Source organism: Leopardus geoffroyi, chromosome B1 (genome assembly GCF_018350155.1).
Source record: "Leopardus geoffroyi isolate Oge1 chromosome B1, O.geoffroyi_Oge1_pat1.0, whole genome shotgun sequence".
Taxonomy (NCBI): domain Eukaryota; kingdom Metazoa; phylum Chordata; class Mammalia; order Carnivora; family Felidae; genus Leopardus; species Leopardus geoffroyi.
Genome location: NC_059327.1, coordinates 27,521,952 through 27,594,040, shown reverse-complemented (window position 1 = coordinate 27,594,040; position 72,089 = coordinate 27,521,952). Strand labels below are relative to the sequence as shown.

Genomic DNA, 72,089 nt, shown 5'->3' with positions numbered 1-72,089 from the left:
GCTCTGCCCATTTTTAAACTGGGTTATTTGGGGCTTTCTGCTGTTGAGTTGTTAAGAGTTATTTAAATATTTTGGATACTTGATCCTTATCGGATATGTAATTTGCAAATATTTTCTTCCATTCTGTGGGTTGTATTTTCACTACTTTCTTGATAGTGTCCTTGATAGTGTCCTTTGAAGCACAAAAATTTTTAATTTTAATGAGCACAAATTATACATTTCCCTCGGTTGCTTTTTGCTTGTCACATCTCTGAAACCATTGCCAAACCAAGGTCATGAAGATTTGCTCTTATGTAAATCTTAGACTTAGCTTTTACATTAGGTCTATGATATATTGAGTTAACATTTGAAAGTAGAGTGAGGTAGGGGTCCAATTTCATTCCTCTGCATGTGGATATCCGGTTGTTCCAGCACCATCTCTGAAAAGACTAGTGTTTCCCCTTTAAATTAATTACCTTGGCACCTAAAGTTGATTTTTTTCTTTTAAGATAAGAACTGAAAGAAAAAAAGAAAGAAAGACACAAAATCACTGAGAAACTTGGGGGGGAGCAAAATCTTAGATCTCCACTAGAAATTCCATATTTTAATCCGGAAGTCAGAAAGTTTCCAGTAAAACCCACAGGTCAGGAACTCACACATTCGGCTTCAGAGCAGTGGAGTACAGTCTTGTCAACCCTTGAGAAAACTCTCATCTGCTTAAGCCTGCACACCACTGTTGGCAGAGGAAAAGCATCTTTTGGTCTCTTTGGGTTTTTGAAAAGCATGGTGAGTGTATTTAATTAGCAAAACAGATTAAACTCGGGAGCCTGGAGGCAGAGGGATCTGGAAGATGTAGTTCCAAGACTTCTGTAATAGTGGGGATGAATGCTGGTTGTCACTACGCAATGTGCAGCTTATCAGCCAGTCACAGAAGGACAAATACTGCATGATTCCACTTACACGAGGTATCTAAAGTAGACACACTCATGGAGACAGAAGGCAGAACAGTGGTTGCCAGTGGCTGGAGGAGAGGGGGAAATGAGTTGCTATTCAACAGGTGTAGAGCTGCAGTCATGCACGATGAAAAAGTTCTAGACATCTGCTATATAATGTATGTATAAGCTAACAATACTAACTGCACTCTTAAAAATATGTTAAGACAGTAAATCTCATGTTTTTTTAAATATCTATGTATGTACGTATGTACATAAGTATGTATGTAAGTATGTATGTATGCTTGTATGTATGTATGTATCTATCATCTTATTGAGGGCTCATTCAAAGGGTTATTTTGCTCTCCTTATATTCTACAACCAATATAATATCACATAACCTCTGTTGCGGTGTGTTGACATTTCTTATTCTTCTATTTTTTCCCAAATGTCCGGGGAGATCTGGATGCACCCTATTCGTTTTTGTTTTCATAGAGTGGGCATCTATTAACAGATTTTTCCCTCACTCGGAATCTGCTTCAAAGGGGTGAACTCTTTGGACCCTTTTTATATCCTTGCCTGGGGCAAATACAATTGGTAATAATGACAATTATCTATAATCTTATTATTTCATTTGAGGTGGCTTCATATGCAACATTAAAAGTAAATTGGCATAATTCCCCTCAAGAAATTTGCAAGGATTACATATTTGCAACAATGCAAAATTTAATTTTTTGAAAAAGTTGCGCATATATCTTACTTATGAACAGCAATTAACAGTCATCCCTTTTTAAAACTGCTTCTGGGGGTGCCTGGGTGGCGCAGCCGGTTAAGCGTCCGACTTCAGCCAGGTCACGATCTCGTGGTCTGTGAGTTCGAGCCCCGCGTCGGGCTCTGGGCTGATGGCTTGGAGCCTGGAGCCTGTTTCCGATTCTGTGTCTCCCTCTTTCTCTGCCCCTCCCCCGTTCATGCTCTGTCTCTCTCTGTCCCAAAAATAAATAAACGTTGAAAAAAAAAATTTAAAAACTGCTTCTGTTGTGGTAAAATATGCATAACATAAAAGTTACCATTTTGACCAGTTTTAAGTATACACTTCAGTGGTATTAAGAACATTCACATACTTGGGGTACCATCACCACCATCCATTTCCAGAATGTTTTCATCATGCTAAATAGAAAGCCACTAGAGAGTAAGTTCCCATTTCCCAACCCCCCCAGTTCCTGGTCACCACTGTTCTATCTCTCGTCTCTGTGTGTTTCCCCCTATTCCAGGTACTTCATATAAGTGGAATCATACAGTATTTGCCATTTGTGTCTGGCTTATTCCATTGAGCATAATGTCTTTAAGATTCATCCATGTTGTGGCACGTATTAGAATTTCATCCTTTTTTAAAGCTGAGCATTTGAGTTGTTTCCACCTTTTGGCTACTGTGAATAATGATGCTATGAACATTGGTATAAAAATATCTGTTTGAGTTCCTCCTTTTAGTTCTTTGGGTCATACACCTAGAAGTGTAATTGCTGGATCATAGTCAATGTTTCATTTTTTGAGGAACTGCTGTACCATTTTCCACAGTGGCTGCACCATTCAACATTCCTACCAACAGTGCACAAGCATTTCAATTTCTCCACGTCCTTGTGAACACTTGTTTATTCTGGTTTTGTTTTATTTAAATATAATAGTCATTCTAGGGGTGCCTGGCTGGCTTAGTTAGTAGAGCATGTGACTCCTAATCTCAGGGTCATGAGTTCAAGCCCCATGCTGAGTATGGAGCTTACTTAAAAAAGTATATATACACATATATGTGTGTGTGTGTATGTATATATATACATATATATACACATATATATATGTATAGGTAAATACATATATACATATGTTTGTGTGTGTGTGTGTGTGTTCTAATGGGTGTGAAGTGATATTTCATTTTTTTTTTTTTTTAAGATTTTTATTTTTAAGTAATCTCTACATTCAACATGGGGCTTGAACTCACTACCTTGAGACCAAAAGCCACATGTTCTGCTGACTGAGCCAGCCAGGCTCCCCTCATTGTGGTTTTGATTTGCATTTCCCTTCTGATTATTGATGTTGAGCATCTTTTCATATGCTTATCGACCTTTTGTATATCTTCTTTGGAAAAATGTTAGTTCAAGTCTTTTGCCCATTTTCAAATTGGGCCTTTTTTTTTTTTTATTGTTGAATATAGGAGTTCTTAACTCATTTCTTATTTTAATCTTTTTTCCTGAGAGAGAAAAATAATGAAAGGTATAGTCAATACCAGGGGCTTTAGTCCTATATTGGGCAATTTGACAAAGATCTCTTCAACCAGTCTTACCCTGGAATTATTGATCTGCAAGGAAAAAGAAAGATCTTTTTTTAAGGTGTTTAGGTTAAATTCGGAAGTCATTCTCTAAACCATTATGATTCATTCCCTATAACTGTTCACATAGCCACAAACAAAATATGTTCCTTTTTTTTAATGTTTATTTATTTGAGAGAGAGAGAGAGAGAGAGAGAGAGAGAGAGATTGCACATGCAGGGGAGGGGCGGGGGGGGGGGGATGGGACAGGGGATCGCTGACAGCAGAGAGTCCCATGTGGGGCTTGAACTCAGGAACTGAGAGATCAAGACCTGAGCTGAAGTCTGGTGCTTAACCACCTGAGCCACCCAGGTGCCCCAAAATGTGTTTCTGCTAGCAATTATTAAGAGAGAAAGAGCTGTGGGGTAAAGAAACAAGTGTCTGCCTCCTGTAGTTTGTCTTCTTTGTTAAACTTTTTTTTTTTAAGGTAAGAATTTAAATCTTGAGTATAAGAACATAATGAAAAATACCTGGGGCCTATTTATCCGATCATCAGCGCTCCCAAATACTGCCAATGCATCTGGCTGTGTTCCGCAGACTCTGGCTGCTGCCCAAGTTCTTGTCCTTTTCAAGACCAGATTTGCAGCTTCTCCATAGATTCTGTGAACTAGTCCAGAGTCTTCCTATATACTCCTGTTGTTGTCGTCATTGCTTAAAGAATGGAGAGTTTCGTTTTATTGTACAAAACCATCCATAGATAGATGACAGTCACCTAATGTTAATATTGGTTATTTCTGGGTGGTAAATGAGGATGGGAATGATTGCGTTCTTTGAATTCTTTAAGAGACTGCTTTATTTGAAGAGTTTTCTCAATAGGGTTTAGATGTAAGCAGAAAGATTTAGGGGTCCCCTGAAAAAAAAAAAAAGACAAAACACAGCTTTTGTGACCCAAGAGAAGTCATTTTAGACCCCAGCTATTTACTGTGATCTGTGCCCAGGCACACTGCGGGCAGAGCTTCCTAGGTGTCAGAATCACAAAGAAATGCAAAACCTAGTAGTTACAGATTTTAAGGGAACAAAGGGAATTGCGGGGGGGGGGGGGGGTGGAAGTCTCTACCAGGTCAAGAAATAGCCTAACAAATTCAAAGACAATAAATCAATGGTAAAACTCCCAAAAGTAAAGATTGACCTAATGCCCATTCTTGAGTTGTTTCTGCAGGTTTGAAACCGTGACCCATAGGGTTAATGAGTTTAAACTAGCAGAAAATTTAAAGCTTGTTTTTCAGAGAACTGTTTCTCCCTAATCAACTATAGTTTCTTTTCAGACCCACCAACAAATAGTCTGTCTCTGCAGAAGCCTGGACTCCCGGTCAACTGATTGATTTCAGCCTATGAACAAGCAAGGCCCTGCATTCCTTACCTTAGGAGCCCAAGACCCCATCCAGGTTACATCTGCTCTCAGAGCACAGCCATAGTCCCTTCCCCTAGTCTGATATTTACCTCTGCTTCTTTGAAGTCTCCACCCTAGAAGGAACACAAGCTTCATTAACATAACATAGGATGTGTGTATAGGCGTTTGTGATGACAAAGCTTCCTTTTCTGAATATTTATCCCAAAACTTAAAACACCCCTGCACACCCCTGCAAGGGGGGGGGGGCATTGTGAGAAATAAGGGAGATGATTCATTTTCAGAAATACCAAATAAAAGCTGTGATGTGTAGTTAATAGTAGGTTTACAACCTATTGGAAATATGTACGAACCCCCACCCCCCTCCACCAATGGAGTCCCAAACCTTTAGACACTTCACTTCCTGGTTCTTCTTCCCCTCCGCATTTCGAGGGCTTATTTTAGTGGGCTTTGCAATGAGCATGCGCCAAAGAAGAAAAGGAGGAGGGACTGAAAGTCTCTGTCACCTCAGGGAATGTATATTTGTTCCAATCAGACTATTTTTTGTCTTACACGGGCACAGGCGTGGCCCTGCAAGTCTCTAACCTCTGTAGTACTCAGCCAATGAGGAACTGGGGAAGGGACTTGCACACTAGGAGATAAATTGTCTGCTGTAACTGCCCAGAGCGTGCCTGTCTCTCAGACGCCTGCTCTTGCAAGAACGTTGATTAAAGTCTCCCTTGACTCTGCTCCAAGTTTCCGAGTCCCTCCTTTGATTGGGTTGGTGGGCTTAGTCCTCACATGGTGGCTTTGTAAATTATTCCCCATGATCTCCTTACTTGCTGCAAATGAAGTTTCTTTTGTGTGACAACTCAACTGGTATAATCTCTATCTGAAACTCACCAAGGAGTGAATTTACGTTAGTTCAGTTACTACCTAGATAGTCCCCATGTTCTGGCATTTAAAAGCCTAGTCTTTTGAGCACCTGGATGGTTTAGTTGGTTAAGCATCTGAATTTAAATATTGGCTCAGGTCATGGTCTCACAGTTTGTGAGTTCCAGCCCTGCGTTGGGCTCCGTGCTGACAGCGCGGAGCCTGCATGGGATTCTGTTTCCTGTCTCTTTGCTGCTCCCCCACTTATTCTCTCTCTCTCTAAATGAATAAATGAATGAATGAATGAATAAATAAATAAATAAATAAATAAATGCCTAGTCTGATGTGGGAAACAAAAGCAAAAGGAAAAAATTAAGTTTCCTTGCTACTTAGAGCCCATTGACAAGTCCTTGAAACAGAGACCTTCCTCTGAGAAGGTGCACAGATACGTCCCCACCTTTGCCATTAGAAATGCATTCAGCTTTCTTTCTTTCTTTTTTTTTTTTTTTTTAACATTTATTTATTTTTGAGACTGAGAGAGACAGAGCATGAACGGCGGAGGGTCAGAGAGACAGGGAGACACAGAATCTGAAACAGGCTCCAGGCCGTGAGATCATGACCTGAGCCGAAGTCGGACACTTAACCAACTGAGCCACCCAGGCGCCCCTCAGCTCATTTTCTATGCAGCCCTGATGATCTCTCCCTCTGCTTTTCTAGCTCAGGATGATCTAGCCAAAGCTCTCATTCTAGTACTCATGCCATCCAAGCTCAGGGAATACATGCGAAGTTCCCTGAGTGGCTCCCTTAAACTGCTTCTCCCTTGGCTTGAAGGAGGAGGAAGCAGTTTCTTTTCACACCCTCGGAGGGGGAAATGCCAAAGTGCTCCAGTGACTCTCTTCAAAGGGTTACCGTCTCTACTCTTTAATCCTCCATGTTTTACTTCTACAGGTAGGAAGTGGGTACGTGTTTAATAGATGTGACTTGGCACCACATTTAGGACAAGGGGACAGAAATTGGCACCTATAGTATTATTCTTGGTTTTGGGGACTTCAACTGAGATTGAAAGAGTCCCATTTATCATTAGTGTAGGAAGATCTCATTTTTACAAAAAAACATTTTTTTTTTTTCATTTTTTTTTTTTTTTTCAACGTTTATTTATTTTTGGGACAGAGAGAGACAGAGCATGAACGGGGGAGGGGCAGAGAGAGAGGGAGACACAGAATCGGAAACAGGCTCCAGGCTCTGAGCCATCAGCCCAGAGCCCGACGCGGGGCTCGAACTCACGGACCGCAAGATCGTGACCTGGCTGAAGTCGGATGCTTAACCGACTGCGCCACCCAGGCGCCCCTACAAAAAAACATTTTTAAAATTACTTAGACACATCTAGTTAATATTTTGATATATAGGTATAATAGGCTGAATTTTGTTCCATCAAAATTCATATGTTAAAGTCCTAACTCCCAGTACCTCAGAATGTAACTGTATTTAGAGATGGGGCCTTTAAAGAAGTAATCAAGATTAAGTGAGGTCATAGCATAGGTCGTAGTCCAATATGACTAGTATTCTTACAAGATGAGGTGATTGGGACAGAGAGAACACAGACTGAGGGATGACACAGTGAGGAAGAAGGTGGCTTTCTGCAAGCCAAGGAGAGGCCTCAGAAGAAATCAGCCTCCAGAACTGCGAGAAAATAAATTTCTGTTGTTTTAATTTTATTTTTTGAAAGTAAGCTTTATGCCCAACGTGGGGCTTGAACTCATGACCCCGAGATCAAGAGTCACATGCTCTGGGGCACCTGGGTGGCACAGTCGGCTGAGCATCCAACTTCGGCTCAGGTCGTGATCTTGGGGTCCATGAGTTCGAGCCCCACATCGGGCTCACTGATGTCAGCCTGTCAGTGCACAGCCCACTTCAGATCCTCGGCCCCGCTCTCTCTGCCTCTCTCCTGCTTGTGCTCTTCCCCAAATAAATAAATATTAAAAAAAAAAAAAAAAAAAAAAAAGAGTTGTATGCTCTGCTGAGCCAGACAGGCATCCAGAAGTTTCTGTTGTTCAAGCCACCCAATCTCTGGTACTTTGTTATGGCGGCCTGAGCAAACTAACACAAAAACCTCCCAACTTTCTCTACATATACATACATATGTATCTATATACATGTACTTACATATTTTCAGAAAATTAGGATCATACTCATTTTCTAGCCTGCTAATGATTAACAATATGTTGTAAAATGTTCTTACGTCTGCATTTTTTACAAGGTGATTTTTAATAACTGCCTAATACATTCATGACTTAATCTTCTGCTATGCGACTTTAACATTTTTAAACTTTTTACTGCTATAAATAATAAGGTGATGACTATCTTCTATCTCTGATTAATTCCCTAGGATTACTATTCAAGGACTTAATAGGTTAAATAGTATGCATACTTGGAGGCTTTTAATATTTATCACCAAATTACATTTGAGTATGTTTTTTAGTTTTTTCTTTTAATGTTTTTTAAAAAATTTTTAATGTTTATTTATTTTTGAGAGAGAGAGAGAACACGAGCAGGTAGAGAGAGAGAGGGAGAGAGAGAGGAGAAACAGAATCTGAAGCAGGCTTCAGGCTGTGAGCTGTGAGCAAAGAGCCTGACATGGGGCTCAAATTCATGAACGGTGAGATCATGACCTGAGCCGAAGTCGGACGCTTAACCAACTGAGCCACCCAGGAGCCCCTTAATATTTTTCTAAAGTTTTTATTTATTTATTTATTTATTTATTTATTTATTTATTTAGAGGGGGACAGAGAGTATGAGCAGGGGAGGGGTAGAGAGTATGAGCAGGGGAGGGGCAGAGAAAGAGCGAGAATCCCAAGCAGGATCCACTCTGTATGTCAGGACAGAGCCCGATGCAGGGCTCAAACTTACCTCACAAACTTCAAGATTATGACCTAAGCTGAAGTCAGAAGCTTAAATGACTGAGCACCCAGGTGCCCCCCCCTTCTCTTTTTTTTTTTTAATGTAAACTCCACACCCGACATCAGGCTTGAACTCATGACTCTGAGATCAAGTGTCACATGCTCTACCAACTGAGCCAGCCAGGTGCTCTGCATTTGAGAATGTTTGTACCAATTTATACTCCTACCAAAAATCATGACCTGAGCTGAAATCAAGAGTCAGATCATTCACCAACTGAGTCACCCGGGTGTCCCCATTTTCCTGTCTTTAAAATAAATATCAGTTGGTTAAGCATCTGACTTAGGCTCATGTCATTATCTTGTGGTTCATGAGTCCGAGCCCTGAGTCAGGCTCTGTGCTGACAGCTCAGAGCCTGGAGCCTGCTTCAGATTCTGTGTCTCCCTCTCTCCTTGTCCCTCCCCTACTCACGCTCTGTCTCTGTCTCTCAAAAATAAACATTGAAAAAAATAAAAATAGGGGCATCTGGGTGGCTCAGTTGGTTAAGCGCCGACTTCGGCTCAGGTCACGATCTCGTGGTCTGTGAGTTCGAGCCCCGCGTCGGGCTCTGTGCTGACAGCTCAGAACCTGGAGCCTGTTTCAGATTCTGTGTCTCCCTCTTTCTCTCTCCTCCCCCGCTCATGCTCTGTCTCTCTCTTCTCAAAAAAAAATAAACGTTAAAAAAATAATCAAAAAAAAAAGTGTAAAGTATAACAAAGTGTCTGTGTATGTACCATGAAAATTTTAAAAAGTGAAACATTGAGAATACTGTTGAAGTCCTTTTTGTATCCTTCCTTGATTACTTCTCTCCACTTTATCACTTCAGGAGAGATTTTTTATTTTTTTTTTAAGATTTTTTTTTCTTAATGTTTATTTATTTTCGAGAGAGCAAGAGAGCAGGGGAGGGGCAGAGAGAGAGGGAGACACAGAATCCAAAGCAGGCTTCAGGCTCTGAGCTGTCAGCACAGAGCCCGACGCGAGGCTTGAACTCACGAACCTCGAGATCATGATCTGAGCTGAAGTTGGATGCTCAACAAACTGAGCCACCCAGGCGCCCCAAGATTTTGTATTTTAATGTCCCAGTTTATTTATTCCAAAACAGTACGTTGTATTTGGGGCATGTTTTAAAACTTTACACAGCGGGTGTTATTGTCTAGTATTCTTTTGTAACCTGAATTTTCATTCACAAATCCTTGTCAAGTTCATCCATGCTGGATGTCCTAGTCCCTTCTTTTTTGCTGCTGTATAGTGTCCCCTTGTGTGAATGTACCACAATTTATTTACCCAGTCTCCTTCCCTCCCCCCCCCCCCCAGTATTTGTCATTAAAATAATTAGTGATGGGCATTCATACGTGTGTAAACATGTTTCCTTGAGTGCATGTATGAGGGTTTCCCCACGATATGTTCACAGAGTCATTTGGTTATGTTTACGTATCTCCATCTTTGCTAGGGGTTGTCAAATATTCCCATATATTCTCCAAAATGGTTGTACCAGTGGACACTTACACTAGCAGTATTTGAGGGTTTAATTTGCTCCCTGTCCTTTCCAGTTATGGAGACTGTCAAGACTTAAAATTTTTCTGATCTGATGGGTGGTAACAGTACTTTAAAAAACTTATTTTGAAATAGTCTGACTTACAGAACATTGCAAAAACTAGTATAGAGAATTCATATATACCTTTTACCCAGCTTTCCCTAATGTTAACAAATAACATAACCATAGCACAATTACAAAACCAAGGAATTAATATCAGTACAATGTTATTAACTACTAAACTATGACCTTATTCAGGTTTCACCGATTCTCCCTCCTATGTCATTGTTCTGCGCCAGATCTCATGCAGGATCCCCTTTACATTTAATTGTTGTGTCTCCATAGTCTCTTTCCATCTGTGACAGTTCCTCAGTTTTTCCTTCTTTCATGACCTTGAGGACTCTTGCCTTTCATGATTTTTGAGGAGTACCAGTTGTTTCATAGAATGTCTCTCAAATTGGGTTTATCTGATGTTCTATGATTCGATGGAGGCTAAAATGATACCTTCATTCTAGATTAAAATGGTTGAAAGGATAATGTGCTTACTTAAGAAGAACCCTGTCTTCTGTGGGCAGGGTTGCATTTACTGCAGATGATGCCGTTTTGGAGCAGGGGGCCTGGACTCATGTGAGGGGACCTCATAAGTCCCCTCACAAGGGCTTCAAGAATCCCTACTGTCCAGAGGAGGTAAAGTGCTACCTGCAACCTGGCACAGTCAGAGCTAGAGACTTGAGGCAAGCGCATGGCCAAGATTGTAGAAGACACTGAATACAACATTCAGTTTTGTTTTTGTTTTTTTGGAGGGCGGTGAGGGTTGTATAGTAATTTCTCTCTTTTTCTCAGGTCTTTGGTAAATGATTTGTTTAAAGTTATAACCTGATTTTATTTTTATCTTTAAGGCTTTTTTAAAATGTTTATTTTTGAGAGACACACACACACAGAGAGAGAGAGAGAGAGAGAGAGAGAGGCAGAGAGAGAGAGGGAGACACAGAATCTGAAGCAGGCTCCAGGCTCCGAGCTGTTAGCACAGAGCGTGACTTGGGGCTCAAACTCACAAACAGCAAGATCATGACCTGAGCCGAAGTAGGATGCTTAACGGACTCAGCTACCCAGGCGCCCCTACCCTGATTTTAGACGTGCTTTGCAGGATCAAGAGAGAGGGTCTTATCCATGGTTGGGTGCAGGCTATAGGGAGAAGAGGAAAAGTAGTTAGAAAGTGGTAAAAGGTGGCTGCAGAGAAGTGGAAGTCAGTCCAGTGCCAGAGTTTGGCTGAGGTACAAGCATTCCCGGGATTCCCAGAAATACTTTGGAAGACAAACATGAAAATAAGAACATTAACTGTCACACAGGTTGGGGGCTAGAATGGTTCATTACTGTCCTAGACCAAGATCGATCACCATTTTCTTTCTTTTCCTTTTTTTTTTTTTTTTTTTAAGTAATCTCTATACTCAACCTGGGGCTCAAATGCACAACTCCAAGATCAAGAGTCACACGCTCTACTGACTGAGTCAGCCAGGTGCCCCAACACCATTTTTTTTTGTGAAGCATTCCTATCCTCCCTTCCCTTTGTAGGGAAGTCACACAGCTACTCGGTAGATATAATGTAGTACGGACCTCCAAGAATCTTTTATTTGTTTTCATCTCACCTTGTATTTTTATTTTGTAGTCCTGGTGTCTGATTCCAAAAATGTCTGTGGAATTAATAAATGCCTATAGTGGGCTATGCAATATTTCAGGTGGGAATCCAAATCATCATGTAAGATGTGTGATACCAGCTATAGCTTTTGCCTTCCTTCCCATCCAAGCAGACAGCAGGTTTCAGGTTCATCGTCATAGGACAGGATGTCACAGGGAGAATATACTGTGGGAAAAGGTTCATCTATAGTAAGAGGTTCATCTATAGTAAGTTATACTATGTGTCTCTGAATCAAATCTGGTGTGATATGAGGTAGAGCCTCTGAGGAAAAGCAAAATAGTGGTCTTGGGTCATCTAATTGGACTTGGGTGCAAAAAATGTAAAATGTTCTGTAACGTAATTTCATCAGCCTGATTTTGTACACCACTTGGCATGGTCTTTTGGATGGTTTCAATTCTCAAAATGGAACCCTGGAGCTTCTTTTTGTTACCTGTTTCCTCGCTGGTAAATTCTGTCAGTTTGTTTTCTTCCAGTCAGTACTCCTGAACTGTTTGGTTTTTCCCTGCCTGGGAACTCATCTTTGCTACTGAGAACCCCTGGGCTAAACCATCAGCTGCTCCTGCTCGTGCAGCCTGACTAAAGGGAGAGGCATGTTTCCAGCGAGTAAGGGATAAAAAAAAGATGTGCAACTGAGTAGGGTTCCTTGGGACTGGTCTCCTGGACTCGGGTATTTCCATTTCCGCTACTTCAGGAAACACGTCCTCCTCCCCAGACGGGAAGGTGTGAGACGGGGACGGGAGTGTATGCAGAGATGCTTAACGATCTGCTGGCTTGGCTGCTCCCACCGCAGCGCCCTCGGGAATCCCTCAGGAAGTTGCCCGAGCCCCCTCCTGCCTCTGGACGCCTCCACTTGCGATGAAGGCCTCCTTGGCATGGCTCCTGTATTTTATGCGGTATCTTCCCATGTGCTTGCCGCCTGCGTTTCAGGCTGCGGTTTCTTCTTCAATTCGATCACGTTTTATTCTCTCAGGGATTTCTTAGTTTCAGATCCACCTAAAGTCTTCCCTTCTTGTTTCAAGTTTGGCAATGTAGCTTCCTGTTCTTTAAAAAAAAGTGTGTCAGGGGCGCCTGGGTGGCGCAGTCGGTTAAGCCTCCGACTTCAGCCAGGTCACGATCTCGCGGTCCGTGAGTTCGAGCCCCGCGTCAGGCTCTGGGCTGATGGCTCAGAGCCTGGAGCCTGCTTCCGATTCTGTCTCCCTCTCTCTCTGCCTCTCCCCCATTCATGCTCTCTCTCTGTCTCAAAAATAAATAAACATTAAAAAAAAAATTAAAAAAAAAAAAGTGTGTCATTTTCCAGATTTGGTGCAGGGGTGGGGGTAAGGAGGATCACGGACACTTAACCCACCGGAGGCACATGTCAGGGCACCCTGCAGTGTTTATTAGATAGTCAACAGGTCCTCATGATTACCTCGAACTACTGCAGTGAATGCCTGGAAACCAGGTAGGTAGAGAATTTCCAAGAGATATTATGAGGCTGACAGGGGGGACTCCTGTTGGCAATATATTCTATTAAGATTGGATTATTAAAATGTTTTTTTGTCTGTCTACTTACGTAAGAGGGAACTGCTTAGCAGTACAAAGAACTGGTAAGAAACAGTAACAGTGCCTAACATCAGCTGTGAGCCCTCTGCAGGTCACATTTCAACATCACAGCCACTCTTTGAGGTAGCTACTATTATTATCCTCATTTTGCAGCTGTGGGATTGAGACACAGATTAAAAAACTCACTTATGGTTGCACATCTAGTCCAAGAGCAAGTTAGCAGTACGGGCTGGGTGTACCCCAGAGCCCCCGGTGTAACCGCTATGCCACGACGCATGCCACAATGTCGACCCTCAGGAGTTTGTAAAGTAGTTACAAGCTTCAAGCGTCAACAGTACTGTTTTGTCTGGTAAAGGTTTGAAACGAGGCAAGTGCTGTCACTTCGAGGTAACACACGGATATGACGAACTAGTAGTTTGGACATACGGTCCAGACTTTGCTGTTTTCGACTCTCCCTACTTCCCCCTCCATCCCCTGACAGGACTATCAAAAACTTGTTAGTCACCCTTGACTCCTCTCTTTTTCCCACACAGTTCATCAGCAAATCTTGGTTATCATTTTAAAATTAAATCTCCACCCCTCTTCCATCTCCATTGTATCTGGGATCCAGAGTGAGGGTGTCAGAATCAAGAAGCGCCCGCCATGATTTCTGCTGCCCCTGAATCCCAGGAAGCTTAAGAGCCAACACTACAATGATGCTCCAGAGAAATGCTCATCTTGCCAATACCCTGCCTGCCAGCAGAAGATGGGCCAAAGCAGAGCAGGAAATTACCCTCTACCTCCCTTTTGCTTCCCAAATATTTTCCTCCTGTGAACCCCCATACTTCCCTTTTGGCATGTATACGAATCGGATAGGAATCAGCTTCCTTTGAAACCTTCTTGAGTGTCTAACTAGATTACTAGTTCAAAGAGGGACTGTATTCCTATTTTTTTTCCCCTATCCCCCAATATTACCTAAATGCTGTCATTGTAGTATAAAATTGCCATTGGAAAAAAAGACCTTTTCTAGATAAAAAACTTGAACCTAACAGAGTTTCAGCATAAGTGTCTCAGTGGCATAGACAAGGTGGAGTATAGACCATTTCTACCTAATCAGCTGGACACTTAAAGTGTCTGGAAGGTGTTTTTGTGAAACACACACACACACACACACACGTGTGTGTGTGTGTATGTGTGTGTCTGTCCCCCCTCCCTCTCTCTATATGTATATATATTTTAAGTAGGCTCTATGCCCAACATGGGCTCAAATTTACAACCTTGGGATCAAGAGTCACAGTTATCTACCAACTAAGCCAGCCAGGCGCCTCTGTAGTAATATCTTTTTTAAAACACTTTTTAAAGCACTGGATTGTGAGCAGAATCACTAAGCCATTTATGCTTGTAAATGACAAATGTCACTTCTAGCATGGAGTATGGCTCAAAACCGTTTTTGTTTTAATCCCTGGGAGACTACTACCCTTTTCTTCACTGCTATACTCATTAACTAGGTATTGGAGCTGATTCTCACCTATATTTTGGAAGTTGATGATTTAGACCATGACAAAAGTGAATTAAAATCCATCCATCTTCATTTAGATCTAGGGAGTTTTCCAACTGTGAACACTTTGAGACAATCCTCAAATGTTCTATGTAAGTGTATCCAGCTTTCAGGAAAATATCTATTTTGGAGGTTTGCAAATCTATACAAGTTCACTGACTTCTAGGTCATAACTGTATTTACATATTACAGAATACATTGATCAGCCAAAAGAGAAAAAGATACATGTGACATTAAACGCCACACTATAAATCAAGATAACTAAATTGTTAAACAGTGATGCTCTTACAAAGAGATATGGAAATACTGTTTCATTCTATATTATTCTATTTGATGGTTTCTATGGCTGTGAACTGCAACACTTCCTCTTTCACAGTATTAGCCATTCTACTGGCTTCTAAAACAAAAATTCCTGATTTTTCCGTCAGTACCGCAAGGAATACAAACAAGGAAACAACTAGAATCAAAAAAGGAATGTTTCATGGTCACATGGTTTTAATTTCTTGTGACTTGTGGAAACACCTTGGGAGTTTGATGGTTTTATTCCCTCTGATGGGAATTTACAAGCTTAACAATATCTAAGTTGGTGTGACTGCAGGGCATGGTCCTAAACCCAAGGATGGATTCAAATAATCTTCAAGCGACTGGAAGTAAAATATACAGTACAGAGCGTCCAGTAAAAGTGAACTGTAAAATTGTCTTTATATCTAGACTTTCTGCAACTGAAAACAAATGGTGAAGAGAGAATATAAGCTCTCAGAAATCAGTTAGGGGCTTACTCAAGTACAAGGAACTCCTCAAGTTCGGGAAGTGGAACTGGAAGGCTTCTCTTGCGGCACAGCAAGTCACACCTCCGTGTTCTGTCACAACCCCCCGTGTCTGGTGTACAGTTTACCAGCTACAGTTTTTTAAAAAGCCTTTTCAACAGGAAGAAGACTCGTCACACAGCCTTTCCTTTGTATAAGAGGTGGGAGCACCTCGCTAGGTCCACTGAGGTACCGTGTGCAGAAACGTTACATTATTGGTTCAGTCCACCTGGTTACCTCATTTTTCTTCCCTGGCAACTTTCCACCCTTCCTAATGTACTACAGATTTAGAAAACTAGAAACAAAGTAAGTTAAGGAGTGCTAGGTACAGACTCAGTTGTAAGGAAAGCCAGCAAAAAACACGGTTCTAGAAAAATACGGGTCTGGGGCCATTTAAAGAAGGGGAAATAATTTATGACAACCCTAAATTACCAAGGAAAACGCAAAATGCCTTAATATATTCGAAGGAAGTACAAGAGTGTATGACCCATTTAATACTTTCACCAAAATAAATAAAACAACTGTCAGTTCTTTTTGAGATAAGCTTCAGTTATCTGGAATATTTATTTTACAGGATGTATTCTCTTCCCTGGGAGTGCCAGAAAATTGGGAGGCATTAAAATAAGAGCTCCTTAATCTTCACAAAGAGAAAGGATAACACAGGCTTAATGGAAGAAACAGGATTTTGAACTTCCCACCTACTTTATAAATTATAAAGCATCCTGAGCTGTAAAACGTACACATCACTTAACGGTAATGTTGCACGGCTGCTTGTTAAATTTGACATGCTGATTTAAAGTGACCTGAAATTTCTGAATCTTGTCACATTCAACGTAAATGTTCCAGAGTCTCCTCTAGAAATATGGATTATCTTGACAACACCCCCCCCCCCATCATGTTAGAGCAAACACTAAGAAACTATGGTTTAAACTTTTTAAAACATATAATGAGATTATATAATTAAGACAACTTGGGACAAGATTCACGTTTGATAAAAGAGAACAGTACTTTTCTCCAATCACACTGTGCCACACAGATTTCTTGCCCTTAACTATTTGAAAGGTTTGCAAAAAGCCAAATGCTCCAATAATGAATGGTAATAAATACACAATAAAACATATGGTCATAAAAAAGGTTCTGAAAATTTAAGAACAGGTACAACCTTGACTTTTGATTATCAACAGTCTTTTCAGGTCAACAGAATCCTCTATGGCTTTTTTGTAAAGGGCTAGTTAAAAATTCTACTTCCCCAACCTACTTCTACCAATCTATAGCTCAGAATCACAGGGCTTCCTTGTAATATTTACTACTACAGTTTCAATTCTGTTTTGGAAGTGAAACTTCTGCAAGTCTAACATTCATGACTAATATATTGCATTATTAAAATGAGTAACACACTTCAGGAGCTCAAGTGTGCAGCATATTTGCATTTCAAAAACACCCACAAAGTAACATAGATATTGAAAATCTTTATTATTTCATCATCAAAAGTTTTCTTTCCGTAGAAGAATGGCAATGCGGTATCAGTGCATGTTCTATGGCAAATTCACAGCTCAAAGAACTAGCCTAGAGATCAGACAGCACTATGTCAAGCTCGTGTGCAAGACGAGAGACACGATGCTGCCAACACAACCAGGACACAGAAATATGCGGCTGCTAGAGAAAGAGTCTATGGCCAAGTGAATAGAATAGTCGCAGTGCACTGCACTGATATTCTAGAACAGAGAAGGGCCAGAGTGTGTACTTCCTGCAAAAAAAAAAAATCAAGTAGATCCCACGCACTGAGTTCCCAACTATATGGCCAGCTAATTCATGCATGCCTGTACCATCCCCTTTAGGGCTACATCACTGTAACACTGCAAGCCGTCTTGAGCCTGCTGTAGAGGCGGGACAGCCACACGCAGATACCTCACTCTGTTTCCCATCTCACAGCTAGAGTCACCACCTGGGCCTGGCAATAAAACCTGTGGACTTTAGGCATCTTTAGTAAAAAGCTGAACAAACCCAAAATGGGTTCCCATTTTTTATATAAAAGCTGTCATGATCACTCAGTTTTGTTTGAAGGCAAAACAATTTTTATGTAAGTATAGTGAAAAATCAACAAGTATTCCAACAAAATACTGTCGGACCAACTTGAACATCTTCCTTACTAGCTCTTGCAAAAGGTACTGATAATTGTTGAGATGCAAATGACCACAACGATTTGATCATCCCTGGTTACTGGGAACTTTTTGGTCAGGTCTTCTGTGTCTGAAGCTGCTATACAGCTGGATTTGGCTACCTTGCATTAATTCACACAATAAGTGCCATTTAAAAGGAAACAGCAGATCTATCATGATGAAATAAAAATCAAAAAAGTTGAGAGGTATACAGGAAACTTGTCTTAAATATTTTTAAATTACATATGATATAACCTTAGAGAGTAAGAACTACAATTACCATGGTCTAAATCTTAAAATTGTTAATGCATGACTTATGTGCAAGACTAACAAGTCACTTGTTAATCATGTCAAGGCCTTGCGGGGCAGGGCACTCAGCATGTAGAGCATAGCAAGTACTTTCCAGGTGAGATCAACACCTCTAATTTAAAGTGTTATCAAACTATATTTGGAAAGTTAATTTACTTAATATATACAATGTATAAAATAAGTTAAAAGGAGGAAGCAGGGAAAGGTTTTCTGGTCTAAATGATGCACACTACAACTTTTCCTTATCAGTAGTATGTTCCACTTCACCCACAGTAAAATATGAAAAGGCTGATAGAAGATCAAACATTTCACTTATAAATAGAAAGAGGATTAAAAAAATGGAATTTCAACGTCGTTTCTTCCCATAACGCAACTCACTCTATCTATAAGAGACATAAATAAAAACCATCTCAAAAATCTGTTACACGCTTACCTTTGAGTTTAACAATAAATTCCTCTAACGACTGAGAAGAAAAGCACTCCTTTGTGGCAATTCCGTAAAATAATTTTCAATCCACAAAACACCTGCTTACTGGCAAAACCAGCAACCTTTACGGAGGGCATGGGCATTAATACTTGGCCCCTCTGAGGTATAAATGCAGCTATATGCGTACTGAGTGTACAGTCTATAAGGTATGCCAACGGTCTGCATAAAATTGGGAGTGATGTCATCCTGACTGATTGAAAACTTTTTTTTTTAACTTTTTGCAATGGAGGTTAAATAATTTTAAGACAAAAGATGTCCTTTAGCCCAGTAATAGCCAGCAGAAATCTAATTCCTAACAAATGCAAATGGTTATTACATTTTAAAAATGCTTAACATTGCATGTTGATTAAAAAAAAAACTAAACAGGGACACATAAATACTCAAATTCAGCAGGACACCACAGAAAGCATACTAGAGATAAGTGTGAAATCAGTCAAGCTTTTCCAAAAGAGAAAATCCTTTTAATCCTTCAGCAAGTCTCTGTGAAAATAGTATGCTTACAATAAAAGTGAGAGGGGAGCACTGAGAACACCCCCAAGAGGCTTGCTGTGCCACTCAGCATCCCTGCCCCATCTCCCGTGCGCGCGGATGGCCGACAAATGACAAGAAGTCCATTTGACAATAGTTCAGTAGTTCCTTCACCACTGCTGCCAGCTGAAGTCATCATTGCTTCCAAAGACCAAGAAAAAGCCCAGGATAGTTGCAAATATGACTGTGTTTCCTGTGAGAACAAGTGCACAAGCTCCCCACTCAATCTAGAGAAATAAGACAGATAAACACTTAAGTTAACAGATGTAGGAAAAACAGAAAGAAAATGAAAAGCAAATCTAGATTCTAGTTCTATGCCAATCATGATATAACAACAAGCAAGATCTGTGATAGTAACTTTCACTCTATTCAACACTTAATGGTCCTTCTATATTGCTGTTTTTAATTTTCTTCCTTTAAAAAGACAGGAAGTCGGGGCGCCTGGGTGGCGCAGTCGGTTAAGCGTCCGACTTCAGCCAGGTCACGATCTCGCGGTCTGTGAGTTCGAGCCCCGCGTCAGGCTCTGGGCTGATGGCTCAGAGCCTGGAGCCTGTTTCCGATTCTGTGTCTCCCTCTCTCTCTGCCCCTCCCCCATTCATGCTCTGTCTCTCTCTGTCCCAAAAATAAATAAACGTTGAAAAAAAAATTAAAAATAAATAAATAAATAAATAAATAAATAAAAATAAAAAGACAGGAAGTCATGAAAATGATCATTATTCAAAAGTTAGACTTCTGGATTCTGAGGAGGCAGCAGAGACTTCCACAACTTAATGCTCATGAAGAAATTTGCTCCAACTCTTCCTCAGTGAATCTAAAATCTTATCCAGAGAGCAGATTAAATTTAGAGCACCGGAAACGAAAACACACCCATGTACATTCTTTTAAAGGAGTAGGGGGAGTAATCACCCCCTCTGTGTGGAAGGGTGGTCAGTCCCTGGCATCTCTAAGTCCCCAGACATGGGGGAGTGAATCTGACTGGTGAGTCTGGGAGGAAAGACCAGGTATACAGAGCTCAGGCCCTTCTCCTCTTTCACACTTTCCCATGCAAAGAACACACTATCTCCTCAGGCCTTTAAACAGTTACAGAGGGCGGCCTGTGGTTGTTAAGCACTGGGTGAGAGGATGTGCCCACTTCTGAGAGTGAAGAACTGGTAAGCCAACTGTTGCCGCAGACCCCAGCCATGCTCTTCAGTATCATTCTTCCTCTTTTTTTAAAAGTAGGGTTCACACCCAGCGTGGAGCCTAATGTGGGGCCTGACTCATGACCCTGAGATCAACACCTGAGCTGAGATCAAGAGTTGGGACGCTTACCCGACCGAGACACCCAGGCGGCCCTCTCCAATATCATTTTTATCAGTTAACAACAAAAGTAAGATTATCTCTATCCTTTTTCCTGAGACAATTTTAACCTAGTCTGATGTAAAATCGTTCATAGAAAAATATATACACTTACCAGATGTGCTCTGGCAAATACAATAGGGAGCCCAAAAGCTGAGACAACAATGCCTGTTGTAAGAAATATGGCAAGTTCCTTACAAGCATTACTCATAGCATCTGTATCATCCACTAATCTTCTTGCTATGCAGTATGGAATAGGTGAAAGGATGTAAAAAAACAGAACAAAGAGAGGCCAGTATTGGCTAGAAAAAAAAAATAAGTTAATGTAGTTTTTGCTATCTATGTCATTTTCCTACACATAACATACGCTTTTAAAAAATAAAGACCAAAGAAATATTGCAAGGTTCAAAACAAGACATAGTTTAAAAATAAACAATAACCTGAACACTGAAAATAGTAATAATTAGAATCATAGTATTCCTAAAGTGAATTATGACACAATGATTAAATATTCCTTATGTTAAAAAAATGCTTTATAAATTATAGCAGTTGGAATCAAGGCCCAAAATTATTTTTCTTATTTTAGGCTATAAATAAAGAGGCATATGGAAAATATATATAGTAACAGTAATTTTTAAAATTCAAGATTCATGCCCTTGACTTCTTGATGAATGACAGCCTTCTCAGGGTAAAGCTGGAACATCCCTAAACTCTCGTTAGGTCACTATGAACTCCCAAAATACTGAAATAAAAATGTAGAAAATGAACTGAAAGTAATATTGAAGACTTTAAGTTAGAATATAGAAAATAGATGGCTTTGAATCAACAGTCTAGCTATTGTACTGTGCCAGTGTAATTTCCTGGTTTGGATAATACAACTACAGTTATGTACAACAGCCACTGGGGGAAGCCTGTGTGAAGGATACAGGGGACCTCTCTGTACTATTTTTTTGCAACTTCTTGATAATACATAATCATTTCAACATAAAAAGTCAATTAAAAAAAAAAAGCACAAAAAGTGAAAACTCCAAGCTGCCCATGTCTCCCTACTTTCTCTCTCTTGCTCTCCTAACAACCTTCTTGTGGATCCTTCCATACTTCCACACGGATAAATTTTAACAATATGAATCATTGCACTTTTTCATTTAACAATGTATCTTGAACATCTTTATATATCACCACTCACAGCTCTTGGCTCCTCCTCATTGTTTTTAAGATTGCCTACTATTTCCATTGATGGACATATTATAATTTAACCATTTCTCTTTTGACAGGCCTTTAGGATACTTCCAGGTTTTTTTGTTATTACAGACAAGATTGTCATGAACATCCATACTCTCCCCTCACTACACATACCTTTGTAAACATCTGCCAGGAGACCTGTATGAGAAATTCTAAGTGGAAGGGCTAGTTCAAGGAATATATAGACTTTAAGAGCTACAAGGAAACTGGCTTCCAAGATGACAGACTCCATGAAGCTATACCTCTCCCTTCTCATACACGACAGTGCCTGTTTGCCCCAGCTTTTAGCTTCACCAAAGGATTTCATTTAATTTTGAGAGAGGCTGAGTATATTTTCATGCGCTTATTAGTAACTTGCAGTTCTTTTTTCATATTTATTGTTGATTTTTCTATTTAGTTTTCTTTTTCTTACTAATCTATCCTATTAATTTTTAAAAGTTCTTTCTATCCTATGGAAAATAATTGCTTACAGGACTTTATTTTCTTAGTCAACTGTCTCTCGACCCTGCTTCTGGTATTTTTTTGCTGAAAAGATATTTTAAATTTTCTTGTCTTTAATTTTATTAAGAGATGCTCAAAACTGAGCAGAAGTGCAATAACCAAAAAGTGATTTTTGCACTTTTAAAAAGATTTGTCCTTGGTAAATGAACATTTCTTAGGATTACTTCTACAGTAGAAGCATTCATTTAAAAAAAAATTTAAAGCTTTAAAAGTAGAAAAAATTTACCCTAAACCACTAAAAAAGACAAAAATGTTACATACTTGTATATTGGAAGGGCACATCCAAGCATCAAAAACATCAGCCCAATTGCTCCTCCAAAGGATAAACTAATCAAAGCTGCAAAGTAAATAAAGAATCAAATACACATATTAATTATATTAAATTAATATTATTTTTATTAATATTAATATTAGCAATCTGAACATTACCTGTGATCCCAGAAGCAGAAAGCAAAACACAAAAAACGAATGCATTAAAAGTGATTTATCTTCAAGGGTGCCTGGGTGGCTCAGTTGGTTAAGCATCCTTGGATCATGATCTCATGGTTTATGAGATCGAGCTCCACTTGGGCTGGATTCTCTCCCTCTGCCCCTCCCCCACTCATACTCCTGTGTGCATGCACACTCTCTCAAATAAACATTAAAAAAAAAGTGAGTTATTTTCAAAAGTGTAAGTTATCCATAGTTTCAAAGTAAGTTTTTTGGGGTCATCTTCAAAGCAACATAAAGCAACACTGATTTTCAAGGCCCTGACCTATTGTGGGCACACCACCACATTCCCTCATTACTGTCTCCATTTCTTCTTTCTTTTCTTTTTTTAAATTTATTTTTGAGAGAAAGAGAGACAGAGCGTAAGCAGGGAAGGAGCAGAGAGAGAGGGAGACAAAATCTGAAGCAGGCTCCAGGCTCTGAGCTGTCAGCAGAGAGCCGGACGCGGGGTCTCAAACCCGCGAACCATGAGATCATGACCTGAGCCGAAGTCGAATGCTTAACAGCCTGAGCCACCCAGGTGCCCCACTGTCTCCAATTCTAATGAATATCCTAGCCTCCCAGATCAATGCTCTGCCAGTCATTAGTGTTATATTTACTCCACAGATCATTACAGTTTGAAAAACAGGATGTGGAGAAACTCTGCTTTCTCAGCTTTACTAGACTTTAGAAACCTTATCAAATGGGAAAGTCTCTCATGATCAGCTCCTGGTTCTTGCACATGCACCCTCCTGTGCTCAAAACTAGTAAGAAAAAAGTATGCAAGGATACTCGTAGTTAATAATTTTAGTCAACTAGTTTTGGTCTACCCATGTTGTCTGGAGGCACTTGAGACCATAACACTGTTTCCACTGTATTTCAAAGACTACCTGCAGAATTCTTTGGGATGCTTCCTAAAAATGCCAATTTGTGGGCCACAGCCCAGGACTCTGAAATTTTATCAAGCACCCTGAAGATTTCCTAAGAAAATGAAAGCTTGAAAATAACTGTCTGAAAAAGGTGGAATGTCAGGGGTTTTCTTAATCAGTTTGCCAAGTGAATCCTAAACATGAGTTAATGTTATATCCTTTAATGTCCTCTACATATCTTTATAAAACAGTTAATCTGTGTTACCTTACATGGTTTCAAAAGTTATTCAGATGGCTTCTTATCCTCCAAAGTTGACTCACAAAGACTGGGATGGGGGTGAGAGGAAGAGAGAGCTGCTGTCGGTTGAGCAGCCGGTATGTACCTGGTGCTTTAAATATCTGATTTCATCCTCTCCACAGTTTTATAAATTTGCAGTTACTAACTCTTACAGATCAAGTCAGAGAAATTTCAGGGGAGTATTTAGTTATTATTATTTTTGTTAATGTTTATTTATTTGTTTTGAGAGAGAGAGAGAGAGAGCACGTGCAAGCAGGGAAGGGGCAGAGAGAGATAGAGAGAGAGAGAGAGAATCCCAGGGAGATTTTGCACTGTCAGTGCACAGCTCGACGCAGGGCTCAACCCCATGAGCACGAGATCATGACTTCAGCCAAAATCAAGAGTTGGACACTTAGCCAACTGAGCCATCCAGGAACCCCTAGTTTTGGTTTTTAAAAAATGTTATCATGGGGGTGTCTGGGTGGCTCAGTCGGTTGAGTGTCTGACTTTGGCTCAGGTCATGATGTGGCAGTGTGTGAGTTTGAGCCCTGCGTCGGGCCCTGTGCTGACAGCTCGGAGCCTGGAGCCTGCTTCAGATTCTGTCTCCCTCATTCTGTCCCTCCCCTGCTCATGCTCTGTCTCTCTCACTCAAAGATAAATAAAAACCCTAAAAACTTTTTTTAAATGTTACATAGTTTACAAAACTATAGCTGGGTTTCCTCCCCTAATTTCCTACACGTTAGAAAATGTACAGGATAATGGGTACAAGCCTTCTTTGGTATCACTTTTTAAGATATCACAAACTACAGACACATCCTATAGGTGAAACACAGTTTCTAAAATTAAACACACACACACACACACACAAAGCGTTGTGCTTTATAACTTTTTTTTACCATATATTAGTGAGTAGAAACAACTTTCTTGAATAGGCAGTTTATTAGTGGCTTAGAATTAAGCAAAGATATAAATGATCAATTTATTTTGAGTTCTATATAACCTATATTTCTGCAACCGCACTGGCTAAAAGAATAACTTAGGCGTTTTTTGTTTTTAATGCAGTCTATTAACCTTAACAGAAACATTAAAATCCAAAAGAGCTGTAGAAGGCTTAAAAGTTACCAGGACAAAAGCTAACATATATAAACCAAAATTAACAGTAAAGGGGTTAAATGTTGCCCAGTACTACTGACAGCTTTCTCTGAATTAAAATGGTAATAATTGGGGTGCCTGGGTGGCTCAGTCAGTTAAGCGTCTGGCTCTTGATTTCAGCTCATGTTTTGTGAGACTGAGCCCCATGTCAGTTCTGCGCTGACAGTGCAGAGAGCCTGCTTGAGACTCTCTCTCCCTTTCTCTTTCTCAAAATAAATAAATAAACATTAAAATAATGGTAGGTCGGCAGATTTAGTTTTCCCTTAGATCACCGATGCAGGTCACATAAAACCTGAACACATTTACTTAGTCCATAATACCATTATATTTTCAATTACAGAAAAAAGAAAAGAAAAAAACCTGCACTTTTATTTTATAGCAAGTGAGGAACCTCAAATTTACAATGGAGTGAAATGTAAACTGTGAGGAAAATATTGAGTTTGTCATTTCTTTTGTTCAATTCAAAATAGGTCCTCAAAATCTGGCCCTGCTTACTCTCCTGACACACTCACACCAGGCTATTAGCCCTTGTACTCTGCACGTCAATGACACTGGCCTTTCCTCTCCTCGCAATCAGTAGGCTCCTTCCCCCACAGGGCCCTTGTACCTATTGTCCTTCTACTTCAGATACGTTTTCATTCATTCATTTCATTCAAGAAATATTTACTGCAAACCAACTATGTAACAGGTGCTGGAGATTATTTATGTAAATAAACCAGACAAGGCCCTTCCACACTCATGAAGCTTGTATTCTGGTTCCATCCCCTTCCTCTTTCCTCCAAGTGAACTCGTCTATGTCCTTAAGATCTCAGCTCAATCGTTTCTTTCTCGGTGAAGTTATTCCAAACCTTCTGACTTGACCAATTCCCCTTATCATATTCATTCATTCATTCATTCATTCATTCAACAAATATCTACTGAGCACCTAACATGTGTCACACACTGTTCTTGATACTAGAGATAAAGCAATGAAAAAAAAAAAAATCAAAGCTCTTGCTCCATGAAGCTTACATTCTAACAGGAGAACAAAATGATAAAAAACCAAAAGTAAGCAAAGGAATGTCAAGTGCTATGAAAGAAACCAGGTAGAGTAAGAAGGTGGAGCGCTTTTCGAGACACAGTGGCCTGGAAAGGCATCGCTGATGAGGTGACATCTGAGCAGAGATTTGTATGAACTGAGGAACTGAATCATGAGGATTTCTGGGGGGAGCGCTCCAGGCAGAGCGCCATGCATGTGCAGAGGCTCTCTTGCCCTGTACACATCCCCTTTGCTCAGTTATCACAGCTATAATTTTATATCAATTTGTATCTGTCTTTCCTTGCAAGCTGTTAGCGCCACCACAGCAGGGAAAGAGTTTTTCTGTTGTTGATGCTCACACCCCAGCTCTCAACACTGAATAATAAATATTTGTAGAATGCATAAAAGGAAACCAAGGGGGAAAAAAGAGAGAAAAGGACAAAAGGGAAGAGGAGGTGATCTTCCGATCACACCAGAGTAAAAACAGCACATAACTGAAAGTCAGAAGACAATGGGTCCCTAGACCCTACTAGCCATTTACTGCCTACATAATTATATCTGCATGTCAGTTCTTTCTTCTATGAGACCTGGATTAGATCTAAAATGCAAATAATTCTCAGAACACTAAAGATATTTGTTATAAGGCATGCTAAAAAAGTAAAAACCATCTCCATTTTTAAATAAATTTTAATTCCAGTATAATTAACATACAGTGTCACATGAGTTTCAGGGAACCATCTCCACTTTTTCAGTGTAGTTGCCAAACAGCTAAATTCACCACTATAAATACTATATAGTAACAACTTATTTATCCAGAATATAATTTAGAATCCTGGAGGAAACAAGGGTCACTAAAGAGACAAAGCAGATGTCACAAAGCCCATACACTAAATCTACCATTCTTTATAAACAGACCCTTAGGCTCCCATTCAGCCGACATTGATTTATTCATTTTTCTGATTCAACTGTTGTGTGTGAATTTCAGCAGAATAAAAAAAGAATTTTAAGAGTCATATGTTCATTTATAGTATTTTGTCAATAGCAATTCATATAGCCAGAACAAAATTAAGCGAAAAGTAACTTTCCCCACCCAGAAATGATCACTGTTACATGTAACCTGTGACATAAAATTTTCTAAGTTTGAAGATCTTGTTTCCCATATTGAAACAAATGAGAAAGAGGAGGCAGAACTGCACATAAGCAAGATCTGCCCTCTGACAAGAGAAAGGAGACTGAAAAAAAATTTAAATCAGGCAGAAGAACCTCAAAAAGCATACTGGTTTATGGTAATCTTGGCCAAAAGGCAAGTAGCTTTACTACTTGATGGTCTCTGGGGGGTAACTCTTTTATGACAAAGAATAATTATTTATGTTCTTATCAAAAAAGGAAGTCTAAATTTTTTTTGAGTACACTCTTAGAAAGTTAATGAAAGATTTCTTTTAAATAAATAGAAAATGAAAACAAGGTAAGATTCGAGTATCAAAAAATTTCATGTGACATCTCACTGCCCAGTCATACTGGATATAATAAAACAAAAACAATGGGGTTAAATAAATTGCTCAAAAGTGTTCTCAAAACTTGTGAAGTTTCTCCAATCTTATGAAATCAGCAATTAGGCTGATTTATACATAAATTTCATCATTTGTGTATAAATGGATGCCCCAGATGACACATCAATAAGGCAAGAATTTATACTGTAAATGAGTGATGAAACATTTGGAGGGCAAAACTTAGATGAGTCTAGTTTCTACTCCCAAAGCCTCTAGGCTAGGGATGATGGAACAGTCCAATTATTTAAACCCTCTCGAGACAGGGTGCTGATTCTGCGATTACAAAGAAATTAGAGTAGCAGGGACCAGTTCCCTAACCTGGGAGTTGCTAGAAAAATCTAATACATAACCGAATAATATGGTTAAGAAATAAGTAATGGTCTCCAATGATAGCAACACTCCTGCTTAATATAAAGATAGCCCAACAGAAAGAAAATATCCTGATAAACAATCATAACAATCAAAAAATCTTATTGAAACCAAAAGTGTAAGTACAATTCCATCTGTGGCACTTTCACCTGATTAATATTTTCCTAGATTCGGAGAAGGAAATTACAGTTATTTTCCTACAACAGAGACTCCCTACGTTTATGACACTGAGGAAATGGGGAAGAACTAGGAAACTGGCCACATCCTTAAAACCACAGCATTCTACCCTAAATGCCTTTCCATACAAGGATTCAAAAAGGTCTATTACAGTTGAAAAAACAGATCGAAAAATTACTTTGTTGCTCAAATTACCAAGTTTTATATCGGAAATGAAATGTTCTCAGACATTAAAAATACACCAGAAAGAGTAAGAATGTGACTCTGGGAAAGCAGTTCAATAAAAGTTGTCCTGAAGGAAATAAATTATGCAGAAAAAAACACTATCAAAGTTCTTCATTTCCTGCATGCCTGCCCCTTCTACAAAGCCGCAGGTCAGGAAATCAACGTAATTCGTGGTCAGAAAGTTGAAAACGTTGTCAATGGTATTTCTAATCACACTGACAAAATTACCAAACAACTGGAAAGATTGCAACCTTCCTTATTTCTAAAGGAAATATACGAATAAGCCAGTAATTTTCCATGAAGTTTTAAACTATTTTATTAAAAAAAAAAAAAAAAACCAACTAAAACTTTGAAATGTAAAAGCCTCAACGTGCAACTTGTGGAGAACAGGAGCACCTCGGGGTCGCTCATACGGTCTAACACTATCGGAAAAACAAAACACAATCAAAACGCATCAGTTTTTGGAGACTGTGAAGCTTCGAGCCCAAGTCCTGAGAGTGGATATGCTGGCCAAGGCTCCGGAAAGAACCGTCCCCAAGTCCTTCCAAGGCTTTCCGGAGGGACTCGGTTCGGCTCAGCACCCCAAGATCGCACTTGTGCCTTTAAGCGGCAAATGACACTGATTTCACGTAACTGGCATCTCTAGCGGCCTCATCCCCCTCAAAACCATTCTCCGCTCGCCTCTCTCGCGGATGCAAACTCCTGCAAAACGTGTGGGATGGCCCGAGGCGCTGCGGGACTCTCGCAGACCGCGGACCACTTCATTCTTTGTACGGGGGCCGATGGGTGGGACAGAGGCTGCCGAGATCAGCAGAAAGCGGGCGCCGACGGTGAAGCCGCCGCGCCCGCCGGCCTTTCCCGGAGGGCGCCGCGCCCAGCTCTGCTACGAGGCTGCGAGGGCGGAGGCGGGGGTCCAGGGGCCGGGGGGCGGCCGCCAGCGCGGGGACCCCGCGGCGCGCGCCGGGGCCGGGAAGGCGGCAGGCGGGGGCCGCGTGGGACCCCCTCCCCACCCTCGGGCGGCCACCCAGACCTCCGGCGCCCTGCGCCCCAGGCCCACCTTTGATGCCGGCCATGGCGGTGACGTCGCTCCTGGCTCCAGGATCTGAGGCGGCGGCGGCGGCGGCGGCGGCGGCGGTAGCGGCGGCCGGGAGATCCGAGACGCGCGGCGGCGGCGGCGGCTGCCAGACAACACCCGGAAGTGCACGACGCAGCACTTCCGCCGGCGACTCGCGCCCGCGCGGGGGCGCGGGGGGCGCGCCGGGCTGGGGGCGGTCGGGCAGGCAGCCACCTTCTCTGCTTCGCTGCCGAGCGGCTCGCCGCGGTCGCCGGCGTTCAGTCCTCGCCTCGGTTCCCTGCCCTTATTCCCCTCAGGCTCGGGGGAGCTCCACTCCGAAGCCTTCGTCGCGGATTCCGCAGCCTCCCAGATTCTTGGAGGATAAAGGAGCGGGAGTAGCAGCCGTGCTTTGGGAGTCATGGGGGGATGTCCTTGGAGGATCACCATTTAAATGTGATCTTTAAAGCGCACCCTTTTCTCTCTTCTCCCTAGCTTTGCAGTAGGAGAAATAAGGCTAGTTAGAACGTCTGCACTTGGCTCCCCGATTTCCGACACAACTAGGGTTCTGTTGAGACCCACCTCCAGAGATTAGGAGCAGCAGGACCCACTACAAACAAATACAAATTTAAATACAAATCCGATCTCTTGGGAGTCTGCGAGAATCGCTGTTTTTGTTTTTAGTAGTAGCAGGGCTAGAGGAAAAAGGAGAAAGCAGAGGTACAAATACGTTTATTTAAGTCATTCTACAAATGTATTGAACGTTTGCTATGTGTGGGGAACAGGGCTAGGCCCTGCGGTGAGCAAACCTGGATGCGGTTTCTGCCCTGAAGGAGCTTGCAGTTTGTAGAGAGACACAGCCCCCCTGCCCCCCCACCCCCCCGCAAAAGGTAAAATTGGGACTGATAATTGCTAGGAAGAAGGGTAGATAGTCCTTTGAAAGCCTTTATTTAGATAAGAGAGATTTCCCCAAGGGAAGTATGAACGGGTGCATAACTAGAAGACAAAAGGGAAAAACCGTTATGGGGAAGAGAAAATATGTTGGGGGTGCAGGTTGGGGGAGTGGTTGGATGGTGAACTTGGGAGGCAAACTGGGCCCCAGGAGCCTGGTCTGTTGGAGAGAGGACAGAAGGCCAGGGGACTGCTCTGTGTCAGAGTAGGACAGCAGCACCCTATATTAGATTCCCCCCCCCCCTTTCCTGAGCAATAAGAATCTTTCGAAAGTTTTTTTTTTTTTTTTTAATGTTTATTTTTTAGAGAGACAGAGTGTGAGCGGGGGAGGGGCAGAGAGAGAGGCACAGAATCTGAAGCAGGATCCAGGCTCTGAGCTGCCAGCACAGAGCCCGATGGGGGCTTGAACCAGGGGCCCATGAGATCGTGACCTGAACCGAAGTCAGATGCTTAACGGACAGCCACCCAGGCGCCCCTTTTGACGAGTTTTTAAAAGTTACAGGTGGAGGTGCTTGACATAAGATTTGAATTTTTCAATCTTTTCAGTCACTGGAGTAAGAAAAAGTGGCATGTACAACTTTGTTGAGTGAATGGTTAAAGAGATTTTTCCAAAATGCTTTAAGATGAGAGGTACTGGGAGCTAAAGGTATTGCCCTACCCTGATTCTCTCCATTACTTTCAGGGTTGAATTACAATTTTTTAAAAAAGAGGTCACTTGAGGCTTAATGCCCCCCAATAAATCTATAGATATCTTATGGAGCAGTAGAATTCTTTTCTATTCAAGTTAGTGCAAACAATTCTGGTGTTTTCTGTATCCAGAAGAGTTTCCATTTAAGGATTGTAGCAAGCTTGAACATATGCTATGGACATGTTGCTGTTCAGACAGTCTGTGAACCACCAGCTCACTTCTCTAAACTGAAGCAGGTGTATGGGTCCTCCTCCCAACCATCTTGAAAAGAGTAGGTAAAATTCCTGGAGAAGTGAAGGATTCCATCCCAAATGGTCACCATTAACACCTTTCTTGTTTTGTTCTGCAGTATTCATCCTTGAAAGCACAATGGTTGAGGGAACATGATAGAGATAGCTGACCAGTGGTGGTGGTAATCGTGGTGGTGGGAGTGATAGGTTCTTATCTCATAGACTCCTAGCTTCTGGGGGAAAGATCACATTTGAGGAAGCCTTTCTCGGCTTCCACAAGCCCCAGTAACTGAGTTAAGCACTAGTCCCCTAATTTTCTCTTGGGAGTACAAATATTCATCCTTGATGACATTAATAGGCAGCTAGGATTGTTCTTCACGTTAGAAGGATCTATCTACTTCTTTTGCTTCCATGGTCACAGAATCCTATGAGATTATGCTCCGTTGATTTTTCCATGAGATCCACAATGTTACTAGCAAGAAAAGACTCACTGCCCTAAGGACTATTTTTGGTCTACTCATGTTGTCTGGAGGCACTTGAGACCATAACAACACTGTTTCCACTGTATTTCATTTTTTTTTTTTTTCAACGTTTATTTATTTTTGGGACAGAGAGAGACAGAGCATGAACGGGGGAGGGGCAGAGAGAGAGGGAGACACAGAATCGGAAACAGGCTCCAGGCTCTGAGCCATCAGCCCAGAGCCTGACGCGGGGCTCGAACTCACGGACCGCGAGATCATGACCTGGCTGAAGTCGGACGCTTAACCGACTGCGCCACCCAGGCGCCCCTGTTTCCACTGTATTTCAAAGACTACCTGCAGAATTCTTTGGGATGCTTCCTAAAAATGCCAATTTGTGGGCCACAGCCCAGGACTCTGAAATTTTATCAAGCACCCTGAAGATTTCCTAAGAAAATGAAAGCTTGAAAATAACTGTCTGAAAAAGGTGGAATGTCAGGGGTTTTCTTAATCAGTTTGCCAAGTGAATCCTAAACATGAGTTAATGTTATATCCTTTAATGTCCTCTACATATCTTTATAAAACAGTTAATCTGTGTTACCTTACATGGTTTCAAAAGTTATTCAGATGGCTTCTTATCCTCCAAAGTTGACTCACAAAGACTGGGATGGGGGTGAGAGGAAGAGAGAGCTGCTGTCGGTTGAGCAGCCGGTATGTACCTGGTGCTTTAAATATCTGATTTCATCCTCTCCACAGTTTTATAAATTTGCAGTTACTAACTCTTACAGATCAAGTCAGAGAAATTTCAGGGGAGTATTTAGTTATTATTATTTTTGTTAATGTTTATTTATTTGTTTTGAGAGAGAGAGAGAGCACGTGCAAGCAGGGAAGGGGCAGAGAGAGATAGAGAGAGAGAGAGAGAATCCAGGGAGATTTTGCACTGTCAGTGCACAGCTCGACGCAGGGCTCAACCCCATGAGCACGAGATCATGACTTCAGCCAAAATCAAGAGTTGGACACTTAGCCAACTGAGCCATCCAGGAACCCCTAGTTTTGGTTTTTAAAAAATGTTATCATGGGGGTGTCTGGGTGGCTCAGTCGGTTGAGTGTCTGACTTTGGCTCAGGTCATGATGTGGCAGTGTGTGAGTTTGAGCCCTGCGTCGGGCCCTGTGCTGACAGCTCGGAGCCTGGAGCCTGCTTCAGATTCTGTCTCCCTCATTCTGTCCCTCCCCTGCTCATGCTCGGTCTCTCTCTCTCAAAGGTAAATAAAAACCCTAAAAAAATGTAAAAAATGTTACTATGGAAAAATTAAATACATAAAAAGTAGTCAGAATAGTATAATGAATTCCCCTGTACCATCAACTACCTTAAAAAATGAACATATGGTCAATGCTGTTTTGTCTATACTCCCCATCCTCTTTCCCCTACCTCCTATATTATTTTTCACCAAATTATTTTGAAGAATATGCCAGACATAATTTCATCTTTAATATTTTAGTATTTTTCTAAAAGGATCATTAAAAATGACATAACCACAGTGCATTTATCAAACCTAAAAAACAATTCTTTAACATCATACACCTAGTCAGTGTTCAAATTTCCAATTGTCTCATCAATGTCATTTATTTTATAGTTTGTTTGAATCAGGACCCAAATCAGGTCTACACATTCCTGTTGCTGTGTCTCAGAGATGATTTAAGAAACTGCCTCTTATCATTTAGATCTCAGCTCAAATGGTAGCTTCTCAGAACCCTTCCTGGACATCCTATTTATTATAGCACTTCACATTATATTACCCTGTTTTCTCCGTCTTTTTAAAAAATTGAACTATAATTAACATGCAATGTTATATTAGTTTCAGACGTACAACATATTGATTCAAGAATTCTATCCTCAGTGCTCACCATGATAGGTGTCATAACCATCTGCCACCAAACAACATCATTACAGTATTATTGACTATATTCCCTATGCTGTACTTTTCATCTCTGTGACTTTTTAATTTTATAACTGGAAACCTCTTAATCCCCTTTATTTCACCCATTCCCCCCAATCACCCCCCTCTGGAACCATCACTTTGCTTTCTGTATTTAAGAGTCTGGTTTTGTGTGTGTGCATTACTCTGTTTTGTTCTTGAATGCACTTACTGTTTTTCTGAACTATACATTACTTGTTGTTTGTCTCTTCCACCAGAGTGTAAGTTAGTACAACTTTAATGTTTTGTTCACCACTCTCTAGGACTGTACATGGCAAATGATGTGATCTCAAATAACAGCAATTCTCCTGTCAAGGTAATTCATGACCTCTACATTGCAAAATCCAAAAGTTGCTTTGTGATTCAACAACAGTAAATACTGGTGATCTTTCTCTTTCTCTCAGCTACCATATAACTATTCTCCTGGCTTTTCTCATATCTCACCAGAGGCGACTTTTCAGACTCTTTCTAGGATCTTCTGCCCAGAGTCCAAATGATAGTGTTCTCTGAGTTTTAGTCCTGGGCCTCCTTCTTTGGCATATCTAAATTCTCTCCATATGCATCGTACCTTTTCCTGTGACAATAAATACCATCTTAATTTTGATAACATAACTACCAAGTTTACTTTAGCTTTGAAATGCAGACTTGTATATTCAAGTGTCTGTTTGACAGGTCTATCTGGATGCTTTATAGTCCCTGAAAACAACATGTTCAGAACAGAATTTTCTATTACCTTTATTATTCCAGTCTCACTCTGTCCCATCCCAAGTCTCCACTGTTCTGCCTCCTCTTGTTCCAGTCTTCCCCTAATTTACTTTGCTTCAGTTATATTGAACTTGTTTGCCTCTCCTACCCCCTGAATTTTGTTTTATTCACTACTGTATCCCCAGTGCCTAGAACAGTGCCTGGCAGGTCCTGTTAGGTACTGGTGGATGCTCAATATGTAAAGTTATTGGCTGAATTAATGACTATTCCTCAAAACAAAAATCTAGGGCTTGTGCACCCACTGTTCCCTAAGCCCTGAAGGACCTTCCCCTGACCTTCGTATGGCTGGTTCTTTCTCTTTCAGGTCTCAAACTTCAAAATCACTTCCTCAGCAAGAAAATGCCTCCCTAAAGTCACCTCCCAGTCTCTATTGTAATATCCTGTGTTACTTTAACCAATGCATTTATCACTGTCTATTATCTTTGTTTACTAATTATTTAATGTTGTTTGTCCTATCCCACTTCAGTGTAAGGTCCATGAATACTGGGACTTTGCCCATATCCTCCATGCCTAAAACAGTGCCTGGCATTTGTTGAATGAATGAATGAGAGAAACCCAGGCCTGTCAGACCTCAAAGATAATGCTCCAGCACTCTTAGAACTGTTTTCTCTGACTGGTTCTTTAGGTGGTAGTTTCTTCTCCTGATATTCTGTAAATTCCTACTGCCTCCACGTACAAGAAAATAGGTAGAGGTCCTGAGCTTCTGAACCACACAGCATATTTCCATGCTACCTTTCACCCCAGTCTTTGCAAACAGTAGTTGGACGCGAGTCATATGCCAGGCTCCATGTTAGGTGCTGAGGACAAAAAGTTTTCTAATGCACAGTCACTTCCCTCAGGGAGCTTATGAAGGTTTCGGAAATGCATAACCTAACTACACTTCTAAGATTTCGCGTTGGTGTCAATCTCTCTAACCACTGCACTTTCGCGCGGAACCATTCTGAGCCGCAGATCAAACGCAACAGGGAGGGGCCCAAATTTCGGTTCCGCCCACAACATCTGGCGCCCCGCCCAGGCCCCGCACCCCGGATGGTCCGTCCTTCCCTTGGCCCCGCCCCCAGCCGCTTTAAGCTTTAGGGGCGGGCCCGCGGCGTCCACTCGTGGTCAACGCGCGACGCAGTGGCAGTGACGTGACACTTGCGCACGGACCTTCGCTGCGGCTCTGCAGACCTTCTCTTCGCCGCCGTCCCAGGTGCTGGGTGTTGTCGCGTAGCGGCAAGTTCCGCAGCCAGGGTTCCGGCCCGCGAGCGCCTGACAGCCGTCCGCTTTTTTCACCGGAGCCATGGCCGCAGCCGGCGGGCCAGAAGCTACAGGACGCTCTCTCCTTCTCAGCCCCCTCTTGCTTCTGCTGATCACTGGCCCTGCCCTCGCCTGGAACGACCCTGGTGAGTGCTGTCCTCACCCGCCCCTTTCTGTTGAATTCACCTAGCGTTCAGAGGCCCAGCGGGCGACCATTTCCGTTCGCCGCCGTTTGGGCCATTCTATTCTAATTTCTCATTTCCATCTTCTTTCCTAGTCGTCTGCGTCCTACCTGGCCTCTTTGCTTTTCCCAGAAGTCCTGTGGGACTGATGGGGACAGTTGGGGAGTGGGCGGGGCGGGACGACTCTATATTTAAAGATCTCCTTTCTCCCTTTCCTGGACTCCCAGAATTTGTCTACCTTCTCCTTCTTCGGACAACAGCCCTCATCTCTAAGACTGAACTGGAAAGCTCGATACTCACTTGCTCATTTTGCTTTGTTGTTACGACTGTCTGATGTAATCTTTGCTGCCTGTTGTCATGGCTGCCTGTTGCTGTGGCTGACAGTTGCTACAGCACCGGCAGTCTGTGAGTCACACTTAGTGGACAGGGATGTAAACCTTGCAGGTAGGTTAGCAGAATCACAGACATGTGAGCGGAACTCATGCTTCTTAATCTGACCACTACAATGAAGTTCATTTCGTTACGTCAGCTTTTCCCATTGTTTTTCACCGAACACTAGAATTTAAAAAACATTATTTTTTGTGTGTCATGGTATATGATAAATACTTTCTGAGAAAGGACTTTTTTTTTTTTTTAAATTACTATGTTATTAGAATTTTCTGAAGAATTTTTGTGGGATAAGTAATATTCCGGGTAATTTATACATAAACATACAGATTTCCATTTAACGATGCATGCTGTTAAATTGTAATTATGTAAGAAATAATTTTTAAACAGTTAAAACATCATTTTTGGTTTGGGGAATGAAGATGTTACAGCATTAAAAGTGTAAATATTGCATTTGTGACTTAGGCGATAGGAAATGCCTATGTTTCTTAAGCAACAGATTTATTTCTGTAATTTCCTATTTGATTCCTAAATGCTACCATGAGAGAGAAGGTGCTTGACTTTGAGTGTGGATGTTTGAATGTGGATGTTTTATTAGTAATAAAAGCCATGTTGGGTTTAAATGTCCATGTAATTTCCTTACGTATTTCTGGAAAGTTGTATATAAAGATCACACTTTGGTCAGAATTATAATTTAAAAACTGGATTGAAACATTAGTTGAACTTCAGTTCTTAAGTAAAAAAAAGTTTTCAGATGAAGAATCCGGGGAATTAAAAAAAAAAAAAAAGGGACCAAATTTAAATTAATGGTGAACTGCTTCTTGGAAATCTTAGTCTACCGACTCTATACACTATTGTTCTGGAACAAAAAGCACCAAAATATTTTGCAGAGTAAACACCATTGATATTTATAAATTCTATTTTACCTTAAGTTTACTTTGAGGAATTGTTTTATGAAAGTATTTTATTGGGTTAAGTTTTATCAAGCCCTTTAGTAAAGCAATAGTCACTCCCTCATTTTGTATGTGTGTGTGTGTGTGTGTGTGTGTGTGTATATACACACATATATATATTTGGCTTTGGATGCACCTTGTCTTTAGCTAACATAGAGCAGTAATTTGTCTGGAAAAAATTGTATACCCATTCTAAAGAGATTATCTAAGACTTTTCAAAATTCTTTATGGAATTATTTTATATTTAAGTCCCTTTTCTAGGCATTGGGAATATAGCAGTTAACAAAACTGAGTGTCTTGACCCCAAGGAGTTTACATCTATTGAGGAGAAATAGACAGTAAACAGACTGGTAAGTAGCTTGTCGTATGGTGAAAAGTGGTATGGACAATGATAACGCAGGGTAAGGAAGATAGGGTGTGCAGGTAGAAGTGGAATTTTTAAAATATGCATTGTTCAGGGAAGAAGCCACTGTTAAGGCGACATTTGATCAGAAACCTGAAGGGAGAGGAGGCATAAATGACCTGCTGTGAATTGTATTTTAAAGGCTCATTCTGTCCACTCTGTGGAGAACAGACTGTAGGAGGTCCAGGGAAGCTGGGAGGCCAGTGAAGAGGCTGCTGGTACAGTGAGTTCCAAGAGTAGTGATGGTTTGGCCAGAGGAGAGGCAGTGGAGTTGGTGAGACTGGTTGGATTCTCACCTATTTAGAAGGTGGAGCTGAGATGATATTCTGATGGATTAGATGTAGGGGTGAGAGAAGGCAAGGTTTTTGCCTGAGTGGCTAGGAGTGTGGAGTTACTATTTCCTGAGATGTGGAAGATTGTGAGAGAAGCATGTTTGGGGGACTTTGGTTTTGTTCATCTTAAATTTGAGACCTGTAAGTGGATTTTGATGTGAGTCTGGACTTCAGGGAACTCCCTGTGACCGTTGACAGATATAACTAGTGGAGGATGGGTATTAGCTTTTTGTACTTAGACCTTGTCCCAGTTCAGTGTGTATAACAAAATACCATGACTGGGTTGCTTAAACAACAAGCATTTATTTCTTGTTTTCTGGAGGCTGGGAAGTCGAAGATCAGGGTGCCAGCATGTTTGGTGTTTGGTTTCTTGGTTTGCAGATGGCTGTTTTGTTGTTATGGCAGAGAAGGAGAGGGCTGTGGTCTTTTTCTCTTCTTATAAGGGTCTAATCCTATCATGAGGGACTTCATCCTCAAGCCCTCATCTAAAACTAATCACTTCCCAAAGGCCCTGCCTTCAATATTGTGACATTGGGATTAGGGCTTCAACATAGGAATTTTTAGGGCCACAAAACCTAGTGAGCTTTAGGATGTCTAGGGAGGAAAGATGCTGTAGGGTTATGGTAATGATACCCCATGTGTATATAGCTCCTTAAACATCTCAAAAATATTTATTGTACCCAATCATCTGTTATGTGTCAGGTACTCTGCTGGATAATGATAGTAAATCATATCTAAGCTTCACCGTCTATTTTAAGGTTGATAAATCTAAGATTCATGACCAATTTTAAAGTTGATATTCTTAATTTTACAAGTGAGGAAATTTCTGTACAGATAAATTAAGTGACTTGGTCAAAGTCATATAGCAAGTTGGTGATGGGAATTTAGTTTGGTGTTCTTTGCTTATCTCAACCCTGCTACAATAATGTCAAATTATTGTTATTCCTGTTATTTTATTTTATTTTATTTTTTTCTGTTATTTAGTTTATCTTGTGACTTTTTAAAAATTTTTTAATTTTTTTATTTTGGATATAGCACATGTGCCAGTAGGGGAGAAGGGCAGAGGGAAAGAGAGAGAATCTCAAGCAGGCTCCATGCTCAGCAAAGAGCCTGACGCAGGGCTTGATCCCACTACCCTGGGATCATGACCTGGGTGGAAATCAGGAGTCTGATGCTCAACCGATTGGGTCACCCAGGTGCCCCACCGTATGACTTTTTAAACCATTCAATAATTTCATTGTTATAGTTTTAATGTATGAGGTAATAGTTTGGGGTTAATATAGCACATAGCATATTTTATTTTAATGTAATTCTTGGAAATTTTAGGTCTTTAGTCCATATGGAATTAAGTTTTTATACAGCTGTAGGTGGAGTTTCTTCTAGCTGCATAGTTATGTTGGTGTCATTTATTAAGGAAGGCCCCCCCCCCTTTTTTTTTTTTACTAAATTAAAAAGCCCACTTTATCTTATATTGAATTCCCATGTATATCTAGATTTATTTCTAAAAAAAAAATTTTTAATGTTTATTCATTTTTGAGGGAGACAGAGCACGAGTGGAGGAGGGGCAGAGAGAGGCTGAGACACAGATCCGAAGCAGGCTCCAGGCTCTGAGCTGTCAGCATAGAGCCCAATGCGGGGCTCTAACTCACCAACCATGAGATCATGACCTGAGCTGAGGTCCGGCACTTAACCGACTGAGTCACCCAGGCATCCCTGTCTGGATTAATTTCTAGACTTTCTTTTGTTTCGTAGTTCCCTTGCCTGTTTCTGTTCCAATTCCGTACTATCTTTTTTTTTTTGAGAGAGAGAGCGAGCACACATGCACCTGGTGGAGGGGCAGAAGGGGAGAGAGAGAATCTTAAGCAGGCTCCACACCCACTGTGGAGCCTCAGGCAAAGCTCGATAGCACCACCCTGAAGAGTCTGAAGACTGAGCCACCCAGGTACCCCTTCATACTACCTTTTTAAAAAAAAAAAAATTTTTTTTAATGTTTATTTATTTTTGAGAGAGATAGAGAGAGAGAGACAGAGCACAAGCAGGGGAGGGGCAGAGAGAGAGACACAGAAACTGAAGCAGGCTCCAGGCTCTGAGCTGTCAGCACAGAGCCTGACGCAGGGCCCAAACTCATGAACTGTGACATCATGACCTAAGCTGAAGTTGGACACTTAACCAACTGAGCCACCCAGACGCCCCCATACTATCTTTTATTATATTATTATTTTAAATAATATTATAAATTTAATATAAGTGTATTAAATTAATATATAATTTAATATAAATATATTAAATATAATATATATTTATTAAATAATATAATATTAATAATATAATATTAAATAATAGAAATATAAATATATAAATTTAATATAAAGATATTAAATATAATATAATATATTAAATTAATATTATTTTTAATATTTATTAAATTAGTATTATTTAATATTAACATTAACATTAAATTAATATTATTTATTAATACTTATCTATATATCATTAATATTAATATTAAATTAATATTTAACATTATTATTTTAATAATATTATAATTTCCTAAATATATTAAATTAATACATAATTTAATATAAATATATTAAATATAATATAAATATATATATTTATTAAATATAATATCAACAATATAATATTAAATAATAGAAATATAAATATATAAATTTAATATAAATATATTAAATATAATATAAATATAATATAAATTTATTAAATAATATAATACTATAACATTAAATAATATAAATATAAATTTAATAGTAATATATTAAATATAATATAAATAGATTAAATTAATATATAATTTAATATATTAAATATAATATAACATATTTATTAAATATAATATTAAATAATGTAAATATAAATATATAAATTTAATATAAGTATATTAAATATACATATATTAAATTAATATTATCATTTTAATATTTATTAAATTAATATTATTTAATATTAACATTGCTATTAAATTAATATTATTTATTAATATTTATTAATATCTATCAATATAATATTAATATTAAATTAATATTTAATATTATTTAAATAATATAAATTTATAAACATATTAAATTAATATATAATTTAATATAAACATATTAAATATAATATAAATATGATATACTTATTAAATAATATAATATTAAAAATATAATATTAAATAATAGGAATATAAATATATAAATTTAATATAAATATATTAAATAAAATATAAATATAATATAAATTTATTAAATAACATAATATTAATAATATAACATTAAATAATATAAATATATAAATTTAATAGAAATATATTAAATATAATACAAAGATATTTAATATATAAATTAATATAAATAATAATTTAATTTATTATATATTATTATTTTATATTATTTTATATACTTTTAAATATTTATTTATTTATTTTTGAAAGGGAGAGAGGACACAAGCAGAGGATGGGCAGAGAGAGATAGGGAGACACAGAATCTGAAGCAGCCTCCAGGCTCTGTGCTGTCCGTACAGGACCCGATACAGGGCTCGAACTCATGAACTGAGAGATCATGACATGAGTTGAAGTCGGATGCTTAACCAACTTAGCCACCCAGGAACCCCTATAGTAATTTTACAGTAAGTTTATTATCTGGTAAAGCAATTCTTTTTTAAACATTTTTTGGCTATTTATAGATGTTAGTATTTCCATAGGGCCTTTAACATATTTCTTCCCAGTTCCAAAAATCCCAATTGGGTTCCTGGTTGGAAGTGTATTAGGTCTTATTATATATGCATTTAAAAAAAAATATAGGGGCGCCTGGGTGGCGCAGTCGGTTAAGCGTCCGACTTCAGCCAGGTCACGATCTCACGGTCCGGGAGTTCGAGCCCCGCGTCAGGCTCTGGGCTGATGGCTCAGAGCCTGGAGCCTGTTTCCGATTCTGTGTCTCCCTCTCTCTCTGCCCCTCCCCCGTTCATGCTCTGTCTCTCTCTGTCCCAAAAATAAATAAACGTTGAAAAAAAAAAATTAAAAAAAAATATATATAGATCACATATTGATCCTAAATTTATTTCCAGATATTTTATGTATGTATGTAGCTTGGCACTAATTTCAGATAGGCTTCTCATTTTCTTTTTTTTATTTAAAAAAATATTTTTTTAATGTTTATTTTTGAGAGAGGGAGAGACAGTGTGAGTGGGGGAGAGGCAGAGAGAGAGGGAGACACAGAATCTGAAGCAAGCTCCAGGCTCTGAGCTGTCAGCACAGAGCCTGACGTGGGGCTCGAACCCACAAACCGTGAGATCATGACCTGAGCTGAAGTTGGACACTTAACTGACTGAGACACCCAGGCACCCCTAGGCTTCCCATTTTCATTTCTAATTGAGTATTATACGTATAGAAAAACCTGTTGACTTTTGGTAATTGATAAAATATCTAGCTGTTTTATCAAATTCTCTTATTATAACATGGTTGTCTTTCGGGAAGTTCTCTTGGATTTTGTAGGTCCAGAAACTCTAAATAAAATGTTACTTGTTTTCCTGTGTGTACCAAGTGCGATAGACACTATTGGACGATTAATCAGAAGCTGTTGTCTACCTTCTCCTTGTCTACCTCCATGTAAATACTAGAAAAGCCAAATACTTATTTTACTAGAATTACTTGATACTAAGTCGTTCTAGTCCGTCTATTGAAGGAATTTTGGGAAAGATCTATTTATTTATATCTATCTCTATGTCTTTTAGTTTTTTAATGTTTTATTTATTTTTGAGAGAGAGGGAGAGAGAGAAAGAGAGACAGACAGACAGACAGAGCATGAGCCAGGGAGGGGCAGAGAGATTGGGAAACACAGAATCCAAAACAGGCTCCAGGCTCTGAGTTGTCAGCACAGAGCCTGAAGAGGCCCGAACCACAAACTGGGTGGTCATGACCTGAGCTGAATGAAGTTGGACCCTTAACCAACTGAGCCACCCAGGCACCCCTGGGAAAGATATTTTAAATTTTGATGGCAAGTTAATCAATCTTTGTATATTCCTTGTTTCCTTTCAATTCCATATTTAAGGTTGAAATATTTCCATGTAATTTTAGGCATCATGACAGGCCACCACTAATTCTTCAATATGCTCTTCCCTTTTTAAAAAAGGAACTTTTCCCCACAAGGTAAAAATAACATTACCCCTGGCAAAATTAATCTTAAATTTTTAATGTCAACTAATTATCTATTCCATATTCAGATATCACATTTGTGCCCAAAATGTCTAAACTAGTTGGTTCAAACCAAGACCCAATCCAGGTCTGTGCATCACATTTGATTGTATTCTTCTTTAAGTCTTTTTAAATGTAGAAATCCTTTTTTTATGCTGCTGCTTTGGTGAAGGGCTTGGGCCTATTGTCCTTTAGAATATCCTACCTTCTAGATTCTGTTTTTTCGCGGCATTGTTTTAGCTTACTTTTTTTCTTCCTTGTATTTCTTGTAGACTGAATGTTAATTCCTAAGGATTGATAAAATTCATGTTAAATACTTTCAGGGATTACATCATAGTAGATTCTTTAGTATCAATTTGTTCTACCCTTATTGATGCTAAGATTACTAGTGGATTAAAAGTGGCGTTATTTCTCCCTTTTGAAGTTATATTTTTCCAGAAAGCACTCTAGCACCATACCAATATCTGGTCTCTTAATGATTTTGAAACCAATAAATCCTTGTCTGAATCTGTTTCTTTAGGGGTTATAAAATGATGATTTTTTTCTAATTCTGTCATTTCATCTGCATTTATTAGCTGTCATTCTTCAATAAGGTTGAGATTTCCATTATCACCTGAGGCTATTTCAGATTACAGTTCCTGGTGGAAAGTCAGAATAGAAATTTAATTTTTAATCTTTAATTACCAATTTTCAGGGGAAAGGAGGTAGGTAGCAACTTTTAGTGATAAATGAGTTTTTTGCATTCTTTTTGAGCATTATTATGGACTTTGTATTTTCATAGATTGAATATAACTTAATCAATTGCAGTCTTTATCTTGCTGGTCAGTCTTTTGCTTTTGGTGTCTTAATGATCGTAAACATACTCTGTTGTGCTTTTGTACAGTACTTTTTTGTTGTATGTTTTATGGTGTAAGTTTTTAGCCATCATTGGTTAACTTTTGTCCGTGGTGTCCAATGATTAATTTTTCTAATCATGTGCCAATACTATACTGTTTATATTACTATAGATTTAATAATATATTTCAGTATATATAGTTTAAATTTCCTTTCTTGTTACTGGTTTTCAGCTGTCTTTTCATATTGATTTTATATGTTAATATGTATTTTATGTTATTATATTTCTTTTTTTTTTAAAGTTTATCTATTTTGAGACAGAGCACATGCATGCATGCACTAGTGGGGAGGGGTGCAGAGAGAGAGAGAGTGAGAGAGAGAGAGAGAGAGAGAGAGAGAGATCCCAAGCAGACTCCGTACTGTCAGCACAGAGCCTGACTCAGGGCTGTGTCCCACTAACTGTGAGATAATGACCTGGGCAGAAATCAAAGAGTTGGACACCCAACCGACTGAGCTACCCAGGCGCCACTATGTCATTGTATTTCTAATTTTATTGCATTTTGGTGAGAGAGTGTGGCTGATAAATCTCAGCTTAGTCGCATTTATTAAGTTCTTTTTTTGGTAAATAAGTATAAATAAGATCTGTATCTGCTGATATGAGGGAATGTCCATGATGTCTGGTTAAGTGGAAAAACCATGTGAAGAATAATGTGGGCTGTATGTATCAGTTTTTATAAAAATTAACAAAAATCAAAACAACTTCTGTATCTGTGTCTGGGTAAGCAAGAAAAAAGTACTTACTAGGTTGTTAATCAGTTAAGAGAAAGAAAGAATTCTTCATGATCCTTTCTAAGCACATTTCCTTTCCTGGAGGTAGCTACTTTCCTGATTTTTGAATGATTCCTTTTTTTTACTCCAGTTTTTCTACTCATGTATGTGGTAAAACCCTAAAAGTTTATGAAAAACTGACTAGCTCATTTCTTAGCGGTGTAATAAAAAGGTCTCTGGCTTCAGGTTTCCTGAGATTTTAAGTGCCCCTTCTGGAGAAATCACTGGGGAAAATCATGGGAAACATAGGACCCACTATAATTAAGGTATCTGTCGAAGACTGTAGTGGTCCGATATTGAACATTGGGCAGAAATATGGTCAGAAGGAGTAGGTTGTTCTCGGTCTTTTACTTCTAAGTTTCCCATGGTCTGTCTGTTGCACTCAGGAATAGGTTAAAGCCAGAATGCTTCTGTGGGGTGACATGAGTGTCCTCAACTGAGCCCAGTTAGCAGGACATGGTGGGGAAGAGGAGGAACTTGATCAGCTTGAGGTCAAGACAGACCAAATACAGATAAAAACCAAAGCCAGGTCCACCTGGACATTGTTTCCTTAGGTTTAAAAGAGATGGTATGATAGCAGCAGGGAATTTTCCTGGCAGCCCTCCTGTCTGACTTTTGAGTAGTACTCTTCCAGTGTGGACTTGCTGCCCTCTGCCTGGCCATGGTTGTCATATTGCTGTCTTCATTCCTCGCTCTCCTTGGGATTTCCTTTGTCCCTTTGTATGCCATTACTTTTTCTTTAGTCCTCTGGTTTTTTGTTTTTTTTTTTTTTTTAATTTTTTTTTTTTTTCAACGTTTATTTATTTTTGGGACAGAGAGAGACAGAGCATGAACGGGGGAGGAGCAGAGAGAGAGGGAGACACAGAATCGGAAACAGGCTCCAGGCTCTGAGCCATCAGCCCAGAGCCTGACGCGGGGCTCGAACTCACGGACCGTGAGATCGTGACCTGGCTGAAGTCGGACGCTTAACCGACTGCGCCACCCAGGCGCCCCTAGTCCTCTGGTTTTTATGTCTTTCTCTTTGTTTTATTTTTTTCTCTTGGTGGTGAATATCTTTCATTGTCTTACTGAGAATTGATACCTACAAGGTGTATATTTTGAAACTTTTCAGATGTCTGAAAATTCCACCCTCTTGCTTGAGTGACAATCTAGAATTCTATACCCACGTACTTTCGAAAGTATTTCCTATGACATGAATTTTATTAGGATGACCCTTTCTGTGTTTGACAGGATATTTACTACCTGTTCATCTGTATTCTTCCTGTTTCAGACAGAATATTATTGCGGGATGTAAAAGCTCTTACCCTCCACCACGACCGCTATACCACTTCCCGTAGGCTGGATCCGATCCCACAGTTGAAATGTGTTGGAGGCACAGCTGGATGTGATTCTTATACCCCAAAAGTCATACAATGTCAGAACAAAGGTTGGGATGGTTATGATGTACAGGTAATATTTATTATGTTGATGGCAGTCTAGTTGGAATTTTTATTCAAGTATTTATTGGGATATTATTCAGTATTTTGGGGAAGAGCATATAGAAAATCTCAAGTTAAATATATAAATATAAATCAGTTATTTTCTGGAAGAACATCCTCCAAAGAAAACTGATTTTAAAGCCTGGAAATATTCATTGTAATTTTCATCCATAAATTTCTTCTAAGACATTAGTAAATGTCCAAAACTTTATACACTTGGGGTGGGGACAGAGAAATCTCTGCTGGTTATCATTTTACTGTCATTCCTCAAAAAATACCAACCTACTTTTGAGAAATGATGTTAATATGATCAGGAATTGTAGATGATTAGGAATGTAAAATGGTGCAGGTGCTTTAGAAAACTGCCAGGCACTCAAAAGGTTAAATGTAGAGTTACCAAATGCCCCAGTCATTCTACTTCTAGGTATATACTCAAAAGAATTAAAAACATGTATCCACACAAAAATGTGTACATAAATGTTTGTAGCAGTATTATTCATAATAGCCAAAAAGTAGAAACATCCTAAATGTCCGTCATTGATGAGTGAATAAACAAAATGTGGTATAGCCATACAATAGAATATTACTAAGCCATAAAAAAGAATAAAGTACAGATACATGCTATAGTATATGTGAAAACTTGATGCTAGGTGAAAGAAGCCAGTTACATATTGTCTGATCAGACATTCATATGAAATGTCCAGGATAGGGAAATCCATAAAGACAGATTGGTAGTTGCCCAGGGCTGGAAAATTTGGGAGGAAATAAGGAGTAACTGCTAATGAATATGAGATTTCTTTTTGCAGTGGTGAAAATATGCTAAAATTGATTGTGGTGATGGTTGCACAACTACAAATGTACTAAAAACCATCAAAATGGGTGAATGTATAGTATATGAGTTGTATCTCAATAAAGGTGTTATAAAAAATAAAACAGCTTATCTGAAATTTCAGAGAGGAAGATAATTTGGCCAAAAACTTACAGAAAGGCAGAAAAACAAATCAGATCTATTTTAGTTTGTGTCTCTTTAAATGTTGTTAAAAGAAGCATATTACCTATTTAGCTCAATATATAATTACGGAATTTAAACTAAATTTAGACTTTTTATTTAAGGTGGAAATATTTAAGGCTAGTGTGAACTCTTTTTGCATTTTTCTAAATATCTTAAAATTTAAGAGATGCGTTGCCTGACTGCCTCAGGTGGCAGACCATGTGATTCTTGATCTTGGGGTTCTGAACACAGGCTGGGCATAGAGATTGCTTAAAAATCTCTATGCTGGGTATAGAGATTACTTAAAAAAGATGTTTAAAAATTTTTTTTAATGTTTATTTTTGAGAGAGAGAGAGAGAGAGATAGAGTGCAAGCTGGGGAGGGGCAGAAAGAGAGAGGGAGACACAGAATCTGAAGCAGGCTCCAGGCTCCGAGCTGTCAGCACAGAGCCTGACGCGGGGCTTGAACTCACCAACTGTGATATCATGACCCGAGCTGAAGCCACACACACAACTGACCGAGCCATCCAAATGCCCCCAAAAATGTTTTTTAACAGATTACTTACAGTATTGGACCCTGAAAAGTTAGTCTGTGTTAGTCTGTCTATTATAAGATTTGTGTAGAAGGTTTAAAAAAATTTTTTTTTTCTTTTTAATGTTTATTTGAGAGAAACAGGAGTTTGAATGGGGTAGGAGCATAAAGAGAGGGAGACACAGAGTCTGAAGCAGGCTCCAGGCTCTGAGCTGTCAGCACAGAGTCTGACACAGAACTCGAACTCACGAACTGTGAGATCGTGACCTGAGCCAAAGTTGGATGCTTAAGTGACTGAACCACCCAAGCTCCCGTGTAGAAAGTTTTTTTCGCAAGGTTATGTATGATTTCTGATGCTATATGTAGTTACCAGATGTTCATGTATGATGCTGATTTTTGAGCCCTAACCTTTAAAGAACCTCTATTTTTATTTTTTATTTTTAAAGTTTTTATTTATTTATTTTGAGGGGGAGAGAGAGGGAATGAGCAGGGAAGGGGCAGAGAGAGAGAGAATCCCAAACAGGCTCTGCATGGGTCTCTGCACAGGATTTAAACCCACAAACTGCAAGATCATGACCTGAGCTGGAATCCAAGAGTTGGGTGCTCAACTGACTAAGCCACCCAGGTGCCCCAAGAAACCCTATTTTTAAAGTAAACATCTTGAACTACAGTAGCAAAAGTTGACATTTAAAATTTTGCTTGGGGCGCCTGGGTGGCGCAGTCGGTTAAGCGTCCGACTTCAGCCAGGTCACGATCTCGCGGTCCGTGAGTTCGAGCCCCGCGTCGGGCTCTGGGCTGATGGCTCAGAGCCTGGAGCCTGTTTCCGATTCTGTGTCTCCCTCTCTCTCTGCCCCTCCCCCGTTCATGCTCTGTCTCTCTCTGTCCCAAAAATAAATAAACGTTGAAAAAAAAAATTTAAAAAAAAAATAAAATTTTGCTTAACGTTTATAAATTGTGGTATACTTAATATGTACAAAAGAATTCCTCATGTGTATATGTAAGGAATAAGGAATAGTAATAAAACGCCCACTCAGGTACCTCCTACCTAGCTTTGAACCCTGTAGGTTGCCTTCTCCCCAACACCGAAGTACTCATTGTTCTGAATTTTATCATTCCCCAACTTCATTTTGCCTTATTGAGACAACTGTATAACCCAAATAGTATTTATTAAAAAAAATTTGATTCTCATAATCTATTTCTGTTTTTCTTCACAGTGGGAATGTAAGACTGATTTAGATATTGCGTATAAATTTGGAAAAACTGTAGTGAGCTGTGAAGGCTATGAATCCTCTGAAGACCAATATGTACTAAGAGGTTCCTGTGGCTTGGAGTATAATTTAGATTACACAGAACTTGGCCTGAAGAAACTGAGAGAGTCTGGAAAAAACTACGGCTTTAACTCTTTCTCTGATTATTATAACAAGCTGTATTCCTCAGATTCCTGTGGCATCAGTGGAATGATTACCGTCATAGTGCTACTTGCTATTGCTTTTGGAGTTTATAAATTGTTCCTTAGTGATGGTCAAGATTCTCCTCCCCCATATTCTGAGTATCCTCCTTATTCCCATCGTTACCAGAGATTCACCAACTCTGCAGGACCCCCTCCCGCAGGCTTTAAGTCTGACTTCACAGGTATGTTTCCCTAGGTAATGGCAATAAGTAGGGTAGATGTGAGGTAGTGAATCTTGTGCTGGTTTCTGAAATAGAAACATAGTGGCATTGGGAGACCAAAGCAGATTTGTGTTCTCATATTTTACTTTTTCAACTTCTTTTACCTATTTTTCTGCGTAAAGATAATTGCAACCACTATTTTAAGGTGGCATGGTTAAATTATAAATCATCTTAATCAGAAGAACTTGATCAGATTTGGCAATAGGCATTTACCTTGAACTCCATCTCATACCATACACAAAAATCTATTCATTAAATATAGATCTCAGTATAAAAGGTAAAACATAGGTTTCCAGAAAACATGAAAATATTTGTCACGACCATGGGATGGGCAAAAATGTCTTTGAATACAAAAAGTTCCTGCCAGAAAGACAAGATGGATAAATTCGACTTTATTTAAATTGAGAACATTTAGCCGTCAAAAGACAACATTAACAGAGTGAAAAGGCAAGCCACAGGCTGGGAGAAAATATTTGTAAAACATTATTTCCAACAAAGGGTGTGTATCTAGAATATGTAAAGAACTTTCCCACAAGTCTCAGGAAAGGCAGACAATCCAATTTTTAAAATGGACAAGAGAGTTGAACAGCCATTTTATAATAAAAGAAGATATCCAGATGTCTAGTAACAATATGAAAAGGTGCCTAGCATCATTAGTCTTCAAGAAAATGCAAATTAAAACCACATTGAGTTCATTATTAACCACCGTGTAACCACCATAAGAGCTAACATTAAAAAGGCACAGTATCAAGTAATGGCAACTGCAACTTGATGGTAGGAGTTAAAATAGAAAACACTTTGGAAAACTGTCACTGTCTAAAATCAAACATTCACCTCCCCTATGACCCAGCAGCTACATTCCTTGATACATACCTAAGGGAAATGCATGCATTTGTACAAAAAAAGATACGCACGGAATATTTATAACAGTTTTATTCACAATAGCCAAAAACTGGAAAAAGAATGTCCATAAACATAAGAATGGGACAAATTGTGGTTATTTTCACACAATGGAATACTGTAGATTGGTTTTAAAAAACAAAAACGAAAACAAAACCAGATGTGTGCAATAGTGGGGGTTGCCTCTCACAGACACAATGATGTGCCAGACACAGACGAGTACCTAGTAAATGATTACATTTAGAAGTTCAGGAATGGGTAAGACCAAAGTATAGTGAGAGAAGTCGGGGTAATACTATCTCTGACGTGGGTGGGTATCTATTGGGAATTGTCATGAGGGAGCCTTTTGGGGTGCTAGAGATGTTTTGTTGATGTGGGTTGTGGTTACGTGCATGGGTACATATGTAAAAATTTCTTATGCTATACAAGTGAGATTAGCACACTTTCCTCTATGTTATGCATCAATTTAAAAAAAACTTCCTCTGAGCAGAGGATGCTTTTTTGGTTTAAGACCTGACTTCCCAATCAATACAAATATCTTTGCTGCCTCCACTTGGATTCCTGCATCAGGCACCCAAGTACAGCTATCACATGAAGCTTTCATAGATGTTCATAATGCAGAAAGGAAGGACCTCCGACAAGTGGGGTCGTCTTGCAGTAGCTGATCCTGAGCAGGGCAAATATGACTTTTCAGAAAGGGACCCTCCTCCCTTCTAAGATACATCCCTTTTTTCCACGTCTATGGGAAAGGCACTCCTTAGTTATAAATCGGTATTTTATGAATATACTTTTTGAATACAACTTGTTTATGAGTTGAGGGCTGAGTATTAGCAATAGACAGTACAGGTGAAGTAATTGAAATGTCATGTTATTTTTGGTGTTGTAGGTCATGTTTTGTTTACGTGAGGGTATATAATAAATCATTTTTATTTCTAGGATCACCTGGTGCAACTTCTGGTTTTGGCAGTGCTTTCACAGGACAACAAGGATATGGCAATTCAGGACCTGGGTTCTGGACTGGCTTGGGAACTGGAGGAATACTAGGATATTTGTTTGGCAGCAATCGGTAGGCTTTGCATTGATCTCACTTGCTCTTGAATTCCACTTTTCTTTGGAAGCTTCTTTGTTTTACTTGCAGTTGGAGTGGATTTGGTTTTGTTGAGGAAAATAAATAATGGTGACATTACCGTATTAAATCAGAGTCTCTGCTATATGGGCTTTCATCAATACTGTATATGCTACTTTCTTTCATTGTGTCTTCTTCCAATGTCATCCTTATAGATACTATGAGATAGGAAAAAGACTGTTTACTTAACATCTGAGAAAATGAGAAGATAGGAAAGAACATCGCACTTGAGGAACAGTTTAGCAGTCAGGTTTAGTAGGGAATGATAGAAGCAAGGCTGGACAGGGCTTGGAGCCAGATTTTGGGATGTCTTCAGTATTATTGGTAGTTTAATTTTAGATTTTATCTGACTGTGAGTTCTGAAAGAGTCTCTTCTCCCTGTCACTCTCTGCCCCCCCCCCCCGCCCACCATGGCAATGACCATACAATATCAGAGAAACAAAATAGTATCTATTTCATGTTATACCAGAACACTGAGGAAAAACACTTGATAAAGATTTTTTTTCCGAGAGTTTAGCAACAGAATATTTAAAACTGGTCACAAGAAAATGCCTGACACGCTTTTATGTCTTCATAGAGCAGCCACACCCTTTTCTGACTCGTGGTATTACCCATCTCCTCCTCCTTCGTCCTCCAGCATGTGGAATAGCCGTGCCTACTCGCCACTTCGTGGAGCCTCGGGTAGCTATTCGGCATATGCAAGCTCAGAGACGAGAACCAGAACAGCATCAGGTGAGAGCGAAAACATGGAGCTTCGTATCTTGTGGCAGTAGAGTATAGAAGTAGTTTTGGAACTTAGGAAGATGATGAACTGAGGGCACCTGGGGGGCTCACTCAGTTAAGTGTCCGACTCTTGATTTCAGCTCAGGTCCCGATCTTGTGGTTCGTGAATTCGAGCCCCGCATCGGGCTCTGCACTTATAGCACTGAGCCTGCTTGGGATTCTGTCTTTCCCTCTCTCTCTGCTCCCCACTGCCCCCTTCAAAAATAAATAAATAAGGGCGCCTGGGTGGCTCAGTTGGTTAAGCAGTTAAGTGTCTGACTTCGCCTCAGGTCATGATCTCACAGTTCGTGGGTTCGAGCCCTGTGTGGGGCGGGCCCCGCGCTGACAGCTTGGAGCCTAGAGCTGGCTTCAGATTCTGTGTCTCCCTCTCTCACTCTGCCCTTTCCCCTGCCTGTGCTCTGTCTCTTTCTCTCAAAAATAAATAAACATGAAAAAAAATTAAAAATAAATAAATAAACTTAAAAAATACATTAAAAAAGATAACTGTGTATTAGTAATAATAGTTTTATTTGGCATACCCATCAGAAATATTAATAGCACGGTTAGCTGAGAGAGAATATAGTTTAGATTCATTCTTTCCTCTCACCTCTAAACATTCTTTAAAAATCAAGTAGGGATTTGGTTTAGACTCACTTCCAACATTAACCAACCAGGGCTTGACCTTCAACCTTCCTGAGCATTGGTTTCTACATGTGTTTAATTCTGTGACCTCTAGAGTTCTTCTTAAATTCTAAAATGAGATTTTCTATATACTGGATATTCAGCAAAACTCAATAAAAATGTATTAATTGAAGTATGGTGGTAATGTTTATTTCTATTGTTAAGAGGAAATTTTGTAAAAATCAAGGATACAATATAAAAAGTAAATATTTGCTTTTAAACATCTAGCTAATTAGCAGAGAATGGGAAGTAATGGGTCATGAAGTAGATTGCTGTGGATTGGATTCACCTTCAGCAGGGGGAAGTTCTAGAAGAGAGATGAATTCTTGATATTGACAGAAAACTGCATTTAAATATGTTTTGAAGTGTAACAGTGAATTTCTCATAGTACTGGTGTGAATATAAATTGATACAATCATTTTGAAAAACCACGAGCATACTCTAGCCCCAGCAATTTCACTCTCAGACGTATAGCAACAGAAATGCACACATTCATACACTGAAAGATAAGTATGAGAATGCTCATAGCATCTTTAATCCTTTTTTCTTTCTTTTTTCGAGAAAGAGAGTGCATATGTGTGTGCACATGCACTCAAGAAGGGGAAGGTCAGAGAGGGAGGAAGAGAGAGAATCTTTAGCAGGGTCCATGCCTAGCATGGAGCTAGATCTCATGATTGTGAGATCATGACCTGAGCTGAAATCCAGAGTTGGATTTCATAACCAACTGAGCCACTCAGGCACCCTGCATATTTACTCCTAGTAGCCTCCAAGTGGAAGAAACCCACGTATCCAAGAGCAGTGAACTGGTTGAATAAATGGGAGTTATGTCCATACGATGGAATGCTGTGTAACAGGGCGAGTGAATAAACAGCTGTATGCAATAATGTGGATAGCTCTTCCAAATATAAAAAGAAAAGAAAGAAGCCAGACACAAAGGACTGTATATAAATATGATTACAACATTCATATTTTATAAATATACATGTTTAAAAACAAGCAAAGCTAACCTATGGAGTTAGATGTTAAGGTGGTAGTTATTTTTGGGGAGAAAAAAGGGGAGGTAGTGATTGGGAGGATATATAAAAATATAGCTTACATAGGCCAAAACACAATAATAGAACACTCATTCTTATTGGAAACAAAAATTGTAAAAAAACCCCATAAATATCAACTAGAAGTGTATGGGACTTATATGAAGAAAATCATCAAAACATTAAATAATCTTAAGGAAAACCTGAAAAAAAATGGACTTTCCAGGTGGGAACACTTGTCATCTGTAACCCGTTAGCGTGTGGGCGTGTACCTGTGTGTGGGGGTAATGAAGTTAACGTTTACTATTGAGAGCCTGAAACTTGCCCCCACATTATTTCTGTTTGTCGCCGGCGTGGTGACAGGTGGCAGGGCGTGGCTGGCTCCATAGGCTTCTCTGCTTTTTGGCTTAGGTTTTAAGTATTGCCCATACCACGTTGCCTTAATTGCTCATGTTGCCTTAATCATGGAACACATCTTCTTTTGTTTCCCTACTACAAGTGATTTGCAGCAGCCTTGATGTCTGGATGACCAACTAGGAGGGCTGTTATGGGGGGCGAAGCATTGTCTGCATAGCCCTGCTCCCCACTCCCTCCCTCCCATCTCTCTTACTCATTTGTTAACAATAGATGTGTTACTGTTGTAATTTGATAAACAATGCCAGTGCAGTTTTGAAAATGAATATAAATTTTACTCTTCTCATTTTAGGATATGGTGGTACCAGAAGACGATAAGAAAGTAAAAAGTTGAAGTCAAACGTTGGATGCAAAATTTCTGACTTTTCATCAGTTTCTTAAAAAAAAAAAAAGTGCTACCTGCTAACAACTGGGGAAAGGGGAATATGCAAAAGTTCTGTGGTTTTTTTTGTCCTGTATTGCTTTTTGTGTTCTGTTACTTGATATATGAGAAAATGCTTATGTAGAGAACTGTATGCTAGTGTAATATGCAGCTGTGTTTTATGGTTTCTGAGAGTGATGATTACCATGGAAAGCTGAAAATGTATTTAGTTTCTAAAACCTGTGATGCCATTAAAACTGAGGCTTTCTTACCATTAGATCCTGCATACATAAAACGTCAATCTTAAGTGGTTTTAGTATATGCGTCATTACTTTATACAAATGATAATAATCTATTTGGTATTTACTGTTTGGTGTTTGCTCTGATAACATTTAAACCAAGCTTTGGACTACCAATTATACTTATCTGTGTTCTGATCACTTTTGAGCTCAGGAGCTTTGAACCCTTCAGTGGTGGTGGGGTTCTAATAAGTGAGAATGACCTTTTTTGGGAAAAGGTAGAAAATGAGTATCTAGAAAGTTGTTGTGAATGATGTTGTGCTGACAAAAATGCTTGAAACGTCCATATTCATTCTTTAGGAAGTAAAGTTTAAATGTTTCAGCAAAGGTCTTTTAATAGCAGAAGCATGCCGTTCTCTGTGAATCTCCAATATTGTAGCAGTCTGTTTCAGTCTTACATTAAAATGACAGGAAAAGTAAAAACAAAGGGTTTAATTCTTATTCTTTCTACCAGCCTTGACACAAATTGGTATTAACTTTTTTTTTTATCCTTCTTCCCAAAGGAAAAGGGGTCTCCCTAATTTCCCCTGGGAGTCTTGCCTTAGCTTCCAGTCATTTGGTGTTTTCAAAAAAGGAATTCAGACATGGTGTGGAAGGAGGCCTCTGCTAAAAAAATGACTTAAAAAAAAAAAAAAAGAAATCTCCAAGTCTCTCAACTCTCAAAGATTGCACCATTTGTCTCAGTTAAACTCTGCAACCCGAGAGTCCCATTTTTACCTCTTAGGAATCATTTAAAAACAAACCTGTGTTTATTCTTTAAAATGTGATTTAGGGGCCAGTTGAAAGAGTATTGTGAACAGAACTGCCCTCTCATCAGTAAAACTTGGTAGAAATCTTAATTCATGTCACACAAGAAACAGTTTTTATTTAAGTATATTGCGCTAAATCCTTACCCCATTTCCTCTCAGTAAAGGGAGATGGAATAAAAGAAAATCCAGCTTATTGCCTTTTTCTCCAGTTGCTAAGTGTTTTGGGTTTTAATTTACCTTTTGCTACAGGGGTCTATAATCTTGAATCCAGGTATGTTTTACTTGGAGAGCAAAGTAAAAAGAAAGTTGTTAATTTAAAACTGCTGTGGATTGTCCCAGTGATAGTGATCTGCATATTAAATTTCCTTTTTTTTAACAAAGTGATTTAAAAACAATTTTTTTAATGTTTATTTTTGAGAGAGAGAGAGACAGGATGCAAGCAGGGGAGGGGCAGAGAGAGAGGGAGACACAGAATCCGAAGCAGTCTCCAGGTTCTGAGCAATTCCCGTGAGATCGCGACCCAAGTTAAAGTTGGACGCTGATTGAGCCACCCAGGCGCCGTGATTTTTTTTTTTTTTTTTTTAATTGAAATACAGTTGCCACACAATGTTATGTTAGTTTCAGGCCCAATTTCAATTTTTGGATACATTATTTCAGGTCATTGGAATTTTTTTTTTTTTTAATTTTTTTTTTCAACGTTTATTTATTTTTGGGACAGAGAGAGATAGAGCATGAACGGGGGAGGGTCAGAGAGAGAGGGAGACACAGAATCGGAAACAGGCTCCAGGCTCTGAGCCATCAGCCCAGAGCCCGACGCGGGGCTCGAACTCAAGGACCGCGAGATCATGACCTGGCTGAAGTCGGACGCCCAACCGACTGCGCCACCCAGGCGCCCCCAGGTCATTGGAATTTTAAGAAAATGATGAGTGAATATAGAGTTGACTAAATTGGTGACTTTAGATTACTCTCAGCACGAGGGATGTTCTTTTTATTATTATTATTATTTAAAAAAAGTCCTTTTTAAGTTTATTTTGAGAGAGCAGAGGAGGGGCAGAGAGGGAGAGAGAATCTCAGGCAGGCTCGTGCTGTCAGCGCGGAGCCCGATGCAAGGTTGAACTCATGAACTGTGAGATCATGACCTGAGCTAAAATCAAGAGTCAGACACTTAACCAACTGAGCCACCCAGGCGCCCCACGAGGAGTGGTTTTCTTTGAGGCTCTTTCAAAGACTGCTTGGAGGGAAAGAGGGGAAAGAAACTGGGCATATAGGGCTCAAGATCCTCAGCCCCCAACCCCCACTAGGGTGCTTCTCCTTTATTGTATGTTTACACATCTTTGTTATTTGTGGAAAAGATTCTGAGGTATCACCACCAAATCTAAGACAGAATAAAAGAAAGTACAACTAACTGGGTCTCTTTAGTGTGTTGATGGCCCACAGTAGGGGATGGCACCAAGGGAAAGAAAGGTACCGAAGTTGGGAGCTTTGTGGACCTGCTTGGGTGGGCATGAAAAGGAGAAAGGAGAGGTGAAAGGGGGCTTTACAGTTTTCCTCACATGAGGGTTCAGCAGAACTTCAGATGTTAGGATAGGATTTCTGGTATTTTAACCAGTTAGGTGTGTTTCTGTAGTTTCATGAATGCTTCTCTCTGAAACTTCTGATCTTTTAGATTCTGACCCCTATCCTCCAAGACTGGGTTAAACTTATCTACTGTTCTTCCATAATACATTGTATATACACTTTTACCATTGATTTTAGTACATTTCATTGTAATGATCTCAAGTGTAGATCTTTCTACTACTCTGAGCTCTTTAGGAAAGAGGGCCAAAAATTACTTCCTCCTGCCCCTTGCAGCTAGGGCATGGTCATGTGACTAAATTCTGTCAATATTTCTGTCCTATGTTCCCTCCAGGTCTTTGGAGAGAATGGCACAAAGACCTCAGGACAAGTAAGAGACTATTCCCAGCAGTGATAGGGTAGTTCAAGATTTCATGGAGGTATTGGTGAGTGTCTGGTGGTACTTCCCAGGGACCCTATTAACTGGATGATTGCTGTGGTATGTCTTGGCTGGTTTGTGTGCTGCCTGGATGCCCATGTCTGAAAACCTGCCTCTTCCTAAGCCTGGTTTTCCAGCCTTCCCATGGGTTTTTTGAGCTATTTAATATAAATGCTAATAAGTTCCTTTTCTGCCCAATTTAGTAGAGTCATTTTCTGTTTGCTACTAAGGACCTTGTGTGTATGGTGAATCTCCTAAGATTCTTTAACTGTAAGCAACAGATACTGGCTAATTGTAATAAAACATTGTGGTTGACTCCCAACTCCTGTTCCTCCCTGTTGATTTGTTCTCTAAACCAGTGGTTCTTAAACTTGAAGAAGCATCAGAATCACTAGAGGGCTTTAAATACAGATTGCTTGGCCCTACCCTCAGAGTGTCTGATTTAGAAGGTGTGAAGATGAGTTTTATGTGTCACCTTGGCTAGGTTATAATTATCAAACACTATTCAAGGTGTTGCTGTGGGGATACTTTGTCGATGTGATTAACATGTACAATCAGTTGATTTTTAAGTAAAGGAGATTATCCTTGGGGATATGGGTGGGCCTGGTCCAATCTGTTGAAAGGCCTTGGGAGCAGAACTAAGATTTCCTGAAAGAAGAAATTCTTCCTGTGGATAGCAGTTCAGCTCAAGAGGTAACATCCGCCCTTCCTGATGGCTTACTGTATGGACTTTGGACTTGCTTAACTAGCCCTAACAATCGTGTTAGCCAATTTCTTCTAATACATCTCTTCCATATACATCTGCTGCTGGTTCTGTTTCTCTGATTGAACCCAGAAGTGATTCTAAACAAACAGAACCTTGAGGATGAGTTTTGAAAATTGGTTCTGGGTTTTCTGGAATATGGTCTCTAATCTGATTAATTGAAAGACATTAATGACTATTTCCAGTGTTCAAGAGGGTACTAGTAGTCCATGGAATGTTGTGGCAATGGAGACACACAAAGTACCACATTTTGGTAACACATAAAAAGCAAGATTCAGGATGACCATCCCTTAGGACATTTTAGTCTAACAAGGAGTGTAAGGGGACTGGCTGGTTGCTCCTAACTGAGCTGGACAAAGTAGAAAAAGAAAAAGATGAGCTCAGTGCTTCAAATTCCTAGCTGAAGCTTCACATTAATGACCTGAAAGCTTTCTTTTTGTATTTTCTCTGAAAGAAACCATTACGTCCTTAGCTACAGGGCTGAGATTTCTGAAAACCAAACCCAGAATCTTACCCTGCAAGTGGGTGAATTACAACACAAATGACTTCCCAACCTCAAGGAATGTCTGCTGTTACAGTGAGAGCATTGAGTGGGAAAGAATGGGAGCCTGAATAGTGGAATGGGGACGTATGGGAAGATCCCAGTAAAGTTGGGGCCATTGAACCCCTAAGGTCTGCTGTTTCTTTCTTACCAGCAGAAGTAGCCCTTCAACTCTTGTCTGAGAACATTAATCCTACTTTGTCTGAAACACCTGATATGGCCTCTCTAGAGTTGTTCCTTGCAAGGCATTACCGCTTCTCCTCAGGATTCCACCACCCTACTTTGCTTCTAGAACCCACAAGTAGACTCCTGTCCCAGCAGTTACCAAAGGGTAAAGTACAAAGTATAATCCATGAGGTGAATTACACGCCAAAAGAACTGCATAATTTTTCCAATCTATACAGATGGAAATCTGGGGTCTATGTGGGAATGGATCTTAAGCTTGTAAGATAATTGTAGATAAATATAAAGTTGAATCAGGCCAAATTTATTGATATGGGCCCACTAAACAGATTCTGGATTTAGTATTTTAGTTCAAGGGATTTGAAAGGGCTCTAACAGCTTGGTTAGTTGGCTGAAACGTGGACTCAAAAATGGCCCACACTAAAGTCAGACTGCCACAACTGCTTTGGTAGGTATATTGTAGAGGAAGGGATCTGAAGGCTTAATGGGATTGGAATGTTAGGGTAGATTTATCATGTTAAGACCTACTCACCCACCCTGGGAGAGTCCAGAGGAAGACACCTTTCAGAATTTTACTTTAGAAATGAATTTGGGTGTGGGGCCCCAGCATCCTTGAGCACAGTGGTAGCTCTTTGTAGGTCAGAAAATACAGTGAGAACTGCTTCCATCAAACTGGGGTCCCTAAATGCAATGAGGTTAATGTGATCCCAGGATAGGAGGGGCCAAGTGGCGACACTTAGTTGCCAAAGACAACATGGCCTGGTTATGGTAATAAACAGCAGAGTCAGAGTAACATTTACCTTAACTCACAGAGACCTAGGGTGTTGGTGTTGCTTATGGCGTACCTAGAAAAGAAAAGGTGAGTGGTCTACTAAATTCTTGCTTGATTTGTGTAAATGGAAGAGTTCTAGATTGAGCAGAAGCCTACCTCTGCTACACTGCCAAAACTTTTATTAATCTTTTCCCCAAGGACTTGTTTCCCCTGAAGGACCTATGGCTATTTACTAGGGAGGCTGTACACTGGGGAAAGGGAAACAATCATCCTTTGGGGATTACTGGATACTGTCTTTGAGTTGACACTAATTGTAGGAGGTCCAAATTGCTACTCTGGTCTACCAGCCAGAGCAGGGTTCCATGAAGGTCAGGTGATTAATGGAGTTTTAGCTTAGATCTCTGTCTCAGTGAGTCCCGTGGGTCCCCAAATGTATGAATCCTATGATCATTTCCCCAGCTCTGGAATGCATAGCTGGAACAGACCTACTCAGTAACTGGCAGTCTTCACATTGGTTCCCTGACCTGTGGCGTGAGGAGTGTTACGGTAAGAAAGACGCACATGGAAGCTACAGAACTGCCTCTACCTACAAAATGGAAAACCGGTGGTGGCTGCAATACGGACACTGGATTAAAGGGGCCAAGAGGATGTGTGGGGACCCCTCCTGGAAGGAAAAACATCTAAGTTAGAAATGCCAGTGGCTAGGAATAGAGTAGAAATGAGGAAATGAAATGGGCACAGAAAGCCCGTAGAATAATGAGTTTGATGTGTGTTACGAGTTGAATTGTGTTTCCCCAAATTTCATTTATTGAAACCCTAACCCCCAGTACCTCAGAATGTGGCCTTAATTGGAAATAGGGTTGTTGCAGATGTAATTAGTTAAATTAAGATGAGGTTATACTGGATTAGGTGAGCCTCTAGTCCAATATGACTTGTGTCATCATAAAAAGGAGAAAGTTGGGCACAGTGTTGTATACACGGGAAGAATGCCATGTGATGACTGCAGTTATGGTGCCCTAAGCCAAGGAACGCCAGAGTTTGCCAGCAAAGCACCAGAAGCCAGGAGAGAGGCCTGGGACTGATTCTTCTCTGGTGCCTTTGGAGGGGGCATGGTCCTGCCCATACCTTGATCTCAGGCTTGTAGACTTTAGAACTATAGAACTATGAGACAAATTCCTATTGTTTAAGGAAAAAAAAAAAAAAAAAAAGAAAAGTAAACCAAAGAAAAACGACATTTCTGGATGGACTGCAGAGCTTAGTGCCACCATCAAGGACTTGAAGGATTCAGGGCTGGGAATTCCTATCACATTCCTATTCAACTCTCATACTGGCCTGTGCAGAAAACAGATGGCTCTTGGAGAATAATAGTGAATTATCATATTTTTAATTAGGTGGTGACTCCAGTTGCAACTGCAGTTCCAGATGTGTGGTTTTTTGTTTTTTGTTTTTTTAATTATGTTTAAATTCAAGTTAGTTAACATATAGTGTAATAATGGTTTCAGGAGTAGAATTTAGTGATTCGTCCCTTACATATAACATCCAGTGCTCATCCCAACAAGTGCCCTCCTTAGTACCCATCACCCATTTAGCCCATCCCCCCACCCAACTCCCCTCCAGCAACCCTCAGTTTGTTCTCTGTATTTAAGAGTCTCTTATGGTTTGCCTCCCTCTCTGTTTTTCAGATGTGCTTTCATTACTTGAGTACATTAATACATTTCCTGGTACCTAATATGCAGCACTTGATCTGGCAAATACTTTTCCTTGATACCTTGATAGTGACCACAAGAAGCAATTTGCATGGCCAGCAAGACACTTCCACTGTCCTACCTCCAAAGTATATCAACTCTCCAGCCCCAAGTCATAAACCTTTCCCTTCCACAAGACACCACATTAGTCCACGAGAATGATGATATTATGCTGATTGGACCTGGTAAGTAAGAAATAGCAATGATTCTAGATGTTTTAGTAAGAGATGTGGGTGTCAGAGGGTGGGAAATAAATCTGACAATGAAATTTCTGGAGGTCCATTGGCGGGCACAGCTGTTGGTTGGTCTCTCTCATTTGATTGTTGGCTGTATGAGGGCAGGAGTTATTTTGGGGGATATTCCTGTTTTGTTCATGGCTATATCTTCAGTGACTAGAATAGTAGATAGAATCCTAGCAGGAAATAGATGGATTTAATAAAGGGATTATTTACAAAGTTGTGGGCAAATGTAGGGAAACCACAAGAGTGGTATAACACAACAGGGTAAGTAACAATTGGACTGTTGCCTTCCTAGGGCTGAAGAACTTTTGAGTAAAGAGTACAAAGAGGCTCAGTGCCCCTTGTCATCACTGAGTAGCGGCAACCCAGTTTTTCCTTGGGAGTTTGGATGAATTACCCAAGTCAATATAGTGATCGTTTCCTTTGCCTGTTTGTTCAGTAGCATAAGGAGTCCAAACCGGCCAGAGTTCAGCTCCAGGTATCCAATTCACCACGACAGTGTTTCCTGGTAGAAGCATTCCTTCCTCAGGCATCAGAGCTCCCAGATCCCTGGATTAGTACCATCTTGTGAACTTTCTCAGATTTGCTCTCCTGTCCTTTTTTACTTGTATGGTGTCTCACCCACAGCAGGTGATTCCACTTTGAGACGGGAATGAAGCCCATTACTGCTAGGTATGGAATATGGCTTCCTGAATGGCTGCAAAGGGCCAGTTCATGGAACTCAGAAGTTCAGAGAATTAGCTCGATGGTGGACGGTCCTTTCTGAACAGACTGACACACCTACACGTACACACACACAAAGCATTTTTTTGGTCTAATACAAATGTTCACAAAAGAGCAACCTGGGCAGTGGAGGCTCTTACATGACATTTTCTGTGGCTATTACTCAGCCTCTTTCTTCAGCAAGCCTTATTCTTGCTTAAATGGTTTATGAACAAAATGGTGGTGGGGGTGAAGGGTATGTACAGACTTAGTGACAGAGGCTTTCGCTCACCAAAATTCATCTGGCTACAGCCGCTGCTGAGTGCCCGCTCTCCAAAAGCAGAGACCAGCACTGAGCTCTGGATATGGTACCGTTTCCTGGGGGACCAGCCAGCCACCTGGTGGCATATTGATTACATTAGACCACCTGTCATGGTTTGTTGTCATTGGAATAGGCATTTACTCTGGGTTTGGGCTCGCCTTTGCCACTCAAAATGCTTCTTGGAAAAACCACAATACGTGGGCTTACAGAACGCTGTATTAAATATCCCAGCAGTCCACCCTGCGTTGTTTCTAAGGAACTCATTTTATAGTGAATGAAGGGCAACAATGGAACTAATAGAGGCCTCTGTCCTCTCCTGGATCCAGAGGTAGTACATCCCCATGATCTTGTTAGCTCAATGATGCCTTCAGGCAAATGTCTTTTCATATTTTGTTCAGCATTGCTAGTTTCCCTGCGTGATAAGATTGCTCCAAATCGTCTATTGGTCAATTACTGGGAAGGGGACTCCCCCTACTTTACATATCTGAAGACAGCTCTATCTTTGACCAAGGTAAAATCCCAAACACGTTCAATTATGTTTTACTTTACCTAATTTTTAGGTTCCTCTGCCATGTGCTCATTATTCTAGGTCTGATAATATTTTTTTCCCCCAGCACAGTCTTTTCTAGTTTTCTTATAATACCAGAGGAGAAAAGACAACACTTTTTCTCTTGACCTTAAAGTGTTCACTATTAAGAATGCTTATTAAGCTAAATTATTCACTTTATTTTATTTAAAATGTAAAAAATGTATTATTATTTTTAAGGTTTATTTTTGGGAGAGAGAGAAAGAAATAGAGTGCATGAGCTGGGGAGGGACAGAGAGAGGGGGAGACAGAGGACGCAAAGTGGGCTCCTTGCTGACAGCAGAGAGCCCCATGCAGGGCTTGAACTCAGGAATTGTGAGATCATGACCTGAGCTGAAGTCGGCTGCTTAACTGACTGAGCCACCCAGGCGCCCCTATTTTTATTTTTTTGAGAGAGAGACAGAGAGAGAGAGAGCCAGCTGGGGAGGGACAGAGGGAGAGGCAGAGAATCCATAGTCTGTATGGAGCCCAACACAGGGCATGATCCCACAACTGTGAGATCATGACCCGAGCCAAAATTGAGTCAGTCACTTAACTGAGCCACCCAGGTGCCCCTAAGCTAAATTATTTAAATAAATTTATATTTATTTAGATTAAATTAATTTGCAATGAATAATTTTAGATTATAATCATTGTGTATATATATATATTATATATATGTATATAGAATATATATAGTATATATACATATATATAGTATATGCACATATACATATAATATCATATATTATATATACATATATAATATAATAAATAAATAATATATTTTATTATGTTTATACATATAATAAATATATAATACATTATATATAAATATAATATATATATATATATATATATATATATATATATATATATATATAAAGAAACAAAAAGTAGAGGCACCTGGAGGGCTCAGTTGGTTGAGTGTCTGACTCTTGATTTTATCTCAGGTCATGATCCCAGGGTCATGGGATTGAACCACGTATAGGACTGTGCGCAGAGCATGGAGCTTGCTTAAGATTCTCCCCCTCTCTCTCTCTCTCTCTCTCTCTCTCTCCCTCTGCCCTTCCCCTGTTCTCTCTCTCTTAAAAAAAAAAAGAAATAAAAGTAATACAAATTCTTTGTAAAACATTCAGTTTAGAAGGATATAAAGAGAAAAGCAAAAGAAGTCTGCATCTGCCCTTCCTCCCCTCCGGTCCTGTCAATGTGGCCTCTCTACTCAGAAGTAAGCTGGGTTTTGTTATTGTTCTAGAAATAATACATGACACCAACAATTTTCCCCCTTAAATAATAGATCTATTTTCTTTTAACAGCTGCATGGTATTCCATCATATGGATATAGCATAATTTAATCTGTTCATTACTTTGTTTTTATTTTTATTTTTTTTTCATGTTTATTTATTTTTGAAGGAGAGATAGAGTATGAGCAGGGGTGGGGAGCAGAGAGAGAGGGAGACACAGAATCTGAGCAGTCTCCAGGCTCTGAGCTGTCACCACAGAGCCCAATGTGGGGCTTTAACCCATGGACTGGGAGATCATGACCTGAGCCGAAGTCAGATGCCCAGCCGACTGAGCCACCCAGATGCCTCTGTCCATTCCTTTATTTTTAAATGTTTACCATGTCTTAAAATTTTTTTTCTATTTTCGGGGCGCCTGGGTGGCGCAGTCGGTTAAGCGTCCGACTTCAGCCAGGTCACGATCTCGCGGTCCGTGAGTTCGAGCCCCGCGTCGGGCTCTGGGCTGATGGCTCAGAGCCTGGAGCCTGTTTCCGATTCTGTGTCTCCCTCTCTCTCTGCCCCTCCCCCGTTCATGCTCTGTCTCTCTCTGTCCCAAAAATAAAATAAAACGTTGAAAAAAAAAATTAAAAAAAAATTTTTTTTTCTATTTTCAACAATGCAATAATGAACATACAGAGATATCTTTAGCAAAATGTTTAACTGTCACTCTGTAAAGAGAGGGTGGACCCCCACTCAAACAACAGAATCACTTGTTATTGTAGTTTAGATCATATATATATATATATATATATATATATATATATATATTTACACATACATACATATGTATATGTTTAGATTTGTAAGACATGTTTCTAGAGTGATACTATCCATGCTTAAATGCGGGATCCAGACTGAACTTAGGAAGGGTATAAAAGGAGCTGCTATTTATTTTTTTTTAAATTTTTTTTAACATTTATTTATTTTTGAAACAGGGAGAGACAGCATGAACGGGGCAGGGTCAGAAAGAGAGGGAGACACAGAATCTGAAACAGGCTCCAGGCTCTGAGCTGTCAGCACAGAGCCTGACGTGGGGCTCGAACTCACGGACTGCGAGATCATGACCTGAGCCGAAGTTAGATGCTTAACTGACTGAGCCACCCAGACGCCCCGAGGAGCTGCTATTTAAACATGACTTTCCGTCTTTCTGCATGAGTGGATAAAGTGAGTCACTCTGAAGCAGATCTTCTTTGTTCTAGGATTCTCTTTGTGGCTTTTCTTAAGTAAATAAATATAGGGTAAGTAGGCAGGCCATTGCTCTTGAGGAAGCATATAATAGGACTTCAAAAAGTGGCTTGATGAAAGCTACTTCTTTTAGTATTTCTTAATATGTAGAGACCAAAGGTTGCTTAAGAGGAACTAATTTTCTTGGAGACCAAGGTGACTATTGAAAAATAATGTAGCAATATTTTTGCCCCTCTCTTTTGGAATTCCTCACGAATCGTAACTCCTAGATGATTAGAGATAGGTCTTATTACCGAGGTAGAGAAGAATGAATTTAGACTGGGGATTCTGGCTTACTATGAAATTCTAGATGGTCTTGGGGGAAATCTGGTTCTGAGTTAACTTAGTGGCTATATCTGGAGCTAGAATTGCCCAGATCTTACAACAGGACACAATGAGTGTACTTTGGAATGAATGACTAAAGGTGTGGGTCTAAACCAGAGAGCTGTAAACTGGGAAGTCTAGGAGTAGGGCACTACTCTGGCCTCCACAGGAATAGGGACTGAAAAGGACAGTGGAAAAGAATACATCAGACTGGACGTTTTTCAGAATGTGGCAATAACAGTAGCTGATAATCTGGGCAGCTGGTGTATGGATCAGATTCTCCAGATTGCTCTCCAGAAGCATTTAAGAAATACGTTCAGCCACTCTGGACAATGTCCTTGGGATTCTTGAATAAGTGGGGTTGGAGGGAAGAAACAAGGTCTCTTAAAAGGTATTATGCCTCCAGCTAATCTAAAATATCAGAGGGGTACCTGGCTGACTCAGTCGGTAGAGCATGTGACTCTTGATCTCGGGGTCCTGAGTTTGAACTCCACGTTGGGCATAGAGATTACTTTAAAAAATCTAAAATATTGAGTTTCTGGCCCATTTGAATTAGGAAAAAATAAGAGATGCGACCATATCTGTTCCTCAAGTGGATTAAATAAATCATGTACAAAGTTCAGGGGATATATTACTTCCTTGATGTGAATGAACATTTTATTATTGTAGCCTTTTTGGTAGCTACATCTCTCTGCTACTTCATATTCAGCTTATGGAAAGGATAAGAAAAAATGCCATTCTGTTTCACATGAACTGCAGGCAAGAGATTTGCCATGATTCTGCACTTACGCAATTGACTTAAAAAACAAAACCCAAAAACTAAATTCAGGAATTTCTAGTTAGATTCATTAAACTTCATAATCTTTTTTTTTTTTAAATGGAAGACAAGAAAACATTTGTGTCGTGGATGTCACTACAAATACTACTAATTTGTATACTTACACTCACTAGTCCTGGTACTTTAACCAATCAAAGGGTTTCAGGATTCTTGCTTTCTGGAAAATTATGGAGAGCTTTGCTCAAGGTGTCTCCTAATCAAAAAAGTTGTTATAAAGTAGCCTGTCATGGCAACAAAGAGAGCCCATAATTTCAAAATGTGTATTTCTCATCGACATTGGTTGCCACTTTCTGGCTTTTTCTAAATTCATTTTTTTCTTTCATCACTAGAGGGCAATAATGCTCCATTAATCAAAGTATAGTGGGCAGTGAAATCTTTTTTAGTTAGTTTCTCTTACTTGTAATATTTAGCGGGTTGTTTATGCTGTTATAGACCTATTAGATAGATTATTTATTTCCTCCCAGACTGTTACCAGAATATAAGGGTTGCTTATATTAGAGCTGTTTTTCATACATGACGTCTCTGACGTACTGTTAGAACCAATGCGGTCTGCTATCATTTGGTCTCACATTTTCACTTATATAGGACTTAACTCTTTGTGTAAAAATATCTCCCGATTCTGATGATTTTTAATCTTTTCCACTATTGCCACGCAGGTTTAAGCTACCATTCTCTGTCACCTCAATGAGGCCTATGCTAACTACTTGTATCAGTCAGGCTAGGCCGTTCTGCCGTGACAATCCCAGAATCTTACTTGCTTATTCAACACATAGCTAACACTAAGCGTCTTATGTAGGTTGGAAGGGCTTCTGCTCGTTACAGTTACTCAGGGATTCTGGCTGATAAGCTTCCACTTGGCATGTTCTGCAAATGCAGCATATGGAAGGGCATGTGGGGAATCACACACTGTTCTTAGAGCTTCTGTTTAGAAATGCCACGTGCCATTTTTGCTCTTCATTGGCCAAAGTGAATCACGTGGCTATACTTAATGTTAATATGGTAGGGAAGTACAATCCTAGCATAGGCTGGAAATGAAAGACCGAGTATATTTGGTGATTAGTAATAATAAAGCCAAACTGCTCTATTTAAAATTTGCACATCCTGGAGTGCCTTGGGTGGCTCAATGGGTTTGACTCCAGCTCAGGTCATGATATCAGTTTGTGGGTTCAAGCCCCACCTTGGGCTCTGCACTGACAGCTCAGATTCTGTGTCTTCCTCTTTCTCTCTGCCCCTCCCCTGCTTGTGCTCTCCCTCAAATATAAATAAATAAACATTAAAAAAAATAAAATTTCTGCTGGTGCAGCCACTCTGGAAAACAGTATGGAGGCTCCTCAAAAAACTAAAAACAGAACTACCCTATGACCCAGCAATTGCACTACTAGGCATTTATCCACAGGATACGGATGTGCTGTTTCGAAGGGACACACGCACCCCCCATGTTTATAGCAGCACTATCAACAATAGCCAAAGTATGGAAAGAGCCCAAATGTCCATCGATGGATGAATGGATAAAGAAGATGTGGTATACATATACAATGGAGTATTACTCAGCAATCAAAAAGAATGAAATCTTGCCATTTGCAACTACGTGGGTGGAACTGGAGGGTATTATGCTAAGTGAAATGAGTCAGAGAAAGACAAATATCATATGACTTCACTCATATGAAGACTTTAAGAGACAAAACAGATGAACATAAGGGAAGGGAAACAAAAATAATATAAAAACAGGGAGGGGGACAAAACATAAGACACTCATAAATATGGAGAACAAACTGAGGGTTACTGGAGGGATTGTGGGAGGGGGATGGGCTAAATGGGTAAGGGGCATTAAGGAATCTACTCCTGAAATCATTGTTGCTCTATATGCTAACTAATTTGGATGTAAGTTAAGAAAAAATAAAAATAAAACAAGTTAATAAAAAAATAAAATTTCTACATCCCTATTTTTGGTCTAGGATTTTGCACCTTCCTTACCTTGTTGCATGTTTCCTAATAGCATGTATCATTTTCTAACTTATTAGAAAATTTTCCTTCTTAGCTAAGTAGAAGTTATGCATTCAATTTCTATTACCTTTAACTTTCATCTTGATTTCAGAAAGTCTGAAATTGGGGCACCTGGCTGCCTCAATCAGAAGAGCATATGACTTTTGATCTTGGGGTTGTATTTGTTTGTTTGTTTATTTATTTATTTAAATTTACATCCAAATTATTGGCAACTGTAAATGGGATCGATTCCTTGATTTCTCTTTCTGTCACTTCATTGTTGGTGTATAGAAATGCAACCGATTTCTGTGCGTTGATTTTATACCCTGAAAATTTGCTGAATGCATGAATCAATTCTAGCAGTTTTTTTGTGGAATCTTTTGGGTTTTCCATATAGAGTATCGTGTCATCTGCGAAGAGTGGAAGTGTGACCTCCTCCTGGCCAATTTGGATGCCTTTTATTTCTTTGTGTTGTCTGATTGCAGAGGCTAAGACTTCCAATACTGTTGAATAACAGTGGCGAGAGTGGACATCCCTGTCTCGTTCCTGACCTTAGGGGGAAAGCTCTTAGTTTTTCCCCATTGAAGATGATATTAGTGCGGGGTCGTTCATATATGGCTTTTATGATCTCAAGGTATGCTCCTTCTATCCCTACTTTCTTGAGGGTTTTTATCAAGAAACGATGCTGTATTTTGTCAAATGCTTTCTCTGCATCTATTGAGAGGATAATATCATTCTTGTCCTTTCTTTTATGATGAATCACGTTAGTTATTTTGCGGATATTGAACCAGCCCTGCATCCCAGGTATAAATCCCGCTTGGTCGTGGTGAATAATTTTTTTAATGTATTGTTGGATCTGGTTGGCTAATATCTTGTTGAGGATTTTTGCATCCATGTTCATCAGGGAAATTGGTCTATAGTTCTCCTTTTTAGTGGGGTCTCTGTCTGGTTTTGGGATCAAGGTAATGCTGGCTTCATAGAAAGAGTTTGGAAGTTGTTCTTCTGTTTCTATTTTTTGGAACAGTTTCAAGAGAATAGGTGTTAACTCTTTCTTAAATGTTTGGTAGAATTCCCCTGGAAAGCCATCTGGCCCTGGACTCTTGTTTTTTGGCAGATTTTTGATTACTAATTCAATTTCCTTACTGGTGATGGGTCTGTTCAAATTTTCTGTTTCTTCCTGCTTCAGTTTTGGTAGTGTATATGTTTCTCGGAATTTGTCCATTTCTTCCAGATTGCCCATTTTATTGGCATATAATTGCTCATAATATTCTCTTATTATTGTTTTTATTTCTGCTGTGTTGGTTGTGATCTCTCCTCTTTCATTCTTGATTTTATTTTTTTGGGTCCTTTCCTTTTTCTTTTTGATTAAACTGGCTAGTGGTTTATCAATTTTGTTAATTCTTCCAAAGAACCAGCTTCTGGTTTCATTGATCTGTTCTACTGTTTTTTTTGGTTTCAATAGCATTAATTTCTGCTCTAATCCTTATCATTTCCTGTCTTCTGCTGGTTTTCGGTTTTATTTGCTGTTCTTTTTCTGGCTCCTTAAGGCGTAAGTTTAGGTTGTGTATCTGAGATCTTTCTTCCTTCTTTAGGAAGGCCTGGATTGCTATATACTTTCCTCTTATGACCGCCTTTGCTGCATCCCAGAGGTTTTGTGTTGTGGTGTTATCATTTTCATTGACTTTCATATACTTTTTATTTTCCTCTTTAATTGCTTGGTTAGCCCATTCATTCTTCAGTAGGATGTGCTTCAGTCTCCAAGTATTTGTTACCTTTCCAAATTTTTTCTTGTGGTTGATTTTGAGTTTCATAGCGTTGTGGTCTGAAAATATGCACGGTATGATCTCAATCTTTTTGTACTTGCTGAGGGCTGATTTGTGTCCCAGTATATGGTCTATTCTGGAGAATGTTCCGTGTGCATTGGAGAAGAATGTATATTCTGCCACTTTAGGATGAAATGTTCTGAATATATTTGTGAAGCCCATCTGGTCCAGTGTGTCATTCAAAGCCATTGTTTCCTTGTTGATTTTTTGATGAGATGATCTGTCCATTGATGTGAATGGGTGTTGAAGTCTCCTACTATTATGGTATTACTATCAATGAGTTTCTTTATGTTTGTGATTAATTGATTTATATATTTGGGTGCTCCCACATTTGGCGCATAAATGTTTACAATTGTTAGGTCTTCTTGGTGGATAGACCCTTGATTATGATATAATGCCCTTCTGCATCTCTTGATACAGTCTTTATTTTAAAGTCTAGATTGTGTGATGTAAGTATGAGAGAGCTACTCCAGCTTTCCTCTGTTGACCATTAGCATGATACATGGTTCTCCATCCCCTTATTTTCAATCTGAAGGTGTTTTTAGGTCTAAAGTGGGTCTCTTGTAAACAGCATATAGATGCATCTTGTTTTCTTATCCATTCTCTTACCCCATGTCTTTTGATTGTAGCATTGAGTCCATTGACGTTTAGAGTGAGTACTGAAAGATATGAATTCATCGCCATTATGATGCTTGTAGAGTTGGAGTTCTGGTGGTGTTCTCTGGTCCTTTCTAATCTTTGTTGTTTTTGGTATATATATTTTCATCTTTTCTCCCCTCAGAGAGTCCCCTTTAAAATTTCTTGCAGGGCTGGTTTAGTGGTCACAAACTCCTTTAATTTTTGTTTGTCTGGGAAACTTTTTATCTCTCCTATTTTGAATGACAGGCCTGCTGGATAAAGAATTCTTGGCTGCATATTTTTCTGATTCAGCACATTGAATATATCCTGCCACTCCTTTCTGGACTGCCAAGTTTCTGTGGATAGGTCTGCTGCAAACCTGATCTATCTTCCCTTGTAGGTTAAGGACTTTTTTTCCCTTGCTGCTTTCATGATTCTCTCCTTGACTGAGTATTTTGTGAATTTGACTATGATATGCCTTGTTGATGGTCAGTTTTTGTTGAATCTAATGGGGGTCCTCTGTGCTT

At 39.7% G+C, this 72,089-nt stretch overlaps 2 protein-coding genes and 1 long non-coding RNA gene across 4 annotated transcripts; 1 reads left to right on the top strand and 2 right to left on the bottom strand.

Moving 5' to 3' along the window:
• Positions 1–16,968: 16,968 nt before the first annotated feature.
• On the bottom strand, positions 16,969–29,517 carry LEPROTL1 (leptin receptor overlapping transcript like 1). The gene is made up of 4 exons (XM_045455808.1): positions 29,246–29,517; positions 22,345–22,420; positions 20,456–20,642; positions 16,969–19,229 (listed from the first exon to the last, which is right to left on the bottom strand). Exons 1-4 carry the CDS (start codon positions 29,259–29,261, stop codon positions 19,113–19,115), a joined length of 396 nt encoding a protein of 131 aa, XP_045311764.1. The 5' UTR covers positions 29,262–29,517; the 3' UTR covers positions 16,969–19,112.
• A 5,850-nt stretch (positions 29,518–35,367) lies between these two features.
• Positions 35,368–57,962, top strand: SARAF (store-operated calcium entry associated regulatory factor). 2 transcript variants are annotated; one of them, XM_045455799.1, is made up of 7 exons: positions 35,368–35,692; positions 45,924–46,102; positions 48,868–49,285; positions 51,161–51,290; positions 51,928–52,082; positions 54,531–56,304; positions 56,547–57,962. In XM_045455799.1, exons 1-6 carry the CDS (start codon positions 35,590–35,592, stop codon positions 54,554–54,556), a joined length of 1,011 nt encoding a protein of 336 aa, XP_045311755.1. In that variant the 5' UTR covers positions 35,368–35,589; the 3' UTR covers positions 54,557–56,304; positions 56,547–57,962. The 2 variants fall into 2 exon arrangements, with proteins under 2 accessions (XP_045311755.1, XP_045311758.1); XM_045455802.1 differs by having other exon boundaries at positions 35,383–35,692; positions 51,988–52,082.
• On the bottom strand, positions 51,981–66,379 carry LOC123586584. The gene is made up of 3 exons (XR_006706873.1): positions 66,370–66,379; positions 58,880–58,883; positions 51,981–52,110 (listed from the first exon to the last, which is right to left on the bottom strand). It is a non-coding gene; the product is annotated as an uncharacterized LOC123586584 (long non-coding RNA).
• Positions 66,380–72,089: the final 5,710 nt, after the last annotated feature.

What these genes read in the sequence shown, in the direction of transcription:
- LEPROTL1 (XM_045455808.1), bottom strand. An exon ending in TGTGCCCTTCCAATATACAA is followed by an intron (nt 20,643 to 22,344) that starts GTATGTAACATT and finishes TTTTTTTTCTAG; the next exon opens with CCAATACTGGCCTCTCTTTG. An exon ending in TATTTGCCAGAGCACATCTG is followed by an intron (nt 19,230 to 20,455) that starts GTAAGTGTATAT and finishes TTATTTCTCTAG; the next exon opens with ATTGAGTGGGGAGCTTGTGC.
- SARAF (XM_045455799.1), top strand. Translation starts at nt 35,590, where the DNA reads ATGGCCGCAGCCGGCGGGCCAGAAGCTACAGGACGCTCTCTCCTTCTC. An exon ending in GGGATGGTTATGATGTACAG is followed by an intron (nt 46,103 to 48,867) that starts GTAATATTTATT and finishes TTTTCTTCACAG; the next exon opens with TGGGAATGTAAGACTGATTT. An exon ending in GAGAACCAGAACAGCATCAG is followed by an intron (nt 52,083 to 54,530) that starts GTGAGAGCGAAA and finishes TTCTCATTTTAG; the next exon opens with GATATGGTGGTACCAGAAGA.